This window comes from Helianthus annuus, chromosome 15 (assembly GCF_002127325.2).
Source record: "Helianthus annuus cultivar XRQ/B chromosome 15, HanXRQr2.0-SUNRISE, whole genome shotgun sequence".
Classification (NCBI taxonomy): Eukaryota; Viridiplantae; Streptophyta; class Magnoliopsida; order Asterales; family Asteraceae; genus Helianthus; species Helianthus annuus.
In genome coordinates, this window is record NC_035447.2 from 58,978,572 (window position 1) to 59,050,660 (window position 72,089).

General features: G+C 35.8%; 1 protein-coding gene across 1 annotated transcript; it reads left to right on the forward strand.

The window, feature by feature from the left end:
• The first annotated feature begins 36,891 nt into the window (after positions 1–36,891).
• LOC110913834 (B3 domain-containing transcription factor LEC2-like) lies at positions 36,892–38,204 on the forward strand. Its single transcript, XM_022158652.1, has 6 exons — positions 36,892–37,044; positions 37,133–37,207; positions 37,493–37,593; positions 37,724–37,770; positions 37,865–37,938; positions 38,025–38,204. Exons 1-6 carry the CDS (start codon positions 36,892–36,894, stop codon positions 38,202–38,204), a joined length of 630 nt encoding a protein of 209 aa, XP_022014344.1.
• The last annotated feature ends 33,885 nt before the right edge of the window (positions 38,205–72,089 follow it).

A 72,089-nucleotide genomic window follows, 5' to 3' on the forward strand; every position in this document is an offset into this window, starting at 1 on the left:
ATTTTTTCTGTTCTAGACTCCACACCTTATATCCCTTTTTAAGATTAGAGTATCCCATAAAAACACATTTTTCAGCTCTTTCTTCAAGTTTATCAGGATTGTTTAAAACAGTGAAGTAACAAAGACAACCAAAGGTTTTCAAGTGATCAAGAGAAGGTTTGAAACCAAACAATTTTTCATAAGGAGAACAGCCATCTAACACAGAAGAAGGAAGCCTGTTAATTAAGTAAGATGCTGTCAGAACACATTCAGACCAGAACCTAAGAGGAACATTGGATTGAAATAGCAAATCTCTAGCAATATTCAACAGGTGTCTGTGTTTTCTCTCCACAATACTATTTTGTTGTGGAGTATAGGTGCAAGAGGTTTGATGAATGATACCCTTTAGTTTAACAAAAGAAGTCATTTGAGAATTGGTGAACTCAGATCCTTTATCACTCCTAAACATTTTTATATTGACTTCAAACTAAGTTTTAACAAGATTGTAAAAACTTTCTATATTTTCAAAAACTTCTGACTTAGATTTCATCAGATAGACCCAAACAGATCTGCTGAAATCATCCACAATAGTAAGAAATTATTTGTATCCTTCCACACTAGTGACCTTGTAGGGACCCCAAACATCTAAGTGAATAAGGTCCCCAACCTTAGTCGATTGATGGTCACTGAGAGGGAAGGGTGACCTATGCTGTTTGGCCTTGTGACATATATCACATGGATTAGAAATGGACTCAGTTTTAAGCTAAAAACCTTTAACACTTGTTCAGCTGGGTGACCCAGCCTGGAATGCCAGAGCTTTGCTTTTTCAGCCATACTTAGACAAGAAAAACTAGAACTTAGAGAGTTACCACAGAAATATAAACCCTTAGTTTGCCTACCAGTCACCAGGGTTTTCTTTAAGCACGAATCCTGAATATAGCAAGAGTTTTCATCAAACACAACCTTAAGCTTATTGTCTTTAGCTAGCTTATACACAGAGATAAGGTTCACACAATATTCAAGAACAACAAACACATCTTTTAGAATGACAGAGTCAGAAAGTCTAAAACACCCAATCTGAGTGACTTTTGCATCGGTACCATTGGGATGTTTAACAGTAATATTATATTCAGACACATTAACCAGATTAAACATATTATCACTGGACATAACCATGTGCTGGTTTGCACCAGAATCAATAATCCAGTTTTGCTTTTGAGAAGAGAAAAGTTTCGAGTTAAAACAGAAAATATTTTTATATTCAGAGAAGGAATTAAAGCATTTACCTCCAACATTTGACTTATTTGAGTCATCAGTTTTATTCTCATTTAGCAAACCTAGCAACTTAGAAAATTGATCAGCAGTCAGGGAGTTCAAAGAGCTAGAATTTTTATCATTCACGGTATTATTCAAAGAAGGACCAGAACCACTACTAGCAGCATTGTTTGACCTACCCCACTGAGAGCTGCTTTGAGTAGGTTTTGATCTATAGTTTGGAGGATAACCATTCAGTTCAAAAAATTTATCAACTGTATGTCCAATCTTGTTGCAATGAGAACATTTTAGATTTGGGTTGGGACCTTTATTGAATTTTTTCTTGTTATCATTGAAATTGTTAGATTTAGCCGCAAATCCTACATTGGGAACCTTAGAAACATTGTTGGACCCTCTATGAGATTCCTCTCTAGAGATGATAGAAAAGGCAGTTTTGATAGTTGGTAAAGGGTCCCTTGTTAACAGATTGGTTCTAACAGGTTGATAAATGTCATCTAACCCCATTAAAAATTACATAAGTTTGATTAATTGACTGAATTCATTGAATTTAGCAGAAGCATTGCAGGTGCAGGAAGGCAGTTGAAGCATCGCATCAAACTGTTTCCACATAGTGTTAATTTTGTGGTAATACTCAGATACACTAGATCCATTTTGACTAACAGAGTTGATTTTTTGATATAAGCTAAACACAATAGACCCATCAACTTTATCATAAGTATCGTTTAAATCATCCCACACTTCTGAGGCAAGCTTAGAATAGACTTGGCCAACATATAATTCATCAGAAACAGAGTTCAGAATCCAAGTAAGCACAATAGAGTTACATCGATCCCACTGACTAGCAAGAACATCATCGTCTTTAGATTTACTACAAGTTCCATCAATGAAGCCTAGTTTGTTTTTAGCCATTAGAGCAAGTTTCATAGCATTAGACCACACCACATAATTTTCAGTTCCTTTCAGTTTTATGCTAACAATTGTAAGTCCACTTGAATCACTAGCATGAAGATATAGAGGGTCACTAGCATCTAACTTGCTAACCAATGTCACAGATGATTCAGTTTTATCAGGCATAATGACAGAACAGAAAAGCAGAAAATAGATCACACAAGATAAGCACAGGTCAGATAAGAGAACAGATAAAATGATCAGAACAAATAAAGCAAGTCAATCAGACGGACACTGGCGAAACCTGGACAGAGGTCCGATCAGAGGTTCATCACTCAAAGGTGCCTCCGCAGACAATGACCAGGGAGCCACAACACAACACAACAGACCGAACCAGACACAAATGCAACAGAGTGAACCCTCTCTGTGTCCCAATAATCAAACCGGTTTATACCTACCCGGTATCAAGAATGCCTAGACACAAACATAATGATGCAACAGAAAGTAAAGAGAAAGAGAAGGAACGATCTCACAGTGGGTGCACGTCAACGAGATCAGGTCTGCAACCTTCACTTAGGGTTGCACACACTGACCAGAGAGCCCGGAAAAAAACCACAAAGCCTGTTGGTTTGCTCTTAAAAGAGACCAACGAGGTTCTTCTTTACCAAACAGATGAGAGCCACAGATTAGGGTTTCAGAAGAAGCTTCGTCACAGCAACAAACCACAAGCATCAAAAACCTAAAAATTAGGGTTTCACACTCCCAGATCTACACCGCCTCCTCTGAGCAGAATCACTCCGGAAACAGGGATCCGAGTACAGAACGCCGTAAACAACGAAAACCCTAGACGGACAGGAGAAGGTCAGCCGGAGCTTTGTACCGCAACGGAAGAAGAACCAGAGCCCTAAATCAACCTTGGGGCTCTGATACCATGTCACAACTTGATAATCAAACACTTTTATTGTGATGAATCAAATACAAGAAACAGAACGAATCAGTCGGTACAGATTCACAACCAAACAATGAACAGAGATCTCCAGCCGGATGATCTAATACAAGAGAGGGTAAACAACCCTAGACTCACGAATTAACTTGTGAGGATAGGGTATCTTGAGAGAGTAGTGAATGATGAGCAGGAAAGGATGAAATGCTCCAATGATGAAAGCCTGGAACCTTCTGCCTAATATATGGGCTAGAACCCTAAGCACTACAGCGTGACACCAGCTGTCCTTAACGGCTACAAGCCCAAGTGAAGGAAGCCCAGCAGGAACGAGCCCAAGACAAGGGGAGCCCAACCTCACAAACAAGGATAAAAAGAAATGGTTAAGGAACAAAAAAACTTATATAAAGTTTATAAACAAAGGGCACATTTATACTAGAATTATACTAGTATTTTAACAATTTGTGTGTCGTATTTTTATGACGCACATTTATAACATGCGTTTATGATAAACATTTACAACATTCATTTATGCTGGTCATGGTTTTAGCTTTAAAAAATATTTTATTATTATTATTTTGTAGAATTACTAGTTTTCCATGGAGACATCATAACCAAAACAAATCCCTTTCATAGTAAAATATATATACACCAAAACAATCAATTTTATAATCATAAGTCAATAAATATACTAACAAATATTTTAAAGTTAACAAAAATATTGTTTGTCGATACAACATATACTTGCTAGCATAACAAACCCATCATCAACATAACCATGCAAAACAATTCCTACACCATCTTAACAATACTTACATCTCCCATATATTAATTAGATCATTACCTGAATACATTAATAATCTTTAATACATGTGGTAATACACCCTTGCTTCAAAAGAATTACTTACTCAAATATGTAAACAGATCATCATTATTCAAGAAGAGCAAAGTTTCAAGTTTTTTCTTGGTAGTGTAGAACCACTCACCTCAAGTTTCAAGTTTTATCTTCGTGTGTAAGTGTGGAACCACTTGTTTATTCTTTTAACTGACGCCCAGGTAAATGAAAGAATTTACCTTAAATCACAGCAGTCTAACTATATAAAAAATTAGAACAAATTAGGGATCTTGCACTTACCATATAGAACTAGACATTAAAATGCACAAACAACTAGGTGTTTGTTTTTTCAGAGGTAAAATGTCTGTAGCCTGTGTACCACATCTGCAGACATCTGTAGCAGAAGAGGTGGGCAAAACCTCTTCAGTCTACTAGAAGAAGACTGTTTATTTTTTAACTTCTGCAAGCTGCTGAACATCATACGAATTCTAATTACCATTTTATCACAATGAATATCATAATCAAACAACATAACAGGCATGAGTAACACCAAAATTAACACCACAATTCTGAAAATTAACACCAAAATTCAGCAAATTAACACCACAATCTGAAAACTAGCACCAAAATCTAAAATATCTAAAACCACATAACTCACACAATTGACACAAAAACAACCGAACTGACCTGGAAGATCCCAGGGCTCAACTTTGTAGACATCAACATTCGAAATAGCGTCAAATCGGAACGGGTTTATGCAAATCTTATGGCAGAGATAATATCGAACGAGTTCTTCATCGGTGGGGTGAAATCTTAAGCCAGGAGCGAGAGAAGAAGCGGCGGGAGGCGCTGGTGGTGTGGAATCAAGGAGAACTGCCATGAAGGAACGGGTAATATTTAGAGAGAGAAAGTGAGGTTTGGTGAAGATGAAGGTGAAAATGAGGAACTGTTTGATTGTTAGGGTTTGATTTGAGAAGATAGGGTGGTTGTTAGGGTTTGGTGAAGAGGAAGGTGAAAATGCATATTGACGACTTTTAGGTGGGAGGGTGACGAGAGGGTGGCGGACGGTGGGTGGTGGCAGTTGAGAAGATTGGGTGGAGGAGAAGGGTGGAGAGGTGCTAGGGTTTTATGGAGGAGAAGAGAGTTTGCGTACCTAAGAAGACCTTGATCTATGTCTGCACCAAAAAGAGGTTACGCAGACCTTTTTTAATAAATGGTCTTCGAGAAAACAAACACATTGCAGACTTAAACGTCTAAGCGTGGTCTGCGTGGAGCAGACATAAGAGGTTCTGAAGATGTTTCACAAAAAAAAAAAAAAAAACATCCCCTTAGACTCTAGACCTAGTAGATTTCAAGAGACAAGATCAATATAGATCAAGATCAGATGTTATATGAGGAATTTAAAAAATATGGACTGAACCTAAAAACTGCTATTTATTTTCTTGAACAACAATGAGATTCCACAAGTTTAGTATTCTGTCATGTACTACATTATACTTGCACTATAACTTCAAAAGGGGTAACTACCTTAATCTTTTTTTCTTCCTACACAATATCAACGTAATGTATTCGTTTTTCCTACATAGTTCTTACGGAAATATTTTTTTCCTACACAGTTTCAACGAAATGTGTTCTTGATTCCTACACAATTTCTACAAAATTAGTTTTTTTCCTACACAATTCCAACAGAATGTATTATTAGTTCCCACACATTTCCTACGAATTTATCTTTGTTTTCAACACAATTCCAACGGAATGTGACGAAACCTGTTTATTCTTTTTCCTACATGTTTCCTACGGATACATTTAAAAAATAAATACAAAAAATACTTTCTTTTTGCTGCTGAAAAATGCATGATGATAAATATGATTCGGAACATAAATTTAACAAAAACAAATAATATAAATTCGAAGCACATTTAAATTACAAAATCGCCATTATTCACTAATGAATGCTAATCGCTGCTCTTTCAAAATCCAGCACGCGCGAATCCTTTACAGCTTCGGTGCAATTCTTTAATATAGCATGTAGAGTTTTAACAACTTAAAATTAGTATCCAAGATAACATATCAGTATCAAATTGTTTTCTATCTTTAAAAGTGCATTACCTGTAAGGATTGAAGAAGCAGCAGCAGCAACAGGGGTGGTTGCATTACTGCCAGCTGGCAATGGAGAAGAAGACAAGGTTATACTGGCTTTTCGAGTTGGGTCTTCGGCCCGTGATCTGAACTATTGTCGTAAGAGAGCGTTTCCTCGACTTGATCCAGGATTGTAGCTACTAGTTAAAAATAACTATGTACCCAATGATATTATGAAGTGGTGAAGATGGATCCACTTGATGTACAATCTCTGAGTTTTTTTTTTAAAAAGCATTTTTTAACCAAACCGACCCGACCCGACCTGAAACCTGTTCTGACCCGGACCCGTTTCAACCCAAACCAAAACAACCCTTATTTTAATTGACCCATTTCGAACCGAACCCGTTTTGACCCGAACCCATCTTGACCCATGACCCATGACCCGACTCGACCCAACCCGACCCCTATGGCTGCTGTGGAATTGGATTAATGTTAATTAAAATATCACAAGTGTCGGAGTATTAGGTGGATAACATTATATAGTATGGTACGGCAGTCATTGGCCAAAAGCTTTTTGATTAATAATCTAGTGATCAACGCTCTGCATACTTAATTTGACCAACTGCATCTTCAAATTAGTTAAACAGTTGTATAGATTTATCATTATAAAACTTTTTTTTTGATTGTTTGATACTTTAAGTCTGCTAAGTTTTATTATAATCATATTTAAACTTGATACACATTATTTTCATTAGTCTGATGCTGCATCTTCATAGTAGAATATCTTTATATTTGTTTGATCCAACCCAACCCGACCCATTTGCCAGGTCTAACCGGAATATGTCGGAATTTCCAACACAAATCCTACGGAATCAATTTAGAAATAACATATATTTTTATTAAATAATAAAATTTATATTTTAATATCATTAATTTTGTTTATTACAATATTTTTTTTTACGATTAATTGGATTCCTACACATTTTCTACTAATCGTTAAAATAAAAACGAATTCCGTCGGAATTTCAATGAAAATTTCCGACACATTTCTTACGCATACCGATTCCTACGAATTTCTGACTAATAGTTAAAATGAAAACGAATTCTGTGGGAAATTTCTGACACTTTTCCTACGCATAACAATTTGTGGCTTTTTTGGGCTTTTTTGTTATAAAACTAAGACCCTTTCTTGTTCGTTGGAATTTAGTGGGAAAAGTGTCGGCATTTTCGTTCATAAGAAATGTGTAGGAAATTTTGATAGTACCAGTTTTCTAGTAGTGATTAGATATTGATAAAGGGATACTAGCAACTTCCAAGTATAAAAGAAACACCAATTATAACACCAAAATTAATTTAAAGCAATAACAACTTTGAAGTGGTTGAAGATTAAAGAAACACCAATTATAACGCCATAACTAATAAAATAATCCTAGCAACTTCCAAGTAAAAAAGAAAATCCATTGCAAGTAGAAACCCAAAGTGCCAGAAGAAACAGTTAAAGATGGTTTCAACTTCTATGATAAAAGAAATGAATAAAAGTGGTTTTAGAGACATACAATTTTTTCTTGAACGACAACTTTCATAAAACACACCCCTAGCAAGCGCTAGGAACAGGCAAAAACTGTAGACAATATTGATGGTAAGAGAGGCTGGATTTTACAAATGGTATTAGAGCCACTCCTGTGTAGTTCGGGATGGTGGGGCAAACCTCATCGAGGAGGACGATGAGTTCCTTGGGGGGGGGGGGGGATTGAAACGATATGACTACTGAGAATATTAACATGGACTAATGTAACAATCTAGGAAAATCTCACATCGGTCGTGGGCATGATAGATTCTTGTTTTATAAGACATGTCATGCCTCTTAAATCACCAATGCGTTATGGGCTTAGTTGGTTGTGGAGCACATGAAAACTCCACAATTAAGTCAAGTGGGGTAGTAATAGGATGAGTGACTTCCTTAGAAGTTTCCACCGGGGAAACCAGAAACAAATATGTGAGTGCCTAGATGGGCAACTCATAGGGGGTAAAACATGCATTATTAGTCGTGCGAGGGCCGGATTTACAAACAATAAAATCTACAGTTGTAAATTACAAAATTTTGTTCCAAACTTTACTCTTACATCGCGAATAAATCTTGATTTCAAAGCTCCACATATTAAATTGCATTTAGCATTCCAATATACATATACGACGTCTAAAACAATAGTAACACATGTCTAGCTATATCAATGACATAGTTCATGATGCCGGTTCGCTAAATATACACAAAATGTTAAAACCTAATTATATATTATATATTATAAATTATAAATTAGCAACTATTTTGAGCTCGGATGAGTTGTACCTTTAGCTTTGGGTGTTTAAAAAAAAAAAAAAAATTGGTTGTGGCTTGTTTAAAATCAAAGTAGAAGAACAAAGTTCTATCCCAATTATGGAAACTGCAACACTTTCTAAAACAATAAGTTTTTAAACGTTATAACGTCAACAACTGCAGACATGTTAAACCATTTCCTTAGAGTGGCAACCCATCCTCTGTCCGTCAAAGGGAGGGGGCGGTATTCATGCTTCGCGGGTTGATCGAGGTATTTGGTCAAATATGACCGTTGCCAAATGGTCGAATATATATAATAAAAAATTAAGTTCTAATTTTTAATTTCCCCTTTACTCAAATATTCATCCATTCTCAATCTATTATCCATCTAAAAACTTTACAAACTTTATCCTATTCACACAATGTTTTCCAACAATCAAAACCCGTGTGAACCCAACAATCCGTTTTGGGCTAATTTAGCAAACAAGCAAGAAGAACAATACCGAAGAGACCCGCGAACGGGTGAGGTTGGGTATTATCCAATGCCAGCTACCACCCCAACCTCCCCTCATCCGACAACGCCACCGATTCCCGGTTTTTTTGGATACTATTCCCCACCGCCATTTTTTCCCCAAACCCAAAACGTACCCGAAACCCAAAACGTACCCGGGCACGAGAAGTAAGGCACGATCGAAGGGTAGGCATAGAAGTAAGGCAGCTGCACGAGCACGAGACACGTCTACTTCAACGCCATCGGATGGCCCATCAAGGTTGGACGAGTTCGATTATAGACTCAACCGGCTTCTCTCGATCATGGAAAAGGAGCATGAACTTAGAATGGAGAAACAAATCCAGAATGATATGAAGTTTCTCGAGAAAGACTTTTCCAGCCTACCGGAGGAGGACTGAGTCCTTTTAGAGGCTCGTAAGGCAAAAATCCGAGCCAAATATATGTAGTTTTTTTATTTTCAAGTAGGTTATTTTTAAGTAACTTTGTAGTTTTTTTTTATTTTTTAAGTACTTTGCAATGTTTTATTTATTTATTGAAATTATGTTTTTTATTTTGTTTTAAATAAAATTGGCATATAAATTAAAAAATACAAAAAACATAATAATTAGGTAATGATGATGGGGCATTTAAATTATTGCATGCAAGTTAAAGGTAGGGGTTTTAAAGCCCCCGATGTGATATGGCGCTGATGAGGATCTGACGTGGCGTAATAAAACCCCTAGGGGCTTTAAACAACATCTGCAAATAACTCAAACAAAACGAAATTAGATTAACACAAACCATAAGGTGTAAGTAATTTAGGTTATAAAATAACAAAATTCAAAAGGATTGACTACTTAATGATGCTTGCTATTCGACTTGAAATCTCTAATTAAACTCTTTAATGGTGCGAAGGTTGTAGGGTTGACTTCTGTCATCAAAGAAGAAGAATTTAGGGGAAAATAAAAAAGAAAAGATGGAAGAAATTAGTAGGAAGTGATTGACCTTGAATGATAGCATTTTAAAAAGTTGAGGGGCTTAGATTCTAACTTAGTCAAATATAATATTAAGGGACTTAAGTGTAATTATGTAAAAGTATAGCTTCATGGTAAAAAGGGTCATATTGTGTAAATACAAGGGTTAATTGAGGTGTCTATGGAAATTGAAGGACTAAAAATGAAAATTTAGACATTTTGTCCAAACTCGACCACTTGGAAAAACATGGCAACCTGAAACGGTTCATTTCAGAGCTGTGACAAGGCTGGTCTATAACTTAACTCCGAAACACATAAAAACATTCCAATACTCATTCGGTTTTGATCCATCTCATGCTTAATACGTGTTGGAACATCAGAACGATCTTATCCATCTCATATGGCTATAAATAGCCCGTCAATCAATCGTTTAAGTCACATTTTTTTCAAACTTTTCACACTTGTTAGACGAATTAATCAAGGCACTGAGATGTTGAATTGAAGCATACAAGCTTAGTAAGGTATGAATCAATTTTTTTATAGTCATTTTGGACAAACTACAATCTTTACTACGTCATTTTGATGAAGCCTATCGATCTAGGGTTTGTTTTGAAAACAATTGGGGGAAACAGAAGAGGGACTCTCATTCACAAAATAGCTCATATTGGAGGTGACCAAAACAAATTTTCTATTTTTTTATAATGAAATTAAATAAAACTAGTTTTTTTATATCACGCGTTGCGGTGAAACCGAACAAATGATAATGTAAAACAAATGTGATTTGAAAATAAAGCATGTTGTTTAGAAAGTCAAACCATTAGAACGATTTAGTTTATTATCGGGATACCAAATAAATACTTTATTTTGAGTATAACCTCGTTTTAACAAAACTTATAACAGAATGTCAGTGAAAGAAATTAAGCACAACTACGTACTTAAGTTTTTAGAAAAAAAAGTATAAACGTAACTTATTAAAGAAGTATCAAATTAATCGATAAATTAATATATGTTAAAAAAAGAAAAAAACAATTATTAAAAAAAGGTAAAAGAAATAGATGTTTAAAAAAAAGAAAAATCATTTTATCTAATAAATGGGGATTAAGGCTGATGTCATCAGGCAGCCCTCCCCCAATCATAGGCAGGTATTTTAAAAAGGGTGATGTCAATTCTTTAAAAAATTATGTCATCTTTTTTCTAAAACACATACAGGACCACATACATGCACACATACATACATAAGTTAACCAATAAAACGATTTTATCTTAATTAAGAAAATAAAAAATAATTAATATCTCTACAACATATTCATTGGGCCAAACCTTCTCCCCAATTAAACCCTGATTCTTTTACACGCTGGTCTCTCTCTGATTTCAAAATTCAAACCCACTGCCTTCTTTCTCTTTCATCGCTATAAAGTTCTACACTCTTCATTCAAAATATGGTTTCAGCTTGAGCGATCTGGAGTTGTTATTTCCACCGTAAGTTTCTTCGCCATTGATCTGGTTTTATTGCTCGATTTCACCGTAAATTGTTAAGTTTATATGGGTTAACTGCTACCTTTGATGATTTCTAGGGCTTCAAGCTCAAATTTGTGCAATTTTGTCTTGATTTCTAGCCGATTTTGTTGGTTAGATCGGGCAATGGGATTTCTAGCCGATTTTGAGTATATGTATGTATATCCTTCATCCGTTATCAATCCGATTCAATTAATTGATTCTGCTACTTCATTTGTTCGGTTTTCAGGCTGTATGATCATCGAGAACTGTTTTATTTTCGATTTTTGACTACTGGTACCATAATTTGTTCATCAAAGGACGTAAGTGACGTTTTCTGATTTTTAGTTTCATTATTAGGTGTGAATCTGAGTTGATTTGTTGTGTTTTGATTGATTGAGATAACTTGAAGAAGCAACCTCAGTTTTCTGGACCAGAGAAGCTACATGAGCTTAAGGATTTTGCGTTGAGGTTTAAAGAGAAATATTATACTGCTGCAACAAGCCAGGTTTGTTTTCTACTATATATGCTAATGTTAATATTATTATTTTGAAAATTAAGTAAACATTCCACATATTTGACAGCTAATTAGCCTTTTCACTTAGTTTTAAATACAGCTTGTGTATTTAGTATGGCTACAATATTTTAACATCTAATGATATTAGATAGAAAGTTGGTTTTTGCATCTGACTCTACAAACGGAGTATATATGGAGCTGGTACACACTCTGATTATGGTTTGGTTACTCTCTTCGCAATCAATAGTGTTTCTGGACTTCAAATATGCAAACTTGATATTACTTACTATGCATATTTTTTTTTTCATTTCAAATATTTTTAAATGATTTTGGTGATTTTATACATATCCAAGGACAAAGACGCGAAGCCTCAAGTGTGGGAATATGTCAAACCTTTAAAAGGGTAGGCGGTTGAATCTTTACACCATAGAAGATGATGGACAAGGTGCTCTTACATCTTGGATCGCTTAAATTCAATTGCTTATATGCACGTTTTAGAGCGTTTGTGGTAAATTTTGGCGATATGCTTGAACAATGGAGCAATGGTGTTTTCAGGTATAAGTTAATCTTCGGTTTTATAACTGATGATAGTTCTTTGAATTTCAAAAAAGACGTCTATTGTAGAGAACTTAACTTAAAAAATTGACCTCTAGGAAAAAAAAACATAAAATTTAAATAGGAATCCATGAAATTTTGACACTTTAATCTAAAGTTTGACTCAAAAAGTCAAATGGATTTGGTTTTACATGTCAACATTGCATAGAGTATTCTTCGGCAACGGAGTTGGTAATATGCTGGTGATTGCTGCTCTGATGAGATGACTTGCTGAGAGTGTGAATTCAGTTTCTAAAAATTAAAAGGATCATGGGGTTGGGAGGTAATTTCATTCTATTGATGTAGAATTGCCTAAGGCTTTACACAATCAATATTTTCTTTCAGTTATTTACATTCTAACTTTATGTTGGAAGAGATCTCTTATATTTCAAATGATGTTCTTTGTTGTAGTTGAAACCAAGATTTTTTTGAGTCTAAGAATGGAAGGTTAGTCAGTCCTACTTTAATATGGTTAGTTATGATTTAAGGATGGTTTTGAATAGAGAATTTGCTAGGTGCTTAAGAAAAAGAAAAAAAAATCATATTTAACAAATCTTGATTAACAAGTGGGTACATATGAACAATGCTTACCTGCATTATATTTTTCATTATATAAGTAGTAAACACCATTTGGTTCTATATATAGATTTAGTTTCTGTCTCATCTCAAAATGGTCAAACTAGAAGTACTTATAGATATTTAAAGGATTGTCTCTTTTTGTTTTATATGTATCGTGATAGTATATTTTGCGAACTTTTACAATACCTTGACATTTTGTGACATTTGGTTCAGATTTACATGAAATATGTTCAATATTTAGCCAAGGGTACTGAAAATCTAAATTGAAATCGGTGCAATTTCAAATGTAACACTTCGTCAGCCTAACTCTTCTGACTTTTCTTGGAAGTACCTTAACATATGAGGTACAACCCTTTTCTTTCTTCTTTTATTTTCTTCTATAGAAAGTGATGTATCCACGAGTCACGTCCGATCTTTGGGTATAAATATTTTGAAATGTTGTATGTGTGAAACTGTTGTAGGTTGATTTGAAATCCTTTCATTGTTGGGTGCATTTATGTCAAATAACAATGGTGGAACAAAAAGGTATGTCTTGTGGTGTCACAGCCCCCGATCCCTAAATCCCGGGAACGGCGGTCGCGAACCAGTTTCGGTGGTATCATGTTATTAAGAAATTTGGCAGCGGAAATTTTCATCAAGACCGTAGTTAGGAAATATTAAATCAGAGTAAACCACCACATTTTATAATATTAAACGCATGTGTAAAACCCAAGTTTTCATTACAAACTAATTTACAGGGATAAATCCCACTTTATTGAAATAAAGGCTTTCTTTTATTTAGGAAACTTTTATAGCCACTATTCCAAGCCTTCAGTGCTGTCCAGCTGGCTTCTAATTGGCTTTCACATTGTGTTACCTGAAACGCGTTTTTAAAACATTTTGTCAGTGGAAAATACTGGTGAGTGAATCCCAGTTTAATCAAGAAATATTAATTTAATTTAAACAGTATTGAGGGCGATTACAATGTTTATATCTACCCAATTACTCATTCAGTATTGTCAATCCTGACTTGTGGGTCATATTACACATTGGCTAACTCTTCGTCCAATGGTAACGTTACTCACATTTTGTATACAAAACCCCAAGATACCGGCAGTAATCGTAGAATTACAAAGACTCAATCACTGCTAAATTGCATTGTAAAATAGTTAAGGTTTTGTAAAAACTGTTTACAAAAAGGAGATTACTCACATTGCTGTTTTAGGGTTTGCAGTAATGATTTCCTGGCAATAATCTATAAATTACACAAATGCACGTGTGTTAGTATAATAATCCATTTTAACATTAGTAATACCCTCCCCGAGACGACATTCCAACGACTACGTCGGGCAGAACCACGACAGCCGTTACGGAACCCTAGATCAATCGGGCAGAGTATCCAATACGTATCCAGGGGTTATAATACTTACAACGGAGCAGAACCTCGCTATTTAGGGGGTATAATACCCGGCTATAACTTCTACTATTCAGAAATTTAGATCGAGAAAAGAAAATTGAACGAGCAGACTGAAAGCACGTTGCCCTCTTATATAGGGCTGTAATCGAGGTTTCTCGCGGCCCGCGTAAAGGTAAGCCTTGGCTTACGCGGCCCGCGTCAACGCTGACAACAGCGTAGCTTAGCTGGGTCAGCTTGTAGACTCACCACGATGTTGATATGTGGCTGCACCGGGGCTCGCCTGATCATCAAGCTGTCGCGGCCCGCGTAAAGTTGAGGTGAGGTCCTACGCGGCCCGCCTCAACTTGAATAAATTTGTTTTTAATTTATTTTTAATGTTATGATCTATTTTGGGCTCGGTTTTTACATACGGGGTGTAATTAAAGACATATTGGGACATTTTAATATAATAAGGTGTCGGAAAAAATTTTTATGAGGGTGTTGGTTTACGTTAGGGTTGTTATATCCTCCCCACCTTGTTTTAGAGCTCGTCCTCGAGATCTACTGGAACAAGTGTGGATATTTCTTTTTCATTTCTGATTCAAGCTCCCATGTGTACTCAGGTCCTCTTTTGGAGTCCCACTTCACTTTGACCAGAACTAATCTCTTATGTTTGAGATTCTTAATTTTCCTATCTTCAATCTGTAGAGGCCTCTCTACAAATTTGAGTTGTTCATTTACCTTTATATCCTTGAGAGGTATTACGAGTGATCAGCTAGGCACTTTTTGTGATTGGATACATGAAATACATCATGTATTACTGCCATTTCCTCTGGCAGTTGTAGCTGATAGGCTACATGTCCTATTCTTCTAATAATCTTAAAAGGTCCAATATACCTGGGACTTAGCTTTCCTCTTTTGATGAATCTTACCACTCCTTTCCAAGGTGAGACTTTTAATAATACTTTGTCCCCTACCTGAAATTCTAACGGCTTACCTCTGTTGTCAGTGTAGCTTTTCTGTCGATCACGTGCTGCTTTCAGTCGTTCCTTGACTTGAATGATTTTATCTGTTGTTTCCTGTACTATCTCAGGTCCAGATAGTTGCTTTTCCCCAATTTCGGCCCAACAGACTGGGGTTCTGCACTTTCGTCCATAAAGTGCTTCGAATGGTGCAGCATTGATACTTGTGTGATAACTATTATTATAAGAAAATTCTATCAAAGGTAAGTGTTCGTCCCAATTACCTCCGAAATCAATTACACAAGCTCTAAGCATGTCTTCCATGGTCTGAATTGTTCTTTCACTTTGCCCGTCCGTTTGAGGATGATAAGCGGTGCTTAGATTCAACTTGGTTCCCATTGCTTTTTGGAAACTTGACAAAAAATGAGAGGTAAAATGGCTATCCCTATCAGAAACAATTGATAAAGGTATTCCATGTAATGAAACAATTTCATTTACATACAATTTAGCTAATTGTTCCATGCTAAAGGTTTCCTTCATCGGTAAGAAATGAGCTGACTTGGTTAGCCTATCTACAATCACCCATATTGTATCATTACCTTTTCTTGTTTTGGGTAATTTGGTAACAAAATCCATTATTATCAATTCCCATTTCCAAACTGGCATTTCTAATTGCTGTAATAAACCTGAGGGTTTCTGATGTTCAGCTTTTACTTGTGAACAAGTTAAACATTTAGATACATAAGCTGCTATATCCTTTTTCATTCCTATCCACCAGAAATTTTCCCTTAAATCCTGGTACATTTTATCATTTCCTGGATGCATCGTATATTTAGATTTATGGGCTTCTTCTAATATACGGTGGCGTAAGTTTCTAATTTAGGTATCCAAATTCTCTTTTTATGGAACCTCCAAATTCCATCTGTTCCTTGTTCTAATTCCTTAATCATTCCTTTTAATTTTTCAGTATCTTCCTTGATTACTGATTCTTGTGCTTCTCTAATCTGATTATTTAAATCTACTTGTAGATTTAATTTAAGAGAACGTACCCTTTTTGGCTTTTCGTGATACTTTCGACTTAAAGCATCAGCCACTACATTGGCTTTTCCTGCATGATACTGGATATCACAATCATAATCGCTAAGCAATTCCATCCAGCGTCTTTGTCTCATATTCAACTCTTTTTGCCCAAAAACATACCTTAAGCTCTTATGATCTGTGAATATGGTAAACTTACTACCATAAGATAATGTCTCCAAATCTTAAGGGCAAAAATTATGGTTCCTAATTCCAAATCATGGGTTGAATAATTCTCTTTATGACTCTTAAGTTGTCTAGAGGCGTAAGCTATAACCTTTTGATGTTGCATTAACACACATCTATAACCTAACTTGGAAGCATCACAATAGACTACAAAGTCTTCAGTTCCTTCTGGTAATGCTAGTATGGGTGCATGGGTTAATCTTTGCTTAAGGATTCTAAAGGCTTCTTCTTGTTTTGGTCCCCATTCAAACTTAATAGATTTACAGGTTAACTTAGTTAAAGGAATAGCTATTCTAGAAAAATCTCGAATAAATCTTCTATAATACCCGGCCAATCCTAAGAAACTTCTAACCTCGGTTGGTGACTCAGGGGTTTCTCATTTGGTAATTGCCTCGATCTTTGCTGGATCCACATGAATTCCTTCATGATTAACTAAATGTCCAAGAAATTGTACCTGTTCTAACCAAAACTCGCATTTTGAAAATTTAGCATAAAGCTTTTCCTTTCTTAATAAACTTAAAAGTAAGTGCAAGTGCTTTGCATGTTCCTCTTTACTTTTAGAATAAATTAAAATATCATCTATGAAGACAATTATGAATTTATCCAAATATGGCTTACATATTCGGTTCATCATGTCCATAAATGCGGCTGGGGCATTGGTTAAACCAAATGGCATGACAGTAAATTCATAATGACCATACCTTGTTCTGAATGCGGTTTTAGGAATGTCCTCTTCCTGTACCTTTAATTGATGATATCCTGATCTTAAATCGATTTTAGAGAAAAATCGAGCTCCCTGAAGTTGATCGAACAGATCATCGATCCTCGATAATGGATACCGATTTTTAATCGTGACCATGTTCAATTCACGGTAGTCAATGCACATACGCATTGTTCCGTCCTTCTTTTTAACAAACAATATCGGTGCTCCCCATGGCGATGAGCTTGGTTGTATGAATCCTTTCTCCAACAATTCGTCTAATTGTTTCTTCAGTTCCTGCATTTCGGCGGGTGCCAAACGATAAGGTGCTTTGGCAATCAGGGCTGTCCCTGGTAGCAGATGAATTCTGAATTCAACTTCCCTGTCTGGCGGTAGTCCTGGTAATTCTTCTGGAATGTCTTTTAATTCTTTTCCTTTAGTGTTAGTGAGTATAGAAATCAAATACACTATAGATCCTTTTCTTATACAACTTGCAGTTTTCATCACAGAGATGAATTTGGTGGATCTAAATGGTTTATTTCCTTTAATTGTGATCTTTTCACCCCTTGGTGATTTTACTTGAATTGACTTTTGATCACACAAAATATTGGCTTTATTGGCTATTAACCAATCCATTCCTAATACAACATCGAATCCAGCCAGATTCATTGGGTAAAGGTTTGCAATAAATTTTTGATTAAAAATTTCTATTCTTGCTCCCTGCAAGATTTCAGAAACCCTAACGGTTTCTCCATTTGCTGTCTCTACGAGACATTCTTGTGGTTGTTTAGTTAATGATTGATTTAGGAGTTTGCAAAACGAAGTATTAATAAAACTTTGGTTTGCACCAGAGTCAAATAATACTTTAGCAAAAATATCATTAACTAAAAACGTACCAGCAATGACGTCTGGAATCATCTTGGCTTCATCTGCAGTTAGAACAAATGCTCTAGCATTTTTAGGGTTCTTGTTGTTTGGGGCTGGAATCAATTTTGGGCAGTTTGGCTTGATGTGACCTTTTTCTCCACAATTGAAGCATATTCGGTTATTGGCTTTCCTCCTGCAATCTTCTTCCTTGTGACCTGCCATTTTGCTAAAATTGCAATATATGGGGCATTTTCCAGAATGCTTCCTTTTGCAATACTTGCAATAAGGTGCAGATGTAGAACCTATATTCCTACGATTGGAATTCCCAGAGCGGAATTCTTGGGTAAGCCTTTGGGATAAGTTTCTCTTCTGGTCTTCTTCTCTAGTTCGTACCAGTTCATCAGTCAAGGTATTGGCTAGTTCTACAGCTTCTTCTATGGTTTGGGGTCTAGCTACCTTGACTACATGCCTAATCTCCCCAACTAATCCCCAGATGTAACGGGAAATTAATACCGGCTCAGGTGATGCAAGGGTTGGTACTATCCTAGCATATTCAAAGAATGTGGTAGTGTAACCCTTACTGTCTACCCTGGTCATTCTGAGATTCAGAAATTTATTTGCTATCTGTTCCTTTTCATTGGGAGGGCAGAACTTCCTTTCCACCATATTTTTGAATTCCTCCCATTCCATGCTATTAACTCTATCACTTCCTCTTGACTGAAGGATAGTGTTCCACCATTCTAGAGCTGCATTCTTAAATAAATTAGAAGCAAACATTATCCTATCTTCTTCAGCACACTTGCTTATTTTCAGAACAGCCTCAGTTTTCTCTATCCAGCGTAGAGCTGCAATGGGTCCTTCATTGCCCGAGAATTCTATTGGTTTACAGGACCAGAATTCTTTATAAGAACAACCATATGACATGGTTCTTCTTCTTTTGGGAATGGGCGCTTGAAGTACGAGTCCATTGTTCACGCTGTGTTCCGGTTCAATTGGTCGCTTACTGCTATGCTTACTTTTATTATTCGCTTCTTGAACCGTTTGAATAATAAATGGCATTGCAACTATAATTCCTTGTGCCACTATGTGTTGAACGACACTATTATCCATTTGGTTTCCATTGTTTGGATTCTCATTAACCACGTTATTGTTACTCTGGTTATCGTTATTCAGATTATCTTGATTTCCCTCGTCGGCCATATGAATTTTAAACATTTATCAAATATTAATATCACAAATAATATTTGAATAAGCCAATCACATGACACGCACTTTTAGTCAAAAGCGTCGAGCATTGCGACTTTTACTCTATTCATATAGTATGCATCATTACACACCAGTACTGAAATTAAAATTACAATACCGACTGAAATGTAAAGCTAGAATACTAATAGTATGCATCCGTAGTTTTTTTTTTTCTAACACATACACACATATATTATTATTATGTTATATATTATTATTACTACTACCGTTTCTACCATCACAATTACTGATATGGATTCATCCAAAAATACATATTGCGTTCGTCGTATTTCCATACGAGACGCTCTCCCACCTATCGCATTCTCTCACTACTTTCTAAAATTTCCTCACCGAAAGTCCTAAGTTCTTGTACATTTTCTGCACTCATTGGGGGTGCAGGTTCTAGGACTAGGTTTGGAATCTGGGGTGCGGGTTCTTGGTATGGAAGGATAGGGGCCTGGTATGGGTAGGGATTCTCTAAGATCTCCCTAATGTATGCATCACTAACGTTATAGGGATCTTGAGGATCTAACCCTGGGTAGGCTCCTAAGTTGGGTATTGGCACATTTTCCTGTATCGGGTTTTGTTGCACATAGTCCCTAACATCGTCCCATCAGGGGTCGTAATTGTTTGGGTCTAGGGGATTTGGTGCAGGTACCCTAGGTATCTCCTCCGGGTTGTAATCAGGCATTTCTACTTGATTTTCAGGGTTTTCTATCTCCATGGGATGGTCAAGAATTGGTGGTTGTGGTTGGGGTGCTAGCATTTGCTCCAGGTTTGGGTCAGCTGCAGTGGTTGCTAAAATATGGATATTGGCTATACCCCTATTGAGCATATCCTGGGCATAGGTATCGGTTTCTCTTTTAGCTGCGGCTAACACTCGCTGTTCCTGCAACTTTTTCATACGTTTCCTACGCTCGTGTGCTCCCCTATTGAACCATCCCCTCTTTTTCTCATGAAATGGCTCTTCAGACTGAGCCTTAAACACAAAGATTCCTTCTTCCGCATCAGCAGAGTACCCTGAGAGGGCAGGCTGAGAAGAGGAGGTGCTTTCGCTCCTAGGCGAACCAGACAATTGACGGTACGCGTCAGATGGTCCTTGGTCGCTCATACTATAAACTAACAGATAGTCAGATAACACATAACAAGAAAATATAATTATGCACGTATTTCCGTAATTTCCTAACACTTTGAATTTTGATGTCAGCAGAACACTTCTGTGGCTGAATCAGTGGCATAGCTCTGATACCACCTTCTGTCACAGCCCCCGATCCCTAAATCCCGGGAACGGCGGTCGCGAACCAGTTTCGGTGGTATCATGTTATTAAGAAATTTGGCAGCGGAAATTTTCATAAGGACCGTAGTTAGGAAATATTAAATCAGAGTAAACCACCACATTTTATAATATTAAACGCATGGGTAAAACCCAAGTTTTCATTACAAACTAATTTACAGGGATAAATCCCACTTTATTGAAATAAACGCTTTCTTTTATTTAGGTAACTTTTATAGCCACTATTCCAAGCCTTCAGTGCTGTGCAGCTGGCTTCTAATTGGCTTTCACATTGTGTTACCTGAAACGCGTTTTTAAAACATTTTGTCAGTGAAAAATACTGGTGAGTGAATCCCAGTTTAATCAAGAAATATTAATTTAATTTAAACAGTATTGAGGGCGATTACAATGTTTATATCTACCCAATTCTCATTCAGTACTGTCAATCCTGACTTGTGGGTCATATTACACATTGGCTAACTCTTCGTCCAATGGTAACTTTACTCACATTTTGTATACAAAACCCCAACATACCGGCAGTAATCGTAGAATTACAAAGACTCAATCACTGCTAAATTGCATTGTAAAATAGTTAAGGTTTTGTAAAAACTGTTTACAAAAAGGAGATTACTCACATTGCTGTTTTAGGGTTTTCAGTAATGATTTCCTGCCAATAATCTATAAATTACACAAATGCACGTGTGTTAGTATAATAACCCATTTTAACATTAGTAATACCCTCCCCGAGACGGCATTCCAACGACTACGTCGGGCAGAACCACGACAGCCGTTACGGAACCCTAGATCAATCGGGCAGAGTATCTAATACGTATCCAGGGGTTATAATACTTACAACGGAGCAGAACCTCGCTATTTAGGGGGTATAATACCCGGCTATAACTTCTACTATTCAGAAATTTAGATCGAGAAAAGAAAATTGAACGAGCAGACTGAAAGCCCGTTGCCCTCTTATATAGGGCTGTAATCGAGGTTTCTCGCGGCCCGCGTAAAGGTAAGCCTTGGCTTACGCGGCCCGCGTCAACGCTGGTCAACAGCGTAGCTTAGCTGGGTCAGCTTGTAGACTCGCCACGATGTTGACACGTGGCTGCACCGGGGCTCGCCTGATCATCAAGCTGTCGCGGCCCGCGTAAAGTTGAGGTGAGGTCCTACGCGGCCCGCCTCAACTTGAATAAATTTGTTTTTAATTTATTTTTAATGTTATGATCTATTTTGGGCTCGGTTTTTATATACGGGGTGTAATTAAAGACATATTGGGACATTTTAATATAATAAGGTGTCGGAAAAAGTTTTTATGAGGGTGTTGGTTTACGTTAGGGTTGTTATATGTGGGTTGAGCTTTACTTTGGTAAGTCCTGAACAAGTTTGGTGGAGATCTTGCTGGTATACTGGTAGTTGCTGTTTATATACCAGATTATTGCTCCGCATGTGACCGGAGGCACGTGTGTCTAAATACCAAATTAAGTTGTTAAATTTACTATTAGGTTGTTATATATATGTTATATTAATGCATCTGATATAGACTTTGATGATTGTTTTTATGTTAAGTTGTGTATTTTTGTAAGCTTACAAACTTGCTGAAGACATTAAGGAAAAATGTGGGATTAGTAAGCAATTTTAATTAAGGTGATTGATTCTTGCCTCCTTATTTATGATAAATTAAGTTTTTATTTATAAACTATAACTTGCTAAACAAACAAAATGATTCACTAATCTATGTAATCCTCCACGTGTAGGATGGAGAGAAAAGTACCTGGCGTTGTTTCGATTGATTACACTCTTACACCGGGGCACTGGTACCCTGTGTAATATGACGATTGCTTTCGTTTGCTAAGGTTTTTTGATGTTGACGAGAGTTTGTCTAAATCGATACTAGAAAGTCCTAATCTTTCAAGTATATGGGTGAACTGTACCAAGTGGCTTTTAGCGCTGGAACTTAGTTGGATGAAAATGGTTTTTGCTGAAGTTACATTTGAATGAATTAGACATACTTTCAAGAAATACTCCAAAGTTGCATTTTTGTTACAGAAGACTACATGTAGCTTACATGGATCTTGAAATGAATCAACCATTTGTAGAAAGTTATCACCCCGTATGTTTTTATTTGCATATAACAATGAGGTATGCTGTTGGACCCAGTACGACCTTAACAACTTCTTTTTACGTAATATGGCAAGTGATTTCAGTATATGTGAAAAAGATGTGCGGAAATGGAAATCAGACTTTCAGAAACAAGACCTACAGAATTATCAAGTTTATATCACTTTGAAACAAAATAGTTTACAAGGTGATTGTAAGATTATTATCTAATACAAATGAATCTTGAATTCTGTGGGTGAGAAGGGCAATGGAGTTTGTTTGGTGTGTATATGAATGATATGCTTCAAACTCAATTGTCTTCTGCTGGTTGGGCCTTCTATTTATAGAAGGCCTAGTACATGAATAAACAATAGTTTATTCATGCAATAAGTCCTGCATAAAGTAGCAATTTGACATATTCATTGAATCCAACGTTCAAGTTGCCTTTGTAATCATGATATCCAATAATGTCAGTTGCTTCGGTCATTGGTGGCAGGATAGAGTTGAGTTTTAGACAAGTGGGGTTTTCATCAGAATTTCTGATAAACCACTTATCAGAAATTCTGGTGAACAAATCATCAAAAGTCTGATGATCAGAATCGTCAGAAACTGATGATATTTCATCAGAAACATCATCAGATCCATCAGAAATGACCTTCTCTGATAATCCAAATCAGCTCTTTATCAACTTGTGATTCTTTGAAGTAGATGCTGCGCATTTCAGTTGTCCTATCTGATCTTCTTCTTCTTGTTGTGATCTACAGGACTGTTATCTCTTCAGAGATCAAGTTGATTGTGATTTTCTTCAATACTTACAAATAAAGTTTCCTAACATATGCTTTTAATCCAGCCATACAATTACTATAGATTTAGACATGGGTAGGGTGGGTTGCGTAATGAGTCAATACGAGTCATTATCATATGCGGGTCAGAGCAAATCGGGTTGAGCCGAAACATTTTTTTGTCCCAATTTTTTGAAGTTTTATAATCTATATTTTGTTACAATAGTAGTATAGTTTCACTATTGAATCTTTTCTATTAAAATGATGTACGAGGAGGATGTGTGAAAAAATTACATACAAGCTGCATCTTTATTGATAATTAAAAGCTATAACAAGATTCTTTATAAAGCATCCAGCCATCTAATAAGGTATTAGAACATGGTAATTTTAACCAAAGAATGGAAAATATGTTGGTTATGATCTTAAAGTTGTTGCTAAATTGGTGTAAATTTTAGATCTGGAGTACCCTAGAAAAAAAATGCAGTACCTTCTTTAATATCATAGCATATTTATTAACTTACACAATAATCCTCTTCGTGATGATTAGACACATGTTATACACATGCAAGAGGAGGATATTTAATTTACGCAAACTTTTGCAGGATGCCTCCAATGTACAATGGTGAATTTTCTACAGCAACCTTTGTTTTTGAAATTCTTACATCGATCGCCAACATTCGGAGTGCATTTTTGAGCTTAAAAGCAAAAGGATGTCCATACATGGAAGCATTGTATGTCCTCTGTTTGATACTCCTTTTATTTCAATACGAAGGATATTCAAATTTTGAACATTTTACTTTCCACAACGAAATCGGAGATAGATATTTTTGGTTTTTTTGAGCTAGCGAAGAACTAGGATAAAGTGACAATTGTGGAGGACCCGAATCCGAGCTTGCGTCTAATCTATCAACTATTTCTCCACCAAATTCTTGTATCAACACTGTTGAATAATATAATTTATTGTAAGACCACCCGTGTACCTATATATTTATAATTTTTTAGTTCAGTATAATTTTTCTACGTTTATATTGAAAAGTTTTTTCATTACAAAGTTCATCTCAATGTCATTAGATATTATATTTTTGATCAATTGTATGTTGCCTTATCAAGGGTGAAAACAAGAGATGGGGTCAAACTACTCATACTTGACAACAACGGAAAACCTACAAATAAAACAACTAATGTGATGTATAAAGAGATTTTCAACGAATTGCGATGTCTGCATATTCATGGTTAATAAAAAGTTTTTACATGATCCGTTTCAGCACGTGTATTTATTCATAACATTTTATGTAAACGACGATGATGATGAGATATTTTCTTTAATCAACCCGTGTAATACACTTTTTTTGTAAGTGAAGTTTTTATTATTTATTAGGAAATTTTATAAATGTATATCTTTTCTTTTTAACTTTTAATAAATTAATAGATAAGATTTTATTAAACAAATTCTTTTTAATAGAATGTAAGATGTATTCTTATCTCATTCACTAAAGAAAACCCGTTTGTTACACTTAACTAAGAAGAAGTATTGTTTGGGCCAAACCTTCTTCCCCAACCTATTCTTTGATAATTTCTAAACGACAAAAACGTCGTCACAACTTTTGCCAACAAAGTATTATAAATAGTTTTTAATGTCTCATATTTTTTTAATGTCTCATTAGCATAAACTGTTTAATTATTATTTATTTCATTATCAATTAATATTTATCGTCGTAATTGATAGAAAATTAAGGAATTGTTTTTAAAACATTATATACTTACGATTGATTTGATGGAAAATTTGATCTAATTGACTAAAACAAACCCGTGTGTTACACGGGTCATAAGCTAGTATGTTAATAAAAGTAAATATAATAATAAACTACTATAATATATTAAATAATAAAATAATTAAATAATAAAAACCTATATATTATTATAAAAATAAAGTTACTATTCATCGTCCCTCGAAATCGATATATATATATATATATATATATATATATATATATATATATATATATATATATATATATATATATATATATATATATATATATATATATATATATATATATATATATATAATAGTTTAAAAGGTTACATTAGGACTTATAGGTTAAATTATGATTAAGACCATATATCCAGTTACGCAAAACACTTCACATTTAGAAAATCAATAGCTGTTATTATCTTTGAAACTACTAAGGTGAGTACGTTTTTCCAATTTCAAACTAAATGTTTTATATTTTGAAGCATAAGAATGTGTTAAAAGGCTTTTGATATCATTTCGTGGTCTACATTCACTTGTGTATATGTGGTTTAATTAGCTATATGTCTACTATATTTGGATCCGTAGTTTGATTAGCTATATGTCTACTATATTTGGATCCGTAAAATCATGGATGATTCCATGGTAGGATATTTCGTGTTAACTGTATATTTGTCCATAAGGCACTATTTGGAACATGTTAACTATACGTATGTGCAGGAAACTCATATTTGGATTGCCACTAGACAATAGTCTAAGGGCTAAAAATAAAAATAAAAAAGGATTGTAACTGAATTTATATTTAATTATGGTTGAATGATCAGACAAATTTAGATTTGTCTGAATAACTTTAATGCTACTTATGCTTATAGCTATAACTGACGTATGTTTACAAAATGTTTTTAGGTAAGTAAAGTTATAGCAAGGTTGTGCTAGAGGACATGGATTTCCAAAGCACTCTGTTGTTGGACCTTGTGGCTAGAATATATATATTTCATTTTGAAAAATATTACATGGAACTTTTTTGTAAGACTTTGGGATATATTATATCCGTATGTTATAAAAACATGTTTTTGGAAACATCATAAGTGTTTATCGAAAATGTTTTGCCGCTGCGTATTTGATTAAGAAATTAAGGGTGTCAATCGTTGGTCGCACGCCCGGGTAGGATTAAACCGGGGTGTGATGTCACACCCCGACTGCGTAAAACAACAAACCGCGGCGGAAATGTCGTGGAGTGGAGTGGCAGAATCATTGTTTCACAACCATGGTATTTAAAGTTTTGTTTTATTTATGAACAAAAGGGTTACATTGTCTTAAAGCGAAAGAAACAAAGAGTACATAACAAAGTTAAACTATTCTAGGTCCATTTTATGTCACTAAGGCACAGGTCCGCCTAAGTGTATCTTGATCATTCCTATGCGTCAGCTCCTGAAAATACATGTGAAAATAGGTACGTCAGCATAAAAATGCCTGTGAGATACATAGGTTTTATTAAAATAAGATTCATGACTTGTAAGTTTAAAGGAAATGTTTAACTAAAGTTAGTCATGAATTTTGTAAAGTGTTTTCTTTTATAAACCATACGAATTTTGATAAGAAATCAGAAGGTATAAAAGAAAGAATGTATGGTTAAATAAATAACCAAGTAAAATGAGTTTGTATATGATATATTGTTTGTAAAACAATGTTTTCTGAAAATATGTTATTTGTATAAAATGTAATATGTCTAAATTGAAATGGTTTAAATAACGCTACGATATGTAATATCATAAAAGCACTTATATATAGGAAGTACCAGCGGCGTATCCACCATGCTTTTATCATATTACACACGACTCGTTACTTAAATCACTTACCCAAACAAACCACCAAAATGTCTTGTTTAAACCAATGTCAAAATGTTTATGTGTAAACAATGTCTATTGTCAAATGTAAATTATGTAATGTGTAACCAAATGTCATGTATGGCAAGTGAAATGTGTCAACTAAAACCATAGGTAAAATGCACAAAACAAGGTATTGAAATAAACCATAGTTTAAATCAAAGTTATGTTTTGTAAAACAAATGCATGCTTTGCTGATACAAACATCTATGCGGTATTGTTAAAATGCATACATTCAAGCCTTGCGACTGCGGCGACAAACCCTTAAACAAATTGAAGGTTTATCTAAATTATGTATATTGGATTCAGTCATTCCTTCCACCCAAACACACCTAGGATTTCAGGAACGGGAGTTGTCAATTCCTATGGTACCATTACTTACTACCAAGCGGCATGGCCAATGTTAATGAACGTATGTTTGTCCCGTTAAACAACCCAAATGTCATACCAAATGTAAGCATGTTATGTGAAAACGACATACTAAGTATGCAAAAATGAACATACATAGCATGAATATGATGTAAATCAATGTGTACATATGCTGAAAAGAACATATGAAACAAATGTGTTTATGAAATCAATGTACTAGCATGTTAACAAAACATACATAGCAAAAACATGGATGAAATCATGTACTATACATGTACTATATGAACATAGCAAGCATGTGATATAAAACCATGAAAAGCACGAAAGTAACAAGTAGGCACATGTGTTTCACCCCAAAATATTTGAGAACAGTAAAAGAGGGGTCTATGTACTCACTTGATATTGCTAAATGATCTTGAAACAACAATCAAACAACGCTTGAGGGATCACGGAAATCAAACGGCACCTAATATAGGTAACTATGTTAATAAACGGACCTAAATCGGAAGATCGGATAGAATGAGGTCTTGTAAACCAAATGAGTATAGGAACTCATGTAATATGGTTTAACAAAGCCTACATTCCAAAAGGAACTTACCCTAAATGCTTATGTCCCGTTATGACCCGTTTAGGTAGCTTACGCTACTTTAACGCGTCATTTGCGCAAAAGCGCAAACGAGTAGCCTAACTAGTCCTGTGACAAGTATTATATGCCTTAACATATCTAATAATCAGTTTATATGGCAAAAATTAAGTTACATATGCTTAAAATGAAGTTATGCGCAAAAAGGGCATTTTGGTCATTTTTCCTAAGGCACATAACTACTTATCATACAACTAAGTAATCTAAGTGACCATAAGGTATAACCTCGGAAGGTTATTCCCTATACAACTATGGTCACAGAATGTGATTGTTCGGATCCTAATGATCGACCAAATGGGTCGGGTTCGAAAGTCTAAGCGGTAGTTTAGACCGCTTATCTTACGACCCTATATATAAGCACAAAACTAAAAGTGATGAGTTAAACATGTTAAAACATATTTAACTAAGTTAGAAAACAAGTTTGATATCAAAACAAGGGGTTTTGATACCCAAGAATAGTTTGGTTGCAAAATACGCATGAATACGCATTTTGACCAAAACTATGATTCGTCACTATGCTTAATCAACGTGGTAATCAGTAGGTATAGTCACAAGGGACTATAACCATCGTGATTACGCTCACGTTGCGAAGTTCAAACGAACTTCGTGTTGACCAAATCGAGGTCAAAGCAGAAAGTCAAACACTGTTTGACTTTCATACTTGAAATATATGAACAAGCATGAAGGAAACTTACAAAAGGTCCAAGCTATGAAGATTTGAACTCAAAAAATTCTTAGGTATGAAGCTTCACAAGGAGAGCTTCAACTTAGAGAAGAAGTTTGAGATCAAGTGTGAAGAAGATGAAGTGAAAATGGTGGGTTTATATAGAGTTTGAAGATCTGTTAGGATCGTTCCTCGATAATTGAGCTTTGATCTGGACTGTACATGTAAGGCACATGGTTTTGGAATACTAGGGGTTCCCAAAAACCATCATACGGTATTGCAAATGTTACAAAAAAGACCCTAAACTTCAAGTTAAATGCTGAAAATAACCGTGTTGTTGCTGAAACATGTTTTCTGCCCAGATAGGGTGGTGGCGTGCCGCCACAGCAAGCCCAGATAGTGGGGGCATGACGCCACCACATGCCCAGTTTCAGAAAGTTTGCTAAATTGATAGTTTTGGTCCCTACAACGCTATTAAGCCATTTTTGACGCGTTTAAACCCCGTTAACCCATTTTCAAGGCTCTACAAAGATGTTAAAGCATAGGGAACATGAAATATGCTCAAAAATATCTCGGATGTCGGTTTGTTTGGTCGTACGGTTGCGTTATTCGGTTAATTACGACGAAAACTTGAACGGACGCAAAAACGATCCAAATTAAGCGACGAATGGTATTTTTGCATTCCAATCATTAAAATAAGATATTTTAACGATTACAAAAATTTTGTATGTCCGGATATGTTCAGAATGTAAGATATGCGCGAAAATGCAAACTTATGCACTTTTGACTCTTTTAGTCCCTATTGATCAAAAAGTTTATTTTTCGCATACCGAACCCCTCAATGCCTATTTCTAAGCTATGTAAAAGATATTTAGGGTATGTTTAACTTATGATCAAGTTCCGGAATGTTCGTTACTGTACGAATCGGCATACTTTCACAGTTTGTCAAAATTAGTCCCTGTAAGTGAATAATCTTGATTTTGCCATACCAAAGCCTTCAAAACTTATTTTTAAGTTATGTAATGATTATTTAAGGTATGTCAAGCATATATTGATGTTCCGGAGTGTTTGTCACGTTAAACTGATTATGTTTACGCATCGGTTTGCGTATAACTCTCCAGAAAGCGATATAGAGTTTGAAATCGAACAAAAATCAAAACGCGCAAAATGTCAAACATAAATAAACAAATATTGGGGTCAAATAATATTGTTTCATTGATAATTGAACTATTCAAAGTTTATACAAAGATTACAAGCACAGATGTCACATGCGACACTAACTCTCTGGTCTCTCTCTCTCTCTCTCTATATATATATATATACACACACGTGTTGTGATAGGAAATACGTAGGTATGGGGGTGATTGAAAAATGAGGGGGAATTTGAGTTTTTTAGGAAGATGGAAAAATGGAAACTTTAATAATTTGATTTCTTATTTTTATGACATTTAAAAAATTATACAAAAAAATGTTTGTCATAAATTCTTCATATTTTAGAAAAGATGACTTTTTTTGTGACACGCACTTTTGCAAGTCATAAAATCAATGCGTGTCATTAAGGGTCTATTTTCTAGTAGTAAACATTTTCTTTTACTTTGTGGGTGAGTTTAAAATATGTTTAGACTTCTAAAATTAAGATGAATGATTACATTTAGAATCTCCTTATTAACTTATTGACGTTTCTAAAAAGTTAATAAGTAGAAATGATGTTTGGATAACTCAAAATGACTTTGTAAATAACTTTTTGAATAAGGGGATAAAGTCATTTTGAAGCTCCTTATGACTTTTAATCAAACAATTACAAATATGCCACATCATAATTTAAAGCTCCTTATGCTAATCCAAACAACTTATTGACTTATAAAAAAATGTCCTTTTTGGTCATTTTACACGAATAAACTAAACCGAACACCTTTTAAAAAACAGCTTATTGACTTTCACCACCACATAAGCTAATAAAAACACTTTTTTGAAAACTCATTTTGAATAAGTCAATAAGTCCTTTTCCCAAACACACCCGTTAGATATGAAGTGATACAACATGAATGACTCTTCTCGCTAAATAGTCTTAATTCTCAATGTAATAGTTTGTGATGGTGGTAATATATTTATCTCATGATTTGGCTATCAACTTGAACTTCAAGAATGTATAGAAATTAAAAATAAATGATGGTGTTGAAAACTAGAGATTAAATTAGTCTTAGGAAAAGATTTGGCATGAATCAAAGAACTCTTATTGATAGACTTTGAGGAACCACCTAAACAAGTACAATAAAGAAAACAGATACAAAGAACAAGAAGACTAGTTACAATCTCATCGGCGAATGAATACGCATTCCACCCTTGATTTATTCTCTACTTTGTTACAACAAACAACAAAACTTTTCCCTACGCATAATGATTTTCTTAAGAACCTCCAAATGCATTTCGCCATGGTCTACGACAAACTCGCTAACTATGCACATTGCAATGTTAGGCCCTTCACACAGTGTAACGACATTGACATCAAGGAACTTGATTAAGGCATGTTGTTCATTATTTGAATTTGAAGTTATTGCCATGACTATAATTATGTTTTTCACTGCTTTGTGCAATAAAATTTTTTACAAGTGAATGGAATCTTCCCCCAAGATACAAAATCTTTGGCCCTATGTAGAAGATCTTTTGAATGCCACCTCAAGATGAGAGTCGCTCATAGATAGTTCCTTGATTGATAACTTCATTACATCTACACAACTTGTACACAATCAACGTTTCCCTGACATCATCACATCTACACAACTTGACACCTTAGGTTACCTTTAGCTTTTTGGTGATTCAGACGTTCATAGTTTACAATCCTAAGCATGTTCATGTGTACCCAATCCTAGCGCCTTAAGTGAATATGACAATCACACAGCCTATAGTGACTTTTGCATACATAACTTTACATTTTCGATTATACAAAATCCAAAGAACCCACTCTTATATGCAAATATATTTCTATGCATATGAGTCCTATGTAAACACCAATGCATTATGAAATTACCCATAAGACCAGGCTAATAAATTCACCAAATAAAAACAATAATAAGCCTAGTGATGAGATTTGATCAATCCTAACATGAACATATTTTCAACATTATGTAATAAGTTTATCTACTTTCTCTACTCTCTTTCTTTCTCATAACAATATTCGTACATGTGTAGATTAGAGAAATATAGTGATTCTTCACGTACATATGTTTATAATATGTGAATACTCGTAAATTTATGCACACATACATATTTCAGTGTACATTAGCATAACTATAATGTTAGAATATGAGATAAATATACAAATTAGTTTTACACTTCTTGCATTATTTATAGTCTTGTGTTGAATCCTTCCATGTATGTATGTATATATATATATATATATATATATATATAGAGAGAGAGAGAGAGAGATATATATATAGAGAAGTTCAATAGAGAACCAACTTTAAGTAAATATAAAGAACTGCAAAAACACATTTTCAACAAGTTTTTTTTTACTTAATAAGGGGAAAAATGTATTTCAATTTAAATGTCTTATGACTGTATGTATGGTTTATCAACTCACAAACTAGGGTTATATTTGATTATTAAAAGAGATAATTCATCTCAATGTTGCTTTCTAGCAATGATGTAATGGAATAATTTCTAGAATCTATTCATAATGCAACTATTAGAGATTCTACAATGGCACCATATTATCTCATGATGGTATTTACCAATATAAATAATAATGCATGTAGTGATTCAATGCAATTTAATGATGTGTGAGATTGTTATGGGGTTTTTCTTATTGGCGATTCACGGATATAGTTTTTTAATATAGTAGGGTTGAACGTGAAATATGCATGTATGCATTAACTATGTTTAATTACAATGTGTCTACAATTTAGGTGGTTGATTTTAGTATATAACAAACATTTGTATTCACATCAAATTCATGTAAACGTGTAAATAGATGTGTACGATAACATGCACAATTAGAAGAAGTTTTGCTTGGAACATTCGTGTAGGATATATGCACATGTACATTATGTGTTCATTAAGTACAAACCATTTCACACATTAGGAGTTACCATATAGGTGTACTAAATATGTATATTTGGCAAAAATAAGGTTGACATAGTTATAGAAAAAGTACCACCGTGATCGCAGAAACCCCACTAAGATTCGGCAGGGACGGTGTATGCTGAATTGCTACGGAAACGAAAGTGATGGCATCAGAAGAGATAGAATGATTGTATTCAAGCAAAACATGTGCAGACATGTCGCAGTTCCGACGAGATGGTGTTTTGGAAGGTGTCGTGTATATTGGCATTGAAACACATAGATCTAGAAAAGAGGACGAAGAGTAGAGAGGGAAAGAAGGATTATAGAGGAAAAGCGGTATGGGGCCTTTAAGGCTAGGATTTCATGAAGATTTGTATTATTATGTTTGTCTAAATACAATGATATATATATATATATATATATATCAATATAGACAAAGAAAGAGATCTAACACTAATGGGTTTAACCCTAATTACAAATCTCTTAGTGGTTAGTCTCATTAAAACCTACATATTTTGAAGGGATACATCGATTTGGTCTTTTGACATAAATTGATTCTTGTCCGGTTGTAGTTGTCGTAGTGTGTTCATCATGTGCGATTTTGTCGATTATTACTTCGATTGGCAGGGTTTTAAGAACGAAACGTATGAGGTAAATAATGATTCCTCAAGTATCAGGATCATATCACATATATGTAGCAAATGTTTATAGATCTTCATGTGCATTTACGACATATATATTACCTATATATGCGACGACGATTGTGGTAGGACAACAATGGTTAGTGACATTGGTGGTTGGACTCTTTTAAGTTTGTGTTTCAATTTTTTATGTTGCATATTTTATGGCTTGGGGGTGTATTGTCACATGCCTTTCAACGAGAATATGAAGTTTCATTGGTTGAATCAACTAAATTCAAAACATTAGACAAAGATGATTTATTCCATGTTTAAATAAAATCTTGTCTTTCTTTTGTGTGAAAACATGATACGTGATATTGAACATGACAAAAGGATTATGTTAACTCGATAAATTGAACATAAAGCAGCAAAATTGTGGATGTGTAAATCCAATCTGGTGGTAACTGTAATGATGTTAGCATTAAATTACTTTAGAATACTATAGCTTTGAATATGTGTGTCTCATTTGGTAACTTATGCTCCATAAGCTAATATTGTTAAGTGAGTTGTAACTATATGATTTTGATAATGTGGAAAGGATGAATCTATAGCATCAAATTGACATGTAACGTAGTATTATGCAAAAAGATATAGATTTGCTAAGTTAATGGTATGTTCAACCTTGCTAGGGTGACGATGGAAATAAGAAACATCCTTCGTATATAAGAATTATTTGAACATTTATATCACATTTTGTATAACTTTGTCAATTTTAGTATCATGAGTAGCGAAAATTCTTAGAGTTACGAAAATTCTTAAGTTCATGCAAAACTTTCTTTTCCATTTGCTTATCCCTAACCCACATCTTACTAAAGCATTTTACTTCAAAAGACAAGAAGCGTTTTCAAGAATGACACAATATTAGCGGCCTAAATTTGAATTGAACATGATATATTTTGTAAGTAGCATGGCCGGTCCAACGTTTTTGAAGGCCCTAAGCGAAGTACAAAGCTAGGGCCCTTGTGAGACTTAAACCTGCATAAAAATATCAAACCACAAAATTGTTTTTTTATGGTTACTGATCAATCGCAAATCCCACCATCAGCAGCATTTGATTATCCGTAGTTCCCCCCCCCCCCCCCCCCATCGGCAGAGGATGCATAATTGCGTTCAAGAAAAAGGGAGCTGGTAACTTATGGATTCAAGAAATTTCGCCAATAATCCTTCAAGTTTTGGCTGTAGACCATTTATTTGTTTGGGTCATTATGTGTTTGTTCATCTAGGCCAAACACACATACACATATAATATATGAAAAAAAAATTGGAGGCTCCTATTTTTTGGTGGCCCTAGGCCTTCGCCTAGAATGCTAAGCCTATCGGTCCGGCCCTGGTAAGTAGAATGGCTGCTTGAAAATTGCATTGGTAGTTTTCTTTTGACAATAATTAGCGCTGGTTGGTGAAAATGGTACTGTTGGTTGGTGATGTGTTATATACATTAGGTTATTATTATTTTAAATAATCGCAAAAGCAAACAGGAGGAAAAAAGAATGAAACGGTATGAGAGGGAGTTGAACCGGTATCTCATGTGCATTGAATATATGTGACTACCACCTAACAGGTTAGATTTTGTGATATGCATACTTTTTATGACTGAATTTAAATGAAGAGGAGAAAAGAATCCATATATGAACCATTGTGATGGTTGACTGTGACGGTTCCAATTTGTGGAAATAATCCATGCAGAAAGTCACAACGCTTTGCAAAATGGTTTTGGCTTCATAGAACCGACGTAGCGTTTGACTTATTCCAGTCTTTCGCAAAACATCATGAAGGTTGTGAAGAGGTGTTTGCAAACGGCAGCCTTTGGTTCATTTGTAGATCATCCGGCTTTCACACAAAATTAATCCAAGTTTACATACAATAATCTATCTCAAATATTCTAAGGTTATTTTATTATTTGAAATAATAAAAAAAATACGATATGAGGAGAGTCGAACCGGCATACAATAATCTATCTCAAATATTCTAAGGTTATTTTGTTACTTTAAATAATAATTGTAAAAGCAAATAGAAGAAAAATCAAAAGAAATGGTACTAGGAGAGTCGAATGAGCATTTCATGTTCATAAGCAGTAGTTGGTAATGGTATATATACACAATGTTGATTTTGGGGTTTAGTAATTTCGTTTCATAACCAGTGTTTGATAAATTCACATTAGTAGTTTTGTTGTTTTACTTATCTTCTAGCTGTTCTGTTTGGGATATATTTACTTGTAAAAAATGATGTTTTTTTGTATCTTTAAAGTGGGTTTTTTTGCTATATATTTTAAGTATTTCAAACCATTGGTTTCTTTCCTGAATCTCTCATAAGTTTTCTTTTTAAAATTTTTCTTTTTCCATTTTTCATAATATATAATCTAATTTTTCTCTAATAATTTTAGCATCTAATATTTAATAAAAATCTAAATACGCATGGTTTTCCTTTTTTTTTTATCATGATATAATTTTTTCTGGAAACTTTGTTGTATAAAGCATAATGTAACTTTGTAACTAGAAGACTAAAAATACTTTATTTTTATTTCGGATACTACTCAATTTCAATAAAATTTATATTTAAACATAAATAAAACAGATATACGTAGTTTGAAACCCATATCCGCTAGAAATACAAATAAAAAAACCACCCATTTATAAATCACTATTTAAAAAAAAAAAAAAAACACTAATCTTACTAAATTTTCTCTTAAGGCTGTTATAGAAACATGTCTTACTTTTCCTGGTATAATATGCTTTCTTGTAATTATGATTTATTAGTTACATACTCATGTTTATATATTCATATGTTCAGAACCAAAACTAGAGATATAATAAGTTAAAGTACATATATATCCCATTCTTCCACTATGGCTGACACGAAAAACGGTAAATCTTTTCCTACATATGTTTGTGAATATGTTTTATCACCTAATGTATCACTTTCCACAATGCTATTCATGTGTTCAAGGAATCAGCATCACATTTCTTTCACTACTAGAGTATATTAAGCTGAAACCGAGGTTCCAAGGCATGATTCATGTGACTTGGAACATGGAAAAACACACTAGGTATGTACACATGAACCTGCAAGGCTTTGCCATTGCTTATACATGTGATGCACTCACAATTTTGATCAGCCTGGGGTCATGAAATGTATGTCTAATTGGTTACCTTGAGGATATATATACACTCATCATCACTCTCTAAGCTCTACACCCAAAGCCCATCACAGCTCATTGTGAACTCAGTCTATCAAATGGATAACCACAATGGCTTCCCTTTTAACATTACCCAAACAGCCGAGTGCGAAGAAAATAAAAAACTACAATTTAAGATGGCAAGAGCAAACAGAAAACAATTGTGTGATAGCAAGAAAATAAATGCATCATCAAGCTCTGCATCAAAGAAACCAAGCAAGAAAACAAATTCAGGACGCAACAAAGGTGGCGATCAAGACGACCATATCATTTATACCCGAGACAATGTGGTAAGTTTGCTTTAGGATGATATGAAATATTACCATTTAAAATTGTGTTATGCTACTTTTTGTAACCGTTTCTCTTATATGGTAAAAGAAGCTTAGCATGTTGCTGCGGAAACTGTTAACATCTACTGATGTTGGAAATCTAGGAAGAATTTTGCTCCCAAAGGTGAGTTTTAATACATTGTCGGATCCTTTTTTTTAAAATCGAGAAGTGTGAAACGTTGCGATTTAAGTTTAAAGTAGGAGATTTTGGGTATGTACGTTTCGCCCCCCGGCCGAAAAATTCAAGCTTCGCCACTGAAGTCAACCTTTTGTTCTTGTACCTAAACTCCATTCCAAGTGATCTGATCACAATTTGTGCTGTAAATTTATAAACAGAATATGGGATTTGTGGACAAAAAACTCTTATTAGATTTTCTTGTGGTGTTCATATATGTTAATACAATCACAGAGGGAGGCTGAGGAAAATCTACCAGACCTTGCATCCAAAGAGGGAATGGTCATAGTAATGAAAGAGGTTTTATCAAATACCGAGTGGAGAATTAGGTACAGGTAATATATATTATCACCTCTTTATTTTTAACTTTCAGCCTGTTATATATGTTTTCGCTGTACAGTTTGGTAGATTATTCATCCTTATTCTATAGAAAATATGATGATGTTTTTTTTCTCTGTAATAAAGGTACTGGGCGAATCAGAAGGGTAACATATATCTTTTTGATCATTGTTGTAAGTACTATGAAGTTTCATTTGAGGTTAACTCCTTCATAATGATGTGTGCAGGCAGCGGATATGATATCTAAGCATCTCTTTTATTTTGCAGTGGACTTTGTGAAGAAAAATTCCTTGGAAGAGGGAGATTTTCTGGAACTTTACGAAGATGAAGCGAAAAATCTTGTTAGTTTTATTGTTTTTATACAAATTGTTTTCTAATGATAACTTATACTTAACATTGTGATTTTGTTTTATTATTCATTTTTCAGTACTTTATGATACAGAGGAAGGAAAAAGATGCAACAGAATCTTTCAATTCGCAAGAGGATGTAGGCGAAAGTTATCTTTCTATGATGTTGGAAACAACTGAAGAGGAAGACTTGTCTTTAAGGATGCTTGTCGAAGAATTCAATGATAACGACAAAGCCAACACATTAGGCTCTTTGTAAAAGCTTAAATGTTTCTGATGTATTGTTGTTACTTTGTTCAACATTTTCTATTGGGGGGTTGTGAAATTCAATTTCATCTCTTGAACTTGTTAGATGATAATAATCTTTTGTTTAAGACGTTTTACTTTGTCGTGCGTTTAAAATTTGTTTAGACGTCCGAAAATTTAAGAAGAATGTTAGATAGATGAAGTAATACAACATGAAGGACTCTTCTTAAGTTGCAAACAACCTTCTTAGTACTATAGTGGTGTGTGATGATAATACATTCAATTATTCGTCTCATGATTCAACTGTCAACTTGAAATTTACGAATGAATAGGAATAAAAAATAACTAACTGTGTTAAAAAAAATCAGCCGTGTTATCTTTTGTGTCCACTTTCTTCCATGTTACAAACTTTGATTCCAAGACATCTCTGATTGACGGTTCAAATTGATGTGGTTTGATCTCTCGTGGTACACTTGATGTTTTGATGCGGAAGGCACTCTGCAGGTTGTCCTGTATCACCGTGGTATCTATGTGCGCCATTCTTTGTTGGCGTAGTGATCACCTTGTACAACAAAGGTCATGAGAATCTTCCTCTATGTAGCTAAAAAGCATATGCACACAGCACACACATCCTCCTCTCTATATCTCATTAACGGGTGTAATATTCATTCTAGGCCCAGCCGTGCCCAACTGAAAATTGCTACCAATTCACCCTGGGTAGAGAATCTTTGGTCCTGGTACTACATTACCACTCAATTTATTACACATAGGTTAACAAATCCTGCCAATTTTAGTTACTGGTTGTCTTCAATGGCCCTTTCAGTGTGCCAATAAATGATATCTTTCTTGTAGTGATTCCATTCATTGAGTATTTACATGAAGTTTATACCGCAGGCATACCAAGAACATATAACGCTGCAGAGCAATGTGCACTTAAAGTAATAACTTAACTTTTACACAATAAATGTGATTAAATTTTCAGTATGATTTAAAGTGTAGTTTTTTCTATTAATTACTTACCTTTGTTGGTGCACTTGTGTCTGTACTTTGTCTGTATTCGGTCACGATGTAAACGATGTCCTGATTAGTGTTGTAAGTTGACCAAGTCAACCATCCTCCGGTTTGACTTGGACAACAGTTTGTAAAATGTTGAAAGATGTTCTGTGTCGAAGGATAAGAGATCGAAGGATAATATGGATCCTTCGATCTCATCGAAAGATATGTTTCGAATGATAGATCTCGAAATGTGATCTTTCGAAGTCCCTGCTGATCCTTCGAATGCTTTGTCATCGATAGATGATCCTTCGGACCATCTATCGGATCCTTCGGACCAGACATCATGGGCTGGGTATAAATACCCATGCAGTGTGTTGAGTTTAGACAGATGCACACAGACAGAAACATAGAGAGACTTCTTGAGAGCATTCTGTCCGAAACACACACACACACTTTGAGAGTTTGCAAGTTAGATTTGTAAACATTGTGCTTGTAACCGAAACCTTCATACGTATTAATACATTGGTGTTAATCGGTGAACCTTGTGTGTTGTGTTTATACTTGTTTCATCCTGGTTTGCTTGCTAGCTTGGATTCCGCACTCGCTAGTGAGTTTGTATAACAAGGTTTAGGTTCGTCATCCTCCGACAAGGGACCTACAAGTGGTATCAGAGCTTGGCTCTTTACCTTGTTTAAAACCGGGTTTGTTCAAGTGTTTGGTGTGTTTGGACACTTGGTTTAGCACCCTTTTTGGTGGTTTTCTTTCAATTTTAAACTGAAAAACGGTTTCTAAACCTTCGGGAGTGTTCAAGGTTGGGTTGGGTAACTTGAAAACTTGTTTTTAAGTGACTTTGTGTTTTCCGGTCATATTCCGATCAATATTCCGGTGACTGGTATTAGGATAAGGTTTTCCTTTTTGGGCAAATTTTTCAAAGTTGGTAAGAAGGTACAGCCTGCACATCCCTTTCTGCCGAAAGTTGACTTACCTACCCATCACCTTTTCACCAACCTGTCACATCAGCGTCAGTGTGTCATCTCTCGAAAGATATCTTTCGACATCGAAAGACCATCTTTCGATCAAGGAAGGCTCGAAAGATTGTCATCCTTCGACCCATCCTTCGAAGTCTGAAACATATCTTTCGATCAAGGAATCTATTCGAAAGACAGGTGTCCGAAAGATAAGGATTTAACTCGAAAGATAAGGATCTTTCAAATAGTGAATCCTTCGAGTTTGTGAATCTTTCGAAATCATTGTTCGAGATTCAACAGTGATCTTTCGAGCACTGTTGATCTTTCGAACAAGATTTGATCTTTCGATTGTGGTCTGCTTATTGTTAACAAGTTTCTGTGGTTTGAGATCTTTCGAACAGGATCCTTCGGCTGTGTGATCTTTCGGAATATTCACTTAGCATTTATTTTGCTTATCAATCATGAATCCGAGTTGGTGGAATCCTGCCCCAGACAGTGGTAAATATACAAGTTCAGGTGTCACTCCCTCATGGTGGGGTACGCCGGCGCCAGACAGTGGAAAATACACGTCTACAAGTCTATCGCCTTCATGGGCCGAGTCTCCGGTATCGACATCTTCTCAGGGAAATCAATGGGCATTGGTGTCGAATCAAACTCCGAGTATCCAAAGCATCTTACTGAGCGAAAGCGAAACAGGAAGTTTGAATCGACCTCCAAAGCTGATGCATTTAAACGAGTATCCGGGTTGGGCTGATAGATTCCGTACATATGTTTTGGGTCAAAATACAGAGCTGTGGATACGTTTCACCACAGATTTTGATCAAGCTATCGAAGTCGCCGCTTCAACAACTGCTAGTTTTGCCGATCTTCCAGAAGATCAAAAGAAAATATATGATCTAGAAAAGAAAGCCTACGCCATTCTCACTCAGGCGTTAAGCAAAGACATCTATCATCAGTTTGTCAGCTTCAAGACTACGAAGAAGCTGTGGGACGGTTTGAAAACCAGAGGAGTAGGGAATGAAGCAACACGTCAATTGCGTCATGATCTGCTCAAGAAAGAATTCGACTGTTTCACATGTTTAGATAAGGAGTCTTTGGGAGACATGACAAGTCGGTTTTATCATTTGCTTACTGAGCTGAATAATTTTGGTGTGACGACAACTCAAGCAGAAGTGGTGAAAAAGTTTGCTGATGCTTTGCCTCCCCAATGGAGTAGTTTCTTGGAAATCCTGAAGTATAACGGAGTGTTGAAAACTACAAATATCAACGACTTCGTGCAGCTTCTGGAAAACAAGGATCAGGAGGAAACATTAAAGGCGAAGAGAGTTCCATTGCCACAAAATCCTGAAATGTATTGTGGAACTTCCAATACTTCGTCTGCAAGAACAGGTCCACATGCTCCTTTGCAAACAGCGTTTGTCACTAGCACGGATATGTATGGCAATCCGGTGCAAGTTCCTGTAAAGCCACCTCCTACCACAGACATGTATGGAAATCCAATACAGCCACCTCCTCCTCCTCCTGCTCAAACACAACGTGCATGTTATGGAGGAACATCATCTGCTGGTCAACAATCAAAGCCGGGTACCGTACAGCTCGACACGTCAAGCTTCTCTAAAATCAGTGTAGAAGTAGCTAAGGAACACATGGAGCTGCTTAACACTGTAGTGAACGCGTACTGTGGGTTAATAGAAGGTCAGATTGGCAACATTAATCTGACACAAGAAGATTATAGGCAGATTGATAAAGAAGAGATGGACTTGATGGATATCAAGTGGGCCTTTGCGAGTGCTGTGAGAAGAGCAAAGGATTGGATGGAAAGTACTGGAAGAACCAGCTTGGAAAGCAAGAGAGACACCAAGTATGGGTTCGATAAACAAGCTGTTAAGTGCTTCAACTGTGGTGAACGGGGTCATTTTAAAAGGGAGTGCACAAAGCCAGCTCAACACGGGAATCAAAACCCCTTCAGAAACCAAGGCAACCAGCAGAACAGAAACAATGAGCGTACATTGGTGCCTGTCAACAACCAAACCAACCGGGCACTTGCGGTTCAGGTGGATGAAGGTTGTGACTGGTCAATCCAGTTGGGTGGTGATGCTCCCGATGGAACAGCATGTTTTGCTCAGGTTGTGAAGGAGCTAGTTCACACCAGTGGTGGAGAATCTTCTGCCAGTGGTGGTGAATCGTCTGAAGATGAAGACTCTTCTGGGTACAGCAGGAGTGTCGATGAAGAATCATCCAATTCTGGTGATGATCATGTGGGTGAGACATCTAATGTTTCGGATGATGCTGACTTTGATGAACTTTTGGAGGAAGCTGCAGTAGAAACTCAAAGAAGATCTATTCTGGTGGATCAAGCTGCTTATACTTCGTCTTCTCTCCATTCAGCCTTTATGGCTAATGTCGACGGTTCATCAAGTCAGGTATGTGTCGATGAACCCACTGCTGTTAATTGTGATGAATGTACTAGGTTGCATGCTAGATGTGCTGATATGGAGAAAAGTATGTCTGAGTTGCAAGACAAACATGATGCTTTACAAGCTAGTTTATTTGACTTGCAAGACAAACATACTACTGTGAATGAGAATTTGAGTGACTTGCAAAGTAAGCATGACGCTTTGCAAGAAAAGTATGATGTGACTTTCCTCCACAATCAGAAATTGACTGTGGACCTTTCCAAATGCACAGAAGCCAACATGTTTTACGAAAACCATGAAAAAGAATTTAAGTCAATGATTGAGACATTAAAGAAAGATAAAACTGAATTGACTAAAATGGTTTCCAGAAAACAAACGGACATTAATTTGTATATCTCTCGTCTTGAGACAATGCAAAAAGAAATGGTCTGTGTAAAAACGGAAAGTGAGGCAATCCAACTCAAGCTGGATAGCTATTTGAGTTCTAGCTATGTGTTGGATCACATCATTGATGTCCAAAAGGAGAAAAGGGACATGACGTGCTTGGGATATAAGAAATGTCCACCTCCTATGAGACACAATTATGATGCCATGCCAGATGAGGAGGACAGAGTGTTATTTGAACCTTCTGTGCCTCTAGATGTTAAGGAGTTTGCTGCAGGACTCGGACACCAAAAGGAAGTATCCTCAGATTCAGATGTGTCAGCAGATACATTTGTAAGTGCCGAACAGAATCAAGATCCTCCAGTTGTGATTGAGGATGCTGATTCTTCTGATGATGAATCTGATGATACTGTCCCAGCAAAGTCTGATGCGGTAACCAAAAATGAGGACATACCTCTCGAGAATCACATTCTATGTGATCCCCCTGCAGAACCCGCTAAGACTGTTGCAACTGAGTCCAAATCTGCAGAAGAGCCGGAGAGTGTGAATTTGCTGTACACTCTAGTTGGTGATGATAAAATTTACTCAGACAAAGATTTTCCCATTAAGAATGTTAATCAATCCTTAATCTGTAAAGTCTTTGAAAATTCGACAAGTAAGTTTTTGGGAAAGACAGGACCACGTGTTACAGTTACACAGTGTCCTCCTATTCCAAAGGCTGAGATTCGAAAACAATTTGGCAACAAGAAATTACCAACAGTGCCAAAACAGCAAAATCACACCAAGCCCAAAGGAAAATCACCGGCTCAAACTCAAAAGAAGCCGAATCAGAAGAAAAACAAGAATGTAAACTTTGTGAAATCAACGGGAACGGACAAAATTGAAACGTTTGAAAATAAATCTAACTTAGATTTTGTCAAGAAAGCTACTGTTTTGAAAAGAAATGAACAAAACAGTTCACAGCCTAGTACCTCGGGTTCACAAAGTTCAACATCATCGGCTAAGCGATCACATGATACTTCGGGGTTTGTAGAACGAAGATCATGTTTTGAGTGTGGAACAATTGGACATATCATTCGAAATTGTCCATATCTTCATAAGCAAAAAGAAAAGGTTGATGTTCCCCGTGACCACAATGACCGTAAGCGATCTGTTTCTATAAAACAAGATCCCCGCCTTGCAAAAGAAAGGGAGAAGAAACAGAAACGCCAACAGGTCAAGAAGATTGAAAAAGCAATTAAAATCGATGTGGTTCAAAAACAATCTGTTGCTGTAAAACCAGACAATTCTAAAACTTCAAACAATCAAGAAGTTAAAATTTTAAAGAAAGACACTGGTAAAACAAAACAGACCTGGAAACCTAAATCGGTTACTGAATCAGGGGGACCATCACAATTCACCAACCATCAAAGACAAGAAGTTATTGTCATTGATGAAAATGGAAGACCCAAGACCACAATGGCTTGGGTCCCCATCTCCAACTAATTCATTTGAGTTCATGTGCAGGGTGTTCCAGGAGGAACTGTCAGTAGTCATTGGATTGTTGATAGTGGGGCATCCAGGCACATGACAGGCGACATGAAGCTTCTCTACGACGTTAAATCTATTAGAGGAGGTTATGTTGCTTTTGCTGGAGATAAAGGTGGATATATAACGGGTGAAGGAATGATATCCAACGGGATTGTCAGCTTTGACAAGATCAACTTTGTGCAACAACTTGATCACAATCTTCTTAGTGTTTCTCAAATCTGTGACAAGCAATTTTCAGTACACTTTGATGCTAATGGATGTTATGTGCTGAAGCCCGGCTTCAAAATTCCAAAAGAATGGATTCTCTTGTCGGCTCCAAGGATAAATGATTTGTACGTCCTTGACATGAGCCAAGCTATTACTACGTCTGCACAAGCAACTTGTTTCGTTTCAAAAGCCACAGAAAAAGACACTATCTCTTGGCACAGACGAATGGGTCACATTCACTTACGCAAAATGAATCATTTGGTTTCAAATGAATTGGTGAATGGAGTTCCCCTCAAAAATTTCCATCTTCAAGACGTCTGTGTTTCGTGCCAGAAAGGAAAGCAAACAAAGAAGAAGCACCCTACAAAGAAGATCAACACGGTGGCAGTTCCTCTTGAACGTTTGCACATGGATTTGTTCGGTCCTGTCAAGCACAAGAGTATTCGGGGTGATCAATACTGCCTCGTGATTACAGATGATTATTCTAGATTTTCTTGGGTTGCGTTCATGGCACACAAGAGTGAAACTTTTGGCATCATCAAAAACTTGATCATTCAGATTGAGAATTTGTATAAGTTAAAGGTTAGGCGGATACGTAGCGACAATGGTACTGAATTTAAAAATCATTCCATGGCGGAGTTCTGCACTTCAAAAGGTATTCTTCATGAGTTTAGTGCAGCTTATACTCCTCAACAGAATGGTGTCGCTGAACGTAAGAACCGCACATTGATCGAGACTGCTAGGACAATGTTGGTAGAGTCGCAGCTACCCATTCCATTCTGGACTGAAGCTGTGGCCTCTGCATGTTACACATTGAACAGAGTTCTTACAGTCAAAAGGCACAACAAGACCTGCTTTGAGCTTCTTCAAAAACGGAAACCAGATTTGTCTTATCTAGAACCGTTTGGAGCTCCATGCACAATCATCGATCCTAATGGAAAGTTTGGGGCAAAAGCAATTGATGGATACTTTCTTGGGTACGCCACCCCTAACTTACGAGTCTGGAATCTAGAGACTAAAAGGGTCGAGGAATGGTCTGAGGTCAGAGTACAAAGGCACACTTTGCCAGTCAAAAATCCGGGTCAACCTTGGATGTTTGAGTACGATGACTTTTTCAATTCGATCAATGTTGAAGCCGTTGAAGAAAATGTTGCGGCTAGGATGTTTTTCGAGAGTGACAATGCAACAGTTTCACCGGTGGTTCGTCCAATTCTTGTTAATCAAGAACCATCTTCTTCGGTGAACAATAATACTCTCAATAATGAGGATTTTCATGATGCAAACGAATTGAACGAATCTTCAGAGGATGATGAATTCGTAGATGCAGATCAAGAAGCCCCAACAACAGCAGTTCATGGTACTTCAGAGGGTACTCCTCCAGTGGATGCCCATAGAACAGCTGAGGCTACTGCATCATCCTCTTCGTCAATTCCGGGCCTTGAATTGGTTGTTGATCTTAATCTCAACAACCTGGGTATAAATGTTCCAGTTCCAGATAATCCAGAAACAAGAATTCATAATACCCATCCTCAACAAAACATCATTGGAAATGTGCAAAGTGGCGTTCAAACAAGAAACATGTTGCGAAACAACAACAATGCAGGCTTGTATGCAGCTATTCGAGAATCTGGGCAACAAAACGATTGGTCCTTCGCGTGTTATGTCTCACAGGAAGAACCAAGAACGTGGAAAGAAGCCTTGAAAGACAACGCTTGGGTTGAAGCAATGCAGGAAGAACTGCAACAATTCCAGAAGCTGGGTGTCTGGAAACTAGTAGATAAACCTGCTGGATACAAGAAGATTGGTACCCGTTGGGTTTTCAAATGCAAAAAGGATGACCGCGGAGTTGTTATCCGAAACAAAGCACGTTTAGTCGTTCAAGGTTTTCGTCAGATTGAAGGAATCGACTACAACGAAGTCTATGCACCTGTTGCACGTCTCGAAGCAATTCGAATCTTTCTAGCCTATGCGTCCTTCAAAGGATTCAAGGTTTATCAGATGGACGTGAAAAGTGCATTCTTACATGGTGTGGTTGAAGAAGAGGTATACGTCGAACAGCCTCCAGGTTTTGAAGATCCTATCCATCCCGATCGGGTTTGGTTGCTCAACAAAGCTCTTTATGGTCTTCATCAAGCACGGCGAGCTTGGTATGCAACCTTATCTCATTATCTGCTGGAGAACGGTTTTCGTAGAGGTCTTATCGACTGTACTCTTTTCATCAAAGAACAAGATGGAGATCTTCTTCTGGTACAGGTATACGTTGATGATATTATTTTTGGTTCTACTAATGATGTCTTGTGTAGGGAATTCGAGCGCATCATGCAGGATAAATTCGAGATGAGTGCTATGGGAGAAATGACCTTCTTCTTGGGCCTACAAGTACAACAAACAGAGTCTGGGATATTCATCCATCAGACTAAATATGTTGGTGACATCTTGAGCCGGTTCCAGATGTCTGATGCAACGCCCATTGGTACCCCATTGCCAACCAATCACGGAATTACTCCTGACTTGAAGGGTGAAGCTGTTAGCCCCTCAAACTATCGCGCAATGATCGGATCTCTTATGTACCTCACAGCATCAAGGCCAGACATAATGTACCCAACGTGCCTGCTTGTCAGATATCAAGTTAACCCGAAGGCCTCACATCTTGCAGCTGTCAAAAGGATTTTTCGTTATTTGAAGGCGTACCCTGACACCGGTCTGTGGTACCCTAGGGATAATAACTTTGAATTGGTAGCTTTCAGTGATTCTGATTTTGGCGGATGCAAAATCGACGGTAAATTCACAACGGCTGGATGTCAGTTTTTAGGAAATCGCCTAGTCACATGGCAGTGCAAGAAGCAGACGTGTGTCGCTACATCAACATGCGAAGCTGAATACATTGCTGCCTCAAGTTGTTGCTCCCAAGTTCTTTGGATCCAACAACAAATGCGGGACTACGGTTTTGAATTCCTAACTACTCCTATTTACGTTGATAATTCTGCTGCTTTAGATATCACCAGAAATCCTGTGCAGCATTCGAAGACCAAACACATCGAAATCAAATATCACTTCATACGTGATTGCTTTGACAAAAGGCTAATCGATGTTGTTAAGGTCCACACCGATGACCAACGTGCCGACTTATTTACCAAAGCATTTGACAAATCAATATTTGACTTTTTATTATTGGTAAACGGCATTAAGGTCAAGCAAGAGTAAAACCAACATCGGAAAAACATTTTTGTAAATACCTTTGTGTTTTTAAATTTGTCTTAGTTTATTGATTTTAGGGGGAGTAAATTCAAAAAATCGGAAAATCCAAAAACATCGAAAAATTTCAAAAACACAAAAACAATGGAAAAACAAAAATGAGTTTCCTGGCGAGCAAAAGAGAAAATGATAGTACATCAGTGGTCTATCCAAACCTCCTTAAACCTTAAATGAAAAACAATAAGCAACTCTATATAAGATGTATCGGTAGGCTCACAATCATTTTAAAGTGTGCAGGGTGATATAAATCTTAAATCGACTGAAGACCAGGTGGGAACCATTCATTGGCATATGGTCTTAGTACCGAAATTTCGTTTGATAGATTGCCGAGGTTCTGAGATATTCGGTCTTTATGCTGCTTATCATCTGGGTATCATGGTTGTATCTTTTACCGAAAAATAACGGGGACGCAAGTCTAGATCTTCCATGATACTATACATACGTGTACATATTACATATTGCATACGACCTCAATAAGTGATAAACAATCACATGTCCAAACAAATAAGTGATAAAATATCACATTTATCCGGGTGTCAAGTTCGTCTCTCTGCTGTACGGAAGTACTGACCTGTTCACGGACTTGCACCTGTGCCCTCATGCATATGAAAATCAAGTTCCTCATCAATAAGTGATTATATCACATAGGGCTTGTTTTCAATACAAAATAAGTGAGAATCTCACATCATATACGGTCAAACAGATGATAATCGGTATACTCACCGGTAAGATAAACCCTCGTGCATACCTTGATACGGGAATGTGTCGTGACGTGGATGAACACCGGTCGGTAAGTATAAATCATACCTTAACGTATCCCCTCGCCATGATTACATCTGATAAGTTGAGCTTAAGTGGACAACAATACCGATAATTGTTATAGGATGTTTATCTTAATGTTAATTAACTGAACAACAAGAGTGTTTTGGCATGACCGTACACTAATATGATTCTCTTACCCTCGAAACTCGCAAAAAGAATGTTTGTGTATATTTATTTATTTACTGCTTAACTTCTATTGTCTTCTTTTAAACAGTTTCGTCGTTTGGTGCATATCAGCACGACATTAGCGGTGATGTCGTTTGATAACACTCAAAGGATCTTAAATTGTTGTCTTTTAATTTCAAAAATACCAAAAGGATTTTAGGCGTGTTTTAATATAAACTTTATAAAAGCCAAAAAGATTTTCTTTCTACTTTATTTTCGATCGTACGATGTTGGAGCTCGAGTCTTCGTTACCTGAAACCTGACCGAAAACCGAACTGACTAAATCTTCATAAACGGTCGAAATTTGCAAGTTTTGAAAGTTAAAACTAAAATTGACAAATTTATTAAACTTTCAAACTGTCGGACGGTGTTTGATTATGACATGGTCATTCGTGTGTCATTTGGTTATACTAACTATTCCAAGCAGTTGTTCTCATTACGCGTTTAGATTTCTTGCATGTGCAGATTCTAAAGGCTAGGAGAACATGGTCGATGACAAGCTTTGGAATGAAGACACGACGAGAAGGCGCTCAAAAGATGAAGATGATCGAGTTGCCGCTGGCCATCATCAACACCACAAGGATCTCACTTCATAAAGATCAAGTCATTCACGAGCATAACTCAAGGGGGAGCTTATGCCAAGGGGGAGTTTGTCAACACACTTCCTACATGATACGGGTAGTTTGTTGATACACTCTCTGTTTTCAATACGTGAAGACTTTGAAGATCCTCCGACTTTGAAGACGTGAAAGGACATCAGAGTTTTGAGAACTCGAAGACCAAAGACCATCGAAGTTCGAGACGAGTCTACAACTATAGAAGATAAAGACAAAGCTACAGCCAAGGGGGAGTTTGTTGGTGCACTTGTGTCTGTACTTTGTCTGTATTCGGTCACGATGTAAACGATGTCCTGATTAGTGTTGTAAGTTGACCAAGTCAACCATCCTCCGGTTTGACTTGGACAACAGTTTGTAAAATGTTGAAAGATGTTCTGTGTCGAAGGATAAGAGATCGAAGGATAATATGGATCCTTCGATCTCATCGAAAGATATGTTTCGAATGATAGATCTCGAAAGGTGATCTTTCGAAGTCCCTGCTGATCCTTCGAATGCTTTGTCATCGATAGATGATCCTTCGGACCATCTATCGGATCCTTCGGACCAGACATCATGGGCTGGGTATAAATACCCATGCAGTGTGTTGAGTTTAGACAGATGCACACAGACAGAAACATAGAGAGACTTCTTGAGAGCATTCTGTCCGAAACACACACACACACTTTGAGAGTTTGCAAGTTAGATTTGTAAACATTGTGCTTGTAACCGAAACCTTCATACGTATTAATACATTGGTGTTAATCGGTGAACCTTGTGTGTTGTGTTTATACTTGTTTCATCCTAGTTTGCTTGCTAGCTTGGATTCCGCACTCGCTAGTGAGTTTGTATAACAAGGTTTAGGTTCGTCATCCTCCGACAAGGGACCTACAACCTTGACATTACCTTTGTGGAAAAAAATTGTGAATAGCTCTACCTTTTCGAGTTAAAGTTACCATTTTTAAACGGTTTTGAAAGTAGATTGAGGAAAATTGAAGTACATGCCTCAATGTAAATACAAGCATATGGTACATATTAATTCTTCTTCTATGCAATATTTCTTTGGAAAAGGTTATTTAGACAATATATATTTCATCCAGATGTTATCAAATTCTAGTGATATAATGGTACTATAGTATGCGAAAATGATACATAGACAAGAAACAAGTATGAGTAGATTAATGTCACCAGTTTTGACTCGTTATATGTCATCCATCCCCTTGAAACTTGTACGGCATTAGACGTGAGAAGCTTGAATCATAGGGAGAGAAATCTAAGAAGTCAGTGTATTGATAAATTGGCTAATCCAAAGAGAAAATCGTGGACAACTTGTCATTGATCAAATAGGGACACAATAGCTATATGCTCAATTTGTTAATGAAATGTCATTCCAGGTAAATATGCTGCTAACATTAATACCAAAGAGATGGTAGACAAACAGGAGGCAACCAAATCTCAGAGCCAATAAGTCAGCTAGCAAATTTTTTGTGTAGCAAGAGCGAGCGGACACATATTTTGCCCTCGTAAAGTTATAAAACTTTTACTGAACATCTCAGAATTTAAATCAGTGTTGCATACCATGTGCGGACACTGTTTTTTTAACTGCGGAGGGGATTTTCCTATCCTGAACTATCGAGGAGCTAGAAGGGCGACAAAGCCACACGCAGAAAAAAGGCAGTACTGTGAAGATCATAACGTGATACAAAACATCTCTATAAAATCTTAGAAATGTGCTTTATTATTACTATTTTGCCCTCAACTGTGATCAACTAGAGTATGCTTCTACTTATGAGAGGTGGTGGCTTTGTGGGAGCTGTTGGCAGCGGAAGTTTGTCATGAACATCATGTTCATAAACAGAACTTGATTCATCACAACCATAAATGGATTTCATGTTGAATCAGTTTATCAACAAGGATCACACACTTGAATGAATTAATAATGGTGAGAATTTGGAATAAGGATATTAAGGATTAATATCTTGGTACCGAACAAAACTGCCGGTAAATGTATATATATACAGACATGAAGATGGCGGTTGGCGGTTGTTTATGGCAGTTAGGATTTGGCGCCAATAACTGCCATTCGAACCGGTGTCATATATGACACATGCCTCTTCGCTTATTTATACAATACACACTCATAATAGTAATAATGTTACAGATACATATCATAATAATAAACTAACATATAATCGAGTTTATTGTTTCTAATAGGAGCAACCGAGCAACAATTTGGGTATGCTGCCATTGTAATAAACAAGGGGTTTATGACAGGCTGTGACATTGTGGACAGCTCAGTTAACAAGCTGAACTATAAGGTTTCTGTGTAATGAGTGTGTATGTAAAATGGTTAAACTGAGGCTCTATATATACACATATATTGTACATAAGTACCCCCTAGGCTATGATAATACTATAGAGTACCCATCTAGTCTAATACCAACATTGTAAGACAAACTTCCAATTATACATATTTACTAATAATTAAATACAAAATTTCAACTGCAGACAATGAATTAAAATAATGATGAACATCATAAATAAAACTTGAAATGAAATTTGCATAATGAAAGTGATTAGGAACTTCAACTACAACTAGATACAAATTATATATGAACGTGAAAGCTTCGAAACTCAATAGGAAACTTACACATCATCTTTGGGCCTAGCCTTATTAACAACCACTTATTTGAACCAACAATGAACCTGAGTAAGCTAAACTAAACTGATAACAAACCCAATCTAACGTTAGAGTTTGAGTAAAACCCATGGAAGGGTACAAGAGCCACACAAATAAAATTTAAGTTTTATTGTGACAGCCAATGTTCTAGAGTAGAAAAACTGAATTGGGCAAACTATAAACACAAGAGTTTGCTTCACAATTTTTTTTTCCATATAACTGTGAATTAATATGGTTTAGTCATTTAAACCCCTGGGCTTCAAATGTTTTAGGCACCTTTAGTGGATGATGATATATATGCCAGTGTGTCGCTAAAACCACATACGAATCCTCTTAATACGATAGGTAAACCAACAATGAAGTCAATAATTAATAAACGGATAAGGTAGTGAATGTCTTTCAGTGAAGGATATAGCTTTGGGGCCTTTTTATAGTAATTATGCCTTAGAGTAATAGTGAGACTCTTCAACACCTTTTACGAAAAGGTATCGCATTATATGCACTTTGTAGTGAAAGCATGCTTATCGATGGGAAATGTGCGCCAAGAGGTCTGGAGTGCGTGCTTCTCTTTCAAATTTAATGATTAGATGGTTCCTCGTACAAAGTCCATATAGTGCGAAACTACTATACGGTCTACAAGTGTAAACCTCAAGAGTGGGTGTTTCTCTTTCAAATTAAATAATATTTGGATGTTTATGATTACACATGCACATTGATCATGATCGAAAATTTCCTTGTTGAGAGCCAAAGTCTTACGATCTAAACCTAATTCGATCACGTTGTCCTCGTGACTTATACTTTTTTCCGGAACTTCAATCAAACTATGCCACACACAAGCAAAATACCAGCACATGCTTGAATCAAACATTTAAGATGATTTTAGCTCACATGAAAACGTCAATTTATGGTGGTATATAATTCCTATTTACATTGCTTTTACTAACAAAGGCAGACCAATTTCCATCACTATATATATGTTCTTAAATCTAATGATGGGCCTAACTTGTGCATGTTTACAACTATATATGAGTTGTATGTGAACTAAACACAGAATGACTCCTCGTCATGATTTTCAAGTTGCTTCAAAAGCATCCTTTTCTAGTTATAGCTTTCAATAACTCAATGATCTTGCTGCTCATATTTCTTGATATGGACTATGGAAAAGGCAAAATCTTAAAGTGTTATATACTACTTGCACTCGTCTGCGGTTCAAAGCCAACTAAAAGTAATCTTCTTATTTGTAAGTTTATAGGATAGAAGCACCAACAAGATCACAACCACGTACTTCATGGGAAAAGAAAGAACTGATGAAATTGTTCCACCTTTTGGAATTGCAAGCTACACATGCAAGTATAGGTCTGGATCAAATGCAAAGTGAATTGCATATCCAGGTTAGGTTTCCTCTAATGGCATGTCGGACAAGGTGCATATCCCTTGCACCCATTTCATTTGACAGCATCTGGAGAAGAAAAGAAACCGAAAGCAAGGATTTCTGGATCAAAGAAATGTATGACAAGACAACGTAGCTGTTCAATAAATGCCCATTTTCTAGCCCACATTCCAATTCAGTTAAGATCATAAAGAACAAATATCTGATCAGTTTCCTTCCAATAGTAATAGCAGTTTATGAGTTCAACTATACAGATTAACGGATGTTTAATATATGGTAACCTTATCACTCAAATAACTATTTTTTATGTATATAAGAAGCTGAGACGTGTGCTACAAAAAGGTATTTATTTCCGGTGATGTTAGTTATCGAGGAAGAAATATGTCTCCAAAGGTGACTTTTACTTCCTTCTGTTCATCTTTTATGTCCACAGTAGATGCTAGGTGGACATAAAAGTTTTAAATCAGACATGGGATAAAGTTTTTGTTGGAAAACCGATACATTCGCAGCGGAAGTTTTGTTTTGTTTCGGATTCATGGACATATCTTACTTTGGGAATGTGCAGAAAATTAACAAGAACAAAGGTTGCAGAATATGAACGGTTGCAAGGGTGGACAATTTCGGTTTGAATAGAAACTGTCTTGATACCGAACATATTGCCGGCAAAGTCATATAAATGCATAGATAGTTTTGGCGGTTGATATGGCGGGAAAACTGCTCCGGCAGTTGTTTAAATCCTAACCCGCTTATCAACCAAATACATAAGTTATCATGTCTAAATTGAGTACATATCACATAAATAAAACATAAACATAATAGAATTTAACAGTTTTAAACTATTTTGTAATTTAGCTTCTCTTATATGGGCAAAGGTTTCATTAGATGTTCCATTTTAGTTAACTATAACCTGTAACTGTAGATAGAGGCAGATGATAATTTCCCAAGACTTTATTCTAAATAAGGGACCTAGTTTAAAATGAAAGAGATCTTATCGACATCTAGCCGTACGATGATGTATAATTGTAGTTTTCATTTTTTTAAGAACTTCCATGTGTACATCGATTTTTGTTTATAAAAAAATCCAATTACAATGTACAGGAGATTATAAAATAATTCTTTCCCTCTAAAATTAAGTTTTGGGCAAATCAGAAGGGTAGAATTTACATTCTTTATCACTATGGTGAGTATCCAAGAAGATAATGTGGGTAAATCTGTTCTGTTCTGTTCTAAATGTCACATGACTAAAATCAGGTTTGAGGCAAATCAGAAGGGTTGAATTTATATTCTTTATCATTATGGTGAGTATCCAAAAGATAATGTGGGTAAATCTGTTTTGTTCTATATGTCACATGGCTAGATATCACTCTAATTGTTTTGGTGAATTTGTGAATTGCATTCAAGTAATGTATCTAATTATCTATGTTACTATTAGAGAAGTTAAGTTTGATTCAACAACAATAAGAATTAATGTAAAGTGAATCATATGATTGTTGGGTGTGTGGAGGCTTGAGGCCTAACTACTAAGGCAGCAGCCCTTAGGCGACTTTCTGGCCGGCCATAATTAGAGGGTGTTAACCCTAATTCTTATTCTACAAATATAGACATTTGTACTTATAATTCCCTTCCTTGGACGTAGGTCACAATGACCAAACCACATAATTCTTGTGTTCCGTTTCTTTACTAACGCCGATAGTCGACTCCTGCCCTGCTGATCGAATTTGCTCTTTGATCGATCTCCACCAGGTGATTAACTGATCGAACCCGCTACTGATTGAAACCTCCTCCTGATCGAAACTCACCACTGATCAACTACAACAGATCGATGCTTGCCTGATTTGGATTGAAATCACAGCCCCTTTGTCGCCTCCGTTTCCCTTTTTTGCAGCTCACCAAGCCACCAAATAGCAGCCCTTTGCCACCTCAAATATTGCCAACCCCTTTTGCAGCCAAATGCATTATTAAGTGACTGTGTTAGATAAATTTATTGGATTTTCAGTTAGTAGGGGGTTTCTTTTCTATCTTGAACAATTTACCAAAAAGCGGATTATATAATTTTAAGCAAAGCTAGTAAGTCTATTTGTTTGATTTGAAACTGAACTTAACCAAATTTAATTCGATTTGGTCAACGTTTGTTTTTTTGTGTTCCGTTTGATCTGTAAAAAAAAATATCAAACCAACTAAACCGTATTGAGGTACCCAGAAACCTGAAACCACCCTAGTGAACACCTCTACAATTGCCCTTTCTAATAATGTAAAGTAAACTTTGAAGTATTTTTTAGTAAGATAAACAAAAGCTAAGTAAATAAAACAGGACAGCTACAAAAGTGGCATACAATGTAGAAATATAAATTGAATCCTAGGGGTGGGCAAAACTAATTCAGAATGATTAAACCAAAAAAACAACCTCAATCCGGACCAGACATCACTGCACTCATTATCTTTTATCTGGACTTGGTTCTAGATTATTGAAAAGGGTTTCAGCTTAGGACCCAGAATCCAAACTTACTTTATTTCAAGGCAAGTATCACTAAATGTAAATTCTGTAGTGTTACACAATATATTAAGGCCAAGTAAATTTTGTATGGTTACACAAGTTTACAAAACCATATCATAACAAGAAAACGTATTGAGGTGACGAAGTGAATGACATTGTCTAGATGTCATCAGAATAAAAAACAACCCCTAGTTTCTTTGAAGAGTTCGAAACAATAATATGTTAAACTAACCTGAAACAATAATATGCCTTCATGGATTTGTCTGATCTTCTTTAAAGATAACCATAAAAGATAATCCTTTCGTGGAATAGTAACCCTAATTAAGATGTAGATGATGATTACTCAACCCATGGAATAAACTAACTAATAGCTAGTGGTCCAGAAAAAGAGGCCCATACTAATTTAGCCCGTGATACAGCTATACAGCTAATGCATGCTACATTGGGTAAAGTTCCTGTACAAATAGTCTTATTGTACAAGATCAAAGTTATTCTACAAGATCATTTGTAGAGTAATTATGATACTCTACAAAATTACCCTACAAGATCATTTGTAGACTAATTATATCTAACACTACTAGAAAAGTGGTCATTTTGCTACGGAAATTTCCTACGCAAAAAAATGCGTCACACATTCTGACAAATTTACTACGCATTTCCTAAGGAAAAAAGATCTTGATTTTTTTTGGGCAATTTGCGACACAATAGTGACAAAAATATAATTCTAAGTATTGTGTCGGAAATGCGTAGCAACTTGCTACGCATTTACGACGGATGAATTATATTTGTATTTGTATTATATTTAAACGTTTAATTATTATTATTATTAACTATTGCGTCGGAAATGCGTAGTAACTTGCTACGCATTTCCGACGGAACTATTATTTATTTGTTAGAATTAGATTTATATGTTAAATTCATTTAAATATTAATTGTTGCGTCAGAAATGCGGAGCAACTTGCTACGCATTTATAACGAAATATTTATTATTATACTTAGATTATATTTTAATGTTTAATCAGCATTATTATTAATTATTGCGTAGGAAATGTGTAGCAACTTGCTACGCATTTGGGATGGAAAATTGTTGCGTCAGAAATGCGTAGCAACTTGCTACGCATTTATGACGAAATATTTATTATTATACTTAGATTATATTTTAATGTTTAATCAACATTATTATTAATTATTGCGTAGGAAATGTGTAGCAACTTGCTACGCATTTGTGATGGAAAATTTATTACCATATTTAAATATTTAACTAGTTTTATTATTACCCATATTTTATTATTACCATACATCTCTTAATGCCCTTTCAATCATTACTATCCAATTCATTTGCTCCTCATTTGGCATCATAATATAAATGCCTTTATAAAGCACAAGAGGACAGTGTTGGGGTGTTATCAAGCTTTTTCACGCCCAAATAGTGCTCTTACACATGGCCTAAAAACCATACTTTAACCTTCTAAATTTAAACTTGAATTGAAAACATATTTAAATGTATAATAAATATAAGATTTAAAAAAATTACTTCGTCTATTTATATAGTATAGAATACAATTTTTGAAATATACAGTTTAAAAAATGTTTTATAAAAATATATTGATAATTTATGTCCAATTTTCAACCGGTAATTTACGGCTCTTAATTACGCGTAAAAAACATTAGGACGATTAAAAGTAGTATAATTAGACGTAGATAAACTTAATTAGACCATTGGAGGGTCCATGAACGTCTAACCAGCTTCATAGTGCGCGAATGGTGGTTTACGGGAAAGCTGTTGAACGTTAAACGCTAACGAACTGACATCGTACAAAATACTGACTATAGGAACGCACCGACAACGAAATGGAAGCATCGGACACGAGTATGGTCCCGTTCATCGGTAAACACCCCTTTCTCTCTTGATGTACTGCAACCCTCGCACACCCCCGCTCCCCTAGTGACTTCCTGCAACTCCGACAATGGAAACAGCCGACCACCACCATCTGATGGTGGCGTACGGCGGCGAAAACACAGAGTAGAGGGAGGAGAGAGACGAAGGAGAGAGAGAGAGATTAACTTAATTAGGCCTTATGAAGTGCCTAGGAACGTCTATCTGGCTTCATAGTACGCGAATAGTGATTTACGGAAAAACAGCGGAACGATATCCGTTACAATATAAATAAATACTAGTACCGATACATATATTGTTTGGTCGGTTACGGTTCTAGCGGCACGATATCTGTTTTCAATTGAAATTTATATTAGAAGGTTGAAAAAACAATTGGTTTCGTTTCAGTTTGGTACGATAGCGGCACAATATTTATTTCCAATAAAAAATTATATCTTGATGTTAAAAAAATAAACCTAGAACGCAAGTTATAACAACAAAATCAAATTACATAATGAATAAAATATTGATAAAAAATTAAACAATTACTTAAAAGGTATAATTACTATTAATAATTTGACTTAATATTAACAATATCTATTAAAATAATCAAACACTTAAGCTCACATCTTTTTATTTAGATAATATACCTTAAATATATAACAAATATAAGCTCACATCTTTTTTATTTAAATAATACACCATACCTTAAATATATAACAAATATAAGGTTTAAAAAAAATTATTTCGTTTATGCATATAGTATACAATTTTTGAAACATATAGCTTTGTGAAAAGAAATGATTTATAAAATATAGAAGTAGCCAATCCTAATCAGGTACTATAAATCTATTCTACTTTTAAATATAAACAAAAATCTAAGTGAGCCAATCAAAACATTTAATTAGGCATGTGGAGATCACAATCCTACGGTCCTGCTTCACTCACATCCTCTTCAATCTATGTATAAAAACACACCTATACAAACACAAACTCTCTATACTCACACATATACACAGTCAAAATTAATGAATCAAAATCACTTTTAGAGAGAGAAAATGTCAAGGAGGAGCAAATACTCACACGTATACACAGTTAAAATTTATGAATCAAAATCACTTTTAGAGAGCGAAAATGTCAAGGAGGAGCAAAGGTCACGAAAATGTCAAGGAGGAGCAAAGGTCACCAAAAAGTTTTCCGGAACAACATCCGGCGTATCATGAAACGAGCTTATCTGCAAAGAGACACAAGAACTTTTGAAGATCTTTCTTGATGACGCTATCCGTGATGTCGTCAACTACACTGAAGATGCTTGCCGGAAAATTGTCACAGACGAAGATGCTTGCCGGAAAACCGTCATATACGCTATCTGTTATGTCCTTGTATTTTTATTTTATAAAATGACTTCATAGAAAACAGTTAGTATCTCATTCTTTGTTACTTTCATAAGAACATGTAGTTTTATTTTCTTTATGTTTGTAGAAGTTATACACCTTTTGTTTGTAAAATTGTATTAAATTATGAATGATTAATATTTTTGAATTTGTATTAATTTGATCTGCCTTTGTATCCATTTATGAGATAGTATAATGCCTACTTTTACCGACGAGTTTGTGACAGAAAATCTGTCATCAAAAGCTTTTTTTTATTTGTTAAAGATTTGTCGGAAATGCCTAGTAAAATAAAAAAAATGAACCGATAGTTGGAAATTTGTCACAAACTAAGAAAATATAAAAGATATAAAAATTAAGTTTTGTGACAAATGTTTCACAATAATTAAAAAAATAAAAATTAACTATGTTACAAATGCGTCGTAATTAAAAAAATTGTAAAATAATAATAATAATAATAATAATAATAATAATAATAATAATAATAAATTTTGTAGGAAATGTGTAGCAATTTCTCACGCCCCTTTTTTTGTCAGAAATGGGTTGGAAAATGCGTAGGAAATGCGTAGAAAGCCAGTTTCTTACGAGGGGTTTTCCTACATATACATTTTGTCATAAATTTGTCAAACACTATGATTTGTGACGCATTTCCTATGAAAAACGTTGTCAAAAATTTCAACTTTTCTAGTAGTGGTTTCACAACCAATTCGAAATAGATTTTCACCAAAAATTAAGCAATTAACTTACATGAAAGAATTCAGCAGAATTGGAGTATGTACACTGAAATTACCAGTTAAATTGAAGAAGGTGTGGTTGAGGGAGTGGCTTCGGCGAGGCGGCAAGAGGCAGGCTGCTGGTAGCGCATTCTGTTCTGTTCATTGCTGAGTTAAAAAAGATAAAAAGAACAAAAAGCTACAAAAACGCAAAAAGAGGCTTTAAGCCGACTAGAACACGGGACCTCTTGTGTAACAAGCGCTCATGTTTACCAGTCGACCATCTATAGATTCGTTTATACGGTTCTGTTGATGCACTTCGTTGTGGATGTAGCACGGTTTGGTTCGTCACGTTTCTGTTCGTATGAAAAACACATGTTACATGTTGACATCCTCATGTCAACATTAACATAACAGTTGATTTTATCGAAACAGAAAGCCTTGAAATGGAATACACATCATCGAAACAAGGCATGGTATATTGGCTGGACATACATCGAAACATGATATATATTCTCAAGTTGATATGTAAGGTCTCTTACCCAAGGATCTCACTCAGAAAACAATCACCAGGTGTGCGGAATCCACCTAGCAATCACTACTGTATGGTATTGGATCAAGAAAGTGTAGAATAAGAATGATGAAAATGATGAATGACGTCACACACAGTAGCCGTCAATTCACACACAGTGACAATGATTAGGGTTTCTTGAAGAACAAACATTCCACAAAAGAAATCGACATGTATAACATATCACTAAGAGTTTATATACAATGGGAAGTCCTGACTACTAAAGTCAGGACATGGGCCCAAAGCCCAAGACAATACAAAACCCTGACTAAAACAATCCACCAAAATTCGGACTAGGGAAACTCTCAAGCCCTGACCATGAAAACCCTGACCAAACTAACAGTTTCAACTAATTACATAAAAGACCCCTGAGTTTGAGAGCCTGCACTAATCACCCAAGGTGCATTTACAGACTCCCCCTTGATCAGTGCGGGATCTTCAATGTAAAGCTCAAGATCTTCTCTATGTTAACGCTTCGAGTAATCGCTGCCTGCACAAACTTGATTCTTCACACAGAACTGCACTACCTTGATGAAATGAACTACCAAAGGACGATCTTCTTTATTGTAGCGCAGAGGCAGACGACGAAGAACTTTCAGATGTTCCATCTTCAGATTCACTAGCCAAACCGGATCCAAAATCCGAAGGATCTCTTCAGTGAGCTTCTTTTTTGTTATAACTGCTTCGCCAGTTTTTCCATCATAATACCAATCCCCAATTCCCTTAATCTTGTCAATATTGAACTTGCGCATAGGAATTTTACGTAGGCATCTGGCTGGTGGGTAAACCATCTTCAAAACTTGTTTACCAGTGAACTTATCTCTGGTTTTAACGGCTCGGCCGACTGCAGGTTTGAAAGTCTTCCACTTGCTTTCGCGGCTTTCAGCTACCAGATGAGGAATTAAACCTCTAATGCTCACTACGTTGGTATGGTTGTTTAAATCCAACTGTGCCAGATGATGAAGATCACGTGCAGGTAAGGTTTGCAAGGATTTGGCCCACGGCCTGAAATATTGAACCCCATCAGTTCGTTTGATCATAACCAGACTATGTTGTTCGTCAAAATCCCAACTTATTATCTGACCCATGTATTCCCCTTTTGTGTTCACATAACTCTTCTTTTGAGTCTGATTAGGAAGAGATTTGAACCATTTGTGAGACGCCAAACAGATCTCTTCAGGAATTTGTATCACTACAAAAAAATGTCATCTAGTGGCATGCAAAAAGTGCCACAGAAAAACAAGAAAGTGCCACTAAAGAACCTTGTAAGATTGGGCGGCACACAAAAAAAGTGCCACAAGACATGCTGACGCTAAAGCCTTTTAGTGGCACTTTTTCAATGTGTCGCACAAAGTTTTTAGGCTTTTAGTGGCACTTTTTTATTTGCCAGTACAAACTTTTGAGCTTTTAGTGGCACGTATTTTTTGCCATAAAAAACACATCAAATTAAATGCCATTGACGTTTATCATATTAATTTTAATTAATTACAATTATCATTTATTTATGTTAAAAAATAAAAACAAAATTGTAAAATGTAGAAATCATAAAATAATCACTTCAATTAAAAGTTCAATCAATCTTCCAAAGATTCCAAATGTCTAATAAGTGTTGATCGAAGTCTAATGATCAAACATATAACCCAAATAAACTAACAAGTGTATGAATAAAAACTCAAAACTTCATTGTGTTCATGAATCTCTTTCACAATCTTCATGCGAGTTAAAAAAATCATCGTGTTAACGTTTTCTTAGTAGTCATACTTCCTGTCACACCCCAACCGATGGCGGAAACATCGGGATGAGACGAACAAATTGCTCAAAACATCATAACACTACATGTGACAATATAATTAAATTTCATTTATTAAAATTGCAAAGTTTCATACATTGTCATAAAAGGAAATAACAAACATTAAACATAGTTTATTTCAAAAGTGGGTTTCTAGGCCATCCTATTCATTTCTTCAAATCTTGACTTCCTCATCCTGCAGTATGCATTTAAAATAAAGTCAACAAAACATGTTGGCGAGTATACAAGTTTGATAATAGTATAATATGATTGAAATAGATTAACATGCTCAAATCCACGTGACTACATGATTTCATATTAACAGTTATACTCGTAACGATGATATCTATGTGTTCAAACCAAAGTTTAACGCAATTAACATAGCCTAACCCTAGAAGGGTGGTAAATGAGTAACATAGAATAAACCTAACAATACCCATAATATTATGGGAGGGGCGTTTCTCAACCTACAGCGCTGCCATTGTTAGGGGAGGCTTGCAAAGTTAATGAACACACAGTCATAAATGTTTAACAGTAGCATAACGTGATTAACATGAGTCAGATAGATTCACATGAAATATGGATTGAGGGTGCAAAAATGTTTAACATAGTGTGTTTGATATAGAAATGCATACAGCACCCAAAATGTTACAAAATAGAAAATGGGATCGAGTATACTCACCTTAGGTTGCGTTGCGTTTTTCTTGGAAAAGATTAAGAACGAGGGGTTGTCCAAGGGAATGGTGCACAAGAGACTTACCCTATTAATTTTGAGGATTTGTTAATTATTGGGAATTTAGAGATTATTTAAATAATAAGGCATTTATAGAATAATATTAACATTTCTAAAATAATAATCATATGTCTCATTTTTATAGTTTGTATTTAATGAAATACATGTCAATTTATTTATAATTAAGTGAGTAAAAATAAATACGGATTTTTATATATTATTAATATAATAATTCTGATTTTACCAAAATATTATAAATATTATTACTAAAATTCTGGATTTTATAAATAATAATTCCTGATTATTGTGTATTTAAAAATAATAATTCTGATATGTATACATTAATAATTTTGTTTATTATATAAAAATTCTGATTTAAAATGGAATCATAAATCTGATTATTATATAACATAATAATTCTTATTTAAATAAAATAGTAAATAATTATGATTTAAGTAAAATAATAAATCTGATTAATTATAAAATAAAAATTCTGATATTTATATAAACAATTCTGATAGTAATATTAAATAAAATTCTGATTATTAACAATAATAATAATAATATTGATATATCTGCTTAATAATATTAATAATAGTAAAAATTCTGATTTTTATATAAATAAATCTGATTAATATAATTAATAATTATTCGGAAATATTTTATATATTTGATTAATATTATTAAATAAACCTGATTATCAATAATTTAGATTAATAATTAAATCTGATAAAAATAATACGATATTAATAATAATAAACATGATATTAATAATAATAATAATAATTATAATAATAATAATTGCAGAAAACTGAAAATATAAAAGAATCAGAAAAAGGAAACGAGATTTGGTACCGGAATCGACAGTTGGTCGGCGAACACGCGGTGGCTCCGGTGGTGGTGTAGGATTCCGGCGAAGACGTGAACGAAGACGCGAGTCGGTTACGGTTTGCTTCGGGGATCGGGGGTGAAAGGACCGATTGGTTGAGGCTTGGTCGTGCTTATAAAGGAAGCAGGACGTCGGTTTCAGACACGAAGGGTCGAATTTCCGGTCACCATGTCAACAGTCGGAGAAGATGGATGGTTTGGGCGGTTTTTATTTTAAATTCTCGCATTTAATATGATGCTAAATATAATTTGATTTCAATATAAGTCGGATGTGGCATGCCCGGCCGAGTGGTTGTGTGCGCGTTTGTGAACCTCGAGATCGCGAGTTCGAATCCAGGGGAGGTCGGTTCTCACCCAGGAGACCCCCCCTTTTTTACTACATTTTTTTAACTAACTGGGTTAGTCACTAACTGAGTTTTCTAACTCAGTTAGTGCTGTCTTTTGATAAAATTAACCTGGTTAGCTGATTTAACCAGGATTTAGCTAACCAGGTTAGTTTAACTAACCAAAATAATCAAAAAATCATTAAAAAATTCAGTTTAAAATATTTATTTATTTAATTTTAATTATTAGTTTACTTATTTAAAATATTAATAAAATAATATAAAAATTATTTTAATCCCAATTTTGATATTTTTACCGAATTAACGTATAAATTCCCGGTTTTTGTACGGTTAAGGGTAATCTCTTGGCAATGATGAATTTGAGAGCTGAGATTAATATGTATTTTCACTGTTTTTACGTGTTTAACATAGTTTGACATGTTTTTAATTGTTTTGACAATACATAGTATCCAAACACAAATATGAATAAAATAATGCACTTTCATTATGATTTCAAGTCTCGAGTACAATTTGGGAATGAAACCAAATACCACAAAGGTACAAATTACAAAAATAGAAAGTACAATTAGACTTGCCAAAAATGGAAAGATTGAAAATACGAGGTGTCACAGTCTCCCCTACTTTATGACATTTCGTCCTCGAAATCTTAAGAAGAAGACTGATCGAAGAGATGTGGATACTTTGCCATCATGTCACTTTTGAGTTCCCAAGTAAACTCAGCACCACGCTTGCCTTCCCATCGCACTTTTACAATGCGAATTTTGCTGCGTCTGAGCTGCTTGGTACCTTGATCCACAATTTCAACTGGTCTTTCCACGAAATGAAGCGTATCGTTGATTTGCAAGTCGTCGACTGGGACATGAAGTCCTTCATCAGCTAGACATTTCTTGAGATTTGAAACGTGAAATGTCGGATGAACGTTACTCAGTTCCTGCGGTAGATCCAGAAAATACGCTACCTTGCCAACTCGTTCGAGGATTTTGAAAGGTCCAACGTAACGAGGGGCAAGTTTACCCTTTTTACCGAATCGAACAACCCCTTTCCATGGAGATACTTTAAGTAATACTTGATCCCCAACATTGAATTCCATGGGTTTGCGCCCTTTATCTGCGTAACTCTTTTGTCGATTCCTGGCCTTGAGTAAATTGTCACGGATTTGAAGAATCTTGTCCGTGGTTTCTTGAATAAGCTCAGGACCAGTAAATTGCTTATCACCAATTTCGTGCCAACTGATTGGTGATCGACATTTTCGCCCATATAGCGCTTCGAATGGGGCCATTTGAATGCTGGAGTGATAGCTGTTATTGTACGAGAATTCGACCAGAGGCAAATGCACATCCCAACTACCACCAAAGTCAATGACACAGGATCGAAGCATATCTTCGAGAGTTTGAATGGTACGCTCAGTCTGTCCATCTGTTTGAGGATGGAAGGTTGTACTAAGATTTAAATGAGTACCCATAGCTGATTGAAAAGTTTGCCATAGGCGAGACGTGAAACGACCATCACGGTCTGAAATGATGTCACGAGGTATGCCATGACGACAGATGATTTCATCAGTATAGACTCGAGCAAGTTTTTCAACTTTGAAGTCTTCCCGAATAGGTAAGAAATGGGCTGACTTGGTCAAACGATCAACGATGACCCAAATACTATCATTACCAGATGAGGTTCGAGGAAGTTTAGTTATAAAGTCCATTGCAATACTATCCCACTTCCAAACAGGAATTTATGGTTGTTCGAGCAAACCAGAGGGACGCTGATGCTCTGCTTTAACCTTCGAGCATGTAAGACATTTTGAGACATACAAGGCTATATCATTCTTCATACCAGGCCACCAATAAGATGTTCGAAGATCATGATACATCTTATCAGCACCAGGATGTATTGAGTATTTAGACTTATGAGCCTCGTTCATGATAAATTCACGAAGATTGTCGCGATTTGGTACCCAAATGCGATTAAGATAATATTGAAGTCCGTCTGGCTTCGTCACAAGTTGATCCATAGAGGCACCACGGATTTCGACGAGCAGACTTCCTTCGTTAGCTGACGCAAACTGTGCCTCACGAATACAATTGTGAAGGTCACTTGACACTTGAAAACAACGCATACGATAGGAATGAGCCTTACGACTCAGGGCATCAGCTACGACATTTGCCTTTCCAGGATGGTAGCGAATCTCGTAGTCATAGTCGTTAAGTAATTCCACCCAACGACGTTGACGCATATTTAGTTCTTTTTTATTGAAGATATGTTGTAGACTTTTGTGATCAGTGTATACAACACATTTCGTACCATATAGATAGTGACGCCATATTTTTAATGCGAAGACGACAGCACCAAGTTCAAGATCGTGAGTAGTGTAATTTTTCTCATGAATCTTTTATTGGCGAGAAGCGTACGCAATGACCTTGCCTCGTTGCATAAGGACGCAACCAAGACCACGATTTGATGCATCGCAATATACTACGAATTCATCATTTCCGTCAGGTAGGGTTAAGATAGGAGCATTGCAAAGCATGTCCTTGAGGGTTTGAAAAGCTTCTTCCTGCTCGTGACTCCAAACGAAAGGTTTTTCCTTTTGGGTCAACATAGTGAGAGGAACAGCTATCTTAGAAAAATTCGAGATGAATCGACGGTAGTAACCCGCCAATCCTAGGAATGAACGAATTTCTGATGGGTTTTTAGGTGCGATCCAACTTTTGACTGCTTCAATTTTAGCAGGGTCGACATGAATACCTTTTTCGCTAACGACATGTCCAAGGAATTGGACTTCCTTGATCCAGAATTCACACTTTGAGAACTTTGCGTATAAACGTTCACTTCGCAAAAGTTCGAGTATAAGACGTAAATGACGCTCATGATCGACTCGAGATTTAGAATAAATTAGAATGTAATCAATGAAGACAATTACGAATCGATCTAGATAAGGTTTGCAAACACGATTCATCAAATCCATGAACACGGCGGGCGCGTTAGTCAGACCAAAAGGCATGACCACGAACTCGTAGTGTCCATAGCGCGTTCGAAAAGCGGTTTTTGGGATATCCTCTTCGATGATACGAAGTTGATGATAGCCAGATCGAAGATCGATCTTGGAGAAACAACTTGCACCTTGGAGTTGATCAAAGAGGTCGTCAATGCGAGGTAGTGGATATCGATTTTTGATAGTAAGCTTGTTGAGCTCTCGATAATCGATACACATTCGAAATGAACCATCTTTCTTTTTAACGAATAGAACAGGAGCACCCCAAGGAGAGGTACTGGGTCGAATGAAACCCTTGTCAAGAAGCTCCTGGAGTTGGCTGGAAAGCTCTTGCATCTCAGATGGTGCAAGGCGATAGGGAGCTCGTGCAACAGGAGTTGCACCAGGCACAAGGTCGATACGAAAGTCAACTGACCGAGGAGGAGGAGGACCAGGTAAATCCTCAGGGAAAACTTCTGGGAAATCACACACCACTGGAACATCGCTTACGCATTTTCCCTTGCCCTTTTCTTCCACTACGTGGGCTAAAAAGGCAAAGTACTTTTTACGTAAGTATCTGTTCGCTTGGGTGCATGACATTAGCTTTAGACCATTGGAAGGTCGATCCCCATAAACATGTAGGGTATCGCCTGATGGAAGAGGCAAACGAACGTATTTTTCGAAACAGGCAATTTCAGCATGGTTCTTTCGAAGCCAATCCATGCCTACTATGATATCGAAACTACCTAACTCCATGGGTATGAGGTCAATTGAAAAGGCATGATCATTCAAAGTGAGAGTACAATTACGAAGAACAGAATCGACACGAATAGACTTGCCATTGGCAACTTCGACTGGGAATGACTTAGGTAGTTTTGAGCGTGTGCATTTTAACAATGGTTCAAATTCTACAGATACAAAACATTTATCTGCACCAGTATCAAATAAAATAGAAGCATACAAATTATTAACGAGGAACGTACCGTTCACGACCTCATTGTCGTTGCGCGCTTGCTGAGCATTGATAACAAATGCACGGCCTTGTGGTGCCTTCTGCTGTAAATCTTGCCTCAATTGAGGACACTGAGGTCGTAGGTGAGTTGGATCCCCACATTTGAAACATGCCCTGACCACATTTGCTGGCTTTGAGTTTTGGGCTGTCGTAGGGTTGTTGCGACAGTATGCTGCCAGATGCCCATAACGATTGCAGGAGGTACAGTGTCTACATGGGCTCGTAGTTGAGTGATGAAAGTGGCAAGTGGTGCACTTAGGGTTTGTTCCTGTGTATTGCTTCTTTTCTGGGTTTGCTGGGTTAGGTTTTGGATTTTCAACTGGTGTGACAGCATTGCAAACTGAGGATTAGTGAGCACGCTTCTTTCCCCTATTGTTGTGGGTGATTTGATGAGCGGGTTTTGAGGAGGATGTAGGTTTAGATGCTGCTGCGACTTGTTTATCACGAACTTGATTATTATTCAAACTTGCCGCGAGGCGGTACACATCCTCAATATTATCCAACCTAGCCGCCTCGATGGTATCACGCATCGTAGGAGGCAACCCATTAATATATTTCCGAATGGTGCGTTCTGTGGTCAACACCAAATGAGGCACGATAAAACACAACTGCTTGAACCGGGTAGTGTATGCAAGGTTTTCATCCCCAACTTGTTTGAGGGTCCAGAACTCTTCTTCTAACTTCTGCTGCTCATGAGGAGGGCAGAATTCCTCCATCATAAGCTGTCTGAGCTCTTCCCAAGACAACGCGTATGCTATCTCATTGGATCGAATGTTTCTCTCGTTAGTCCACCAGTCTAGTGCCCTTGCTTGGAAAACACCAGTGGCACTTCGCACCTTGAGTTCCTCTGGACATTCACTATTTATGAACGTGACTTCCATGCTGTCAAACCATTCCAACATAGCTGTCACTCCATCCTTCCCAGTGAAAGTTTTGGGGTTACAGGCAGTGAAGTGTTTGTAGTTGAACGAGACTGGTTTAGGCTGTACTACGTGAGAATCGCCAGAATGATTGGGAGTGCTGGAGGCTTGAATCTCAGACACTATCTTTGGCACGATTCTGGCAATCTGATTTGCCATGAACGTCAGCATTTTCTTTTTGGAGTTAGCCTTGGATTTTCTGGGAGAGTGAGAGTACTGACGAGATGACGACATCTAGAAATTCAAAACAAGGAATGGATGAGACTTTTAATCATAATGTTTTTGTTTAGGAAAAATTGATTTCATGTATGCATCACATAACACATTGTTTTTCACATAAATTGTCAAATAGTTTCACATAGAATAACATAGTAGTGCACATAGAATATCATGTATAATGAAAGCAAGATAAATTTAGTTTGTTCACGAAGGAGTAATTATTAATTGTTTTAGATTGCGATAATAACGTGATTCGTGTTCCCAAACTTGGAATGAAGATAACGCTCAAATGTAAATCACATGATAATTGAGATAACATAAAAAGAGATTTATCATAAAAATATGGATTATCACGGAACGTAACATAAGACTATTCCAAGGTGAATCGAAATCCTTTTCGAATTAAGGAGGCGTGCTTTGGCCTAATAGACAAATACTCTCATCGAGGAGCGACTAACGATATTTGTCCTTCCAGTTACTACACGTCCTTAATCGATTGGGAACATCGAAACTTTGGCGGGATCGAAAATCAAGGAATGGGACTAGTTAACAAGATGCGAGTTTCACCTCTAACTTGATAACATCGTACCCTGATGTGGTTGGTACTCATCCAAAGATGAGGGTCCACTAGAATATGAAATGGAAACTCCCATCAAGGTTTGGATGTCACTCCTAACTTGAGGGTAGATTTCGTGCAAAAAGCAAATTTAAGCTGAATGAAAATCCTCACCAAATATGGGAATCACCCCTGTTTTGATGAATCATTTCGATTGTGTTACATGAGTGCCTTCACAGCTTCCATGTGTGTATTGTGTTAGCCTTAGGAAAGGCTTGTATATTAGAAGTCCAAAAGAATAGAGGGAAGCAAGGAAGAGTTAAGGGAATATTGTCTTAAACAACAAATAAATGAGAAAGCTCCTAAACTATAGACTAGGTAAAAGCATTCCTACTTTTCCTAATTCCCTATAGTTATGGCTCTGATACCAATCTGTCACACCCCAACCGATGGCGGAAACATCGGGATGAGACGAACAAATTGCTCAAAACATCATAACACTACATGTGACAATATAATTAAATTTCATTTATTAAAATTGCAAAGTTTCATACATTGTCATAAAAGGAAATAACAAACATTAAACATAGTTTATTTCAAAAGTGGGTTTCTAGGCCATCCTATTCATTTCTTCAAATCTTGACTTCCTCATCCTGCAGTATGCATTTAAAATAAAGTCAACAAAACATGTTGGCGAGTATACAAGTTTGATAATAGTATAATATGATTGAAATAGATTAACATGCTCAAATCCACGTGACTACATGATTTCATATTAACAGTTATACTCGTAACGATGATATCTATGTGTTCAAACCAAAGTTTAACACAATTAACATAGCCTAACCCTAGAAGGGTGGTAAATGAGTAACATAGAATAAACCTAACAATACCCATAATATTATGGGAGGGGCGTTTCTCAACCTACAGCGCTGCCATTGTTAGGGGAGGCTTGCAAAGTTAATGAACACACAGTCATAAATGTTTAACAGTAGCATAACGTGATTAACATGAGTCAGATAGATTCACATGAAATGTGGATTGAGGGTGCAAAAATGTTTAACATAGTGTGTTTGATATAGAAATGCATACAGCACCCAAAATGTGATAAAATAGAAAATGGGATCGAGTATACTCACCTTAGGTTGCGTTGCGTTTTTCTTGGAAAAGATTAAGAACGAGGGGTTGTCCAAGGGAATGGTGCACAAGAGACTTACCCTATTAATTTTGAGGATTTGTTAATTATTGGGAATTTAGAGATTATTTAAATAATAAGGCATTTATAGAATAATATTAACATTTCTAAAATAATAATCATATGTCTCATTTTTATAGTTTGTATTTAATGAAATACATGTCAATTTATTTATAATTAAGTGAGTAAAAATAAATACGGATTTTTATATATTATTAATATAATAATTCTGATTTTACCAAAATATTATAAATATTATTACTAAAATTCTGGATTTTATAAATAATAATTTCTGATTATTATGTATTTAAAAATAATAATTCTGATATGTATACATTAATAATTCTGTTTATTATATAAAAATTCTGATTTAAAATGGAGTCATAAATCTGATTATTATATAACATAATAATTCTGATTTAAATAAAATAGTAAATAATTCTGATTTAAGTAAAATAATAAATCTGATTAATTATAAAATAAAAATTCTGATATTTATATAAACAATTCTGATAGTAATATTAAATAAAATTCTGATTATTAACAATAATAATAATAATATTGATATATCTGCTTAATAATATTAATAATAGTAAAAATTCTGATTTTTATATAAATAAATCTGATTAATATAATTAATAATTATTCGGAAATATTTTATATATTTGATTAATATTATTAAATAAACCTGATTATCAATAATTTAGATTAATAATTAAATCTGATAAAAATAATATGATATTAATAATAATAAACATGATATTAATAATAATAATAATAATAATAATAATAATAATAATAATAATAATAATAATAATAATA

What these genes read in the sequence shown, in the direction of transcription:
- LOC110913834 (XM_022158652.1), top strand. Translation starts at nt 36,892, where the DNA reads ATGGCAAGAGCAAACAGAAAACAATTGTGTGATAGCAAGAAAATAAAT. An exon ending in TTTATACCCGAGACAATGTG is followed by an intron (nt 37,045 to 37,132) that starts GTAAGTTTGCTT and finishes ATATGGTAAAAG; the next exon opens with AAGCTTAGCATGTTGCTGCG. An exon ending in GAAGAATTTTGCTCCCAAAG is followed by an intron (nt 37,208 to 37,492) that starts GTGAGTTTTAAT and finishes ATACAATCACAG; the next exon opens with AGGGAGGCTGAGGAAAATCT.